Genomic DNA, 72,089 nt, shown 5'->3' with positions numbered 1-72,089 from the left:
TTATAAATAAAAATTAATTTCTATTTATACTCATGAAATCATACGTGTTGTTGAAGCAACTTAAAAAAAAGGAGGTTACCAAACGTTTTATTTGGCCTTGGCTTTATTACCTCACAACTTTCGTTTGGACGAATCAATTTTCTTGATTCCTATTTCGTTTGAGAGCTGGTGCCTTCCATGTGGTCCTATTTATATTTTGACTAGTGCTGGCTATGTAAAGAGAGTTGTTATCTATACTTATATTATGAAGCTGAAGAGTTTGTCTGTTTGTTTGTTTGAACGCACTAATCTCAGGAACTAGTGGTCCGATTTGAAAAATTCTTTCAGTGCATAGCCCATTATTTAGGAAGGCTATATATGTACCACGGGCGAAGCCGGGGCGGACCGCTAGTGACTAATATATATTATACGAAAGTAGATATACTCAATAATCTCACCAACAGTGCCGCTCACGTAGTTGTCGATCGCGTTGGCCTGGATCGCCCGGGTCACGCCGGCCCTGAAGCGCATAGCGAGCACGCGCGGGTGGTGCCGCATCCACCACAGCGCCGCCTTGCCGCCCGCCAGCCGCGTGCAGTGGATGCGCGACTGCTGGCCCGCGCCTATGCCCACCACCTGCCGCGACAAAGCAAATTGCGACCTGAGTGTATGCGCCTAGAGCTCAGAATGCACATTGGCTAGATGAGATCGGCCGCGTGCTGTGTATCAGTATTATAATAAGATTTGGATACAAAATTATTGTGTCCAAATTCGATATCAAGCCTGATCACTGGAAATGTACATAATTAGAATTCGACTAGAGTAGACTATGCTTAAATTTATTAAGGAAAATATAAAGATGAAGTTGTATTCTGTTACATACCTGGCCATCTTTCGCGAAACACACGGAATTGCTCTGCGTGTACTTCAATGCGATAGTTGCCACAATCAGATCCCTAATGGCGTTTTCTGGCAAACTCTTATTATTTGTCACAATGTTCTTGAATAATTCCGTTGTTATTTTCGCGTCGTTCCTGCGCTGTTCTAGGGTTAGGCCGAAGATGGTTTTCTGTTCCATCAATTCCGGCGTATAGCTGGGGTCCATCTGGTATAATAATAAAACATTATTCAAATTAATTTTTTTTTTTAGTTTTCAACATACTACTTTATTTTTATAGCAATTGATATATAATAACCGAGAAAAAATAACATAAGCTTTTTCTTGTTTCATCTATCTGTACGAGTATTACAAGCAATTTGTAGATACAAAATAATTTTGAATGATTCAAGTAATATGTGCAAAATTACATAATATTTTTATAGCATATAACATATATTTTAATAAATTTCAATGGATCTATTTCCCTTTATTACTACATAGTAAGCCGCTTCCATCTGTCCCTATGTATGTCCCTTATAACCCCTCCCCCCCTCTCTTTTGCTATCAGATCACTCCACTCCAGCCTAATGACTCACCTGCAGAACACAATAATTGCCACCCTTCTTCTTCTTCAATATATCCAACGCCTCTTTGCTATAGCCTGGAGCGATAATACCATCGGACACCTCCCTACTTATTATCTTGGCTGTGACCTCATCACAAACGTGGGAAATGGCTATGAAATCGCCGAACGAGCTCATTCTGTCCGCGCCGCGTGCTCTTGCGTACGCGCACGCTAGCGGCGTGAGTTTCGGTAGTAAATCGCTGACCATGCACACTGATGCCTAATGGAATAAATTGCATATGTATAAAAAAATACAACGAAACTTTTAAAATGTTTAGTATTAAAATTTACAAGGAAATAATTTACATACATAATAAGGGAAAACATTATATATAACATTGTTATCTTTAGTTTTACGAGAGTATTATACATTAACGGTCTCAGTTGTGAATAAAACGATAAAAAAAATATACTCATTTAACTCACTTCCTCCTCTGACAATGGCAGCCCCACAGCCGCTCCAGCGGGCGAGACATGCTTGAAGCTGGTCGCAGCTGGCAACCCCAATGCAGCACTGAGCTCGTACACTAATTGCCATGCGTTCAACGCATCACAGAGGTTAATGAACCCAGGCGACCCATTCAAAGTTGTTAGTGGAAGTTTGTCCTGTGTTGTGAATACCTGGGCCGGCTTTTGGTGGGGGTTCATGCCTATGAAATAGAAAGTATTTCCTATTATTTATTACATGAAAACAATATAAAACATAAAACAATCAATTACTGTTCGTTTATCACACTAAAATTGAGTATGTTAAAGAACAATTTGGCTATTCTTGAAGGAAGATAGGCGAAGATTTAAATGGTGAGATACATAAGCGTTAAATATTATTCATAAATGTTGCATTTGATATTTATTGAAGTGATATCAAGTTCCATTAATAGTAAATAAACAGTTTAGTCACATAAATATTAATGAATTTTAAAAAATGTGAAAAACTACTAGTTGACATAAAAAAAGTATTAGTTGCTATTAAATCTACCCATAACATAAATTTATCAATCAATTATATTTGTGTTGTAATGTTTTTCAACATTAAAAAACTGTTTATCAGAGTTATTGATTATACATTACAATAAATATTACTCTTTATTTTAACATACATTTTCTGTAGATAAAATTTTCTTATGACATTTGGTAGACATCTTACCATTTTGACAATCTGGCAGCTATTGAACAATAAAGAAATGTTATAAAATGTTCAAAAAGGAAAATTTTAAGTACATTAATTGTTAATAGCCCATAACAAAAGTATTTTCATCGATTCTTCTGGAAAAACCCATGGATGTATAAGAGTGTATAATTATATATACTACATATGTGCTATACTATGCTGGTAACATTTTAGTTGAATTTGTATATTAGTTGAGACCTTACTAGTGATGGCTTTGGTAGGCATTTTATATTAAGTACTTACATTTAAAAATAAATAAATTATATATTTTATTTTAATATATATTTTTTTAAATATATCAATACAATCTTACCATATCTGAGTGTTAACTGAGATTTACCGGCGGAATATTGTTTACGGAAGTAGTCCGAAATGGCGGTGTCGTATTGCGATGTGTGAGTGAACGCCTTCAGAGCTAGTCTTTGCCTAAACAAAAAAAAACATAAATCAAAATCTTTTTTTACTTTTATATATAGAAAACTAGACGCTCGTCCCGGCTCCGCCCGGATATCGGAATTCTTGTTTTATCCCAAGGGAGCATTTAATTTGGTTAAAAAGTATCCCATTACCCAAGTCAGCTCATACTTTGTCTGTATATCAAACACATCAACATCCGTTCAGAAATTTCAGCGCGATTGTCGGCTAAACATCCAAACAAGCAAACTTTCACATTTATTATATTAGTGTGAAGTATTATAACTGCGTGTTATATTTAAAATCTTATGTAAAATCATAAAATATAAAATAAATAATAATAAAACATTTAAAAAACAACTAAAACTTATGTTTGTCTCTGTCTTGTAAGTTTTACTTCCTACAGCCTCTATATAATATATATGTTTAAATTAGTTGCTTGTACCTCTTTACTTTACTAATACAGAACACATTTTGATAAAACTAGCATATCTTTATTAAGTTAAGCTAGTTCAAATACTTTAGTGTTTAGTAATAAATAAGATAATATATAAACTACTGCCTCTTCACCCCAGTCCTGCCCAGGCAGTTATAGTATAGTAAGCAGAGTAGCAATTGGTTCAGCCGTTTTTGACTTATAATATTGTAACTAACAAAACTTTCTTTCACATACACACCTAGTCTCCAGAGACGTTTGCCGATCAGCGTTCTTCTTCAACTCATCAATAACCACATCATAATCAGCTGGGTCACATATAACAGTCACTCTGTCGTGATTCTTAGCCGCAGCTCTTAATAGAGTTACCCCTCCGATATCTATATTTTCTACCGCATCAGCTATGGTCACGTTTGGTTTGGATACTGTCTCGACAAATGGGTACAGATTGCAGACTACAACGCTGATCATGTCGTAGTTCTGACGCTTCATATCAGCTTGGTCGGAGTCCGTGAGCCTGGAACATTTAAAACATTTATAAGATACTAGCAAACCCCGCGAACTCCGTTTCGCCACCAGATGGCTTCGTTTTTCCCGCTTTTCTGTTGAAATTTTTCCTGAATTTTCTTTGCTATAAACCTCACGACGCCCAAGACCTTTCCAACGAATGCAAAACCGTGGAAATCGGTTGGTGCGTTCTGGAGTTATAGCGTCAGGAAGGAAAACCCGCCTTATTTTTATATAGTAGACCAATACAATTTTTTATGATGAATATATATAGGATAAGAGTATTGATTTATATGATATCTTATATAAAACCTTATCCTTTTCCTTACTCTTACTCCATTCCTTTATCCAGTAGTAAATTTTTTCTTTATTCCTTATCACTTAAAAATGGGCAACGTAATTGATGAGGCTCTACCCCTGCAAATGTTTATATGCGGTTGTGGTCCTTTTACCATCAGTATAATCTCTATATCAAATACCCTTTTGAGAATCAATAACAAATGAATGTTGTATTAAACCGTCTTATCTTAGAAGTGTGAGTTGTTTAATCATTTTGTAATTTTACAAAACTCAAAACTCCATTATGTTCAAGTCTAAGCACCCAGTGTGTAGTTAGGTATGTATACATATAACCTTAGCTACACACAAACTGATAGGTATATCTTTTTATGAAAAAGGATACTTTATGTTACAATGAACTCGAATTTAATTAAATGAAAATAATTTTAACAATTCTTTTGCCAATAGAAGGTGTATGGATGGGATATATTTACAGTGTTTTTCTATTCCATATTAATTCAGGGCAAACTAGTACCTTGATAAAATCCCTGCATGTACTGCCGGGTGCAAGGATTTAACTCGGCCCCCCAGCATTTCCGGGGCTCCCGTAATGTCCGACACATCGAGCACTTTCAGACCAGCACTGCGCAGTGCTGAAGCAGTGCCACCGCTACCAACGAGGTTGAGACCGATCTCAGACAGGTATTTCGCGAGTGGCAGGAGGCCAGTCTTGTCAGAGACACTTAAAAGTGCTAGAATAATGATATAATAATAAATAACTGTACAAACATCTTTAAAATTAACTAACTTACTAGTCTAACATGGTTTTCCTAATTCTTATTTTTATTTTATTGCAATAAAAGCATTCGAAGAGAAAAAAAATTCTACGGATAAAACCAGGGCGTAGCACTAGTTGTATACTGACTAAACGAATAAAATAATTAGCAAGCTGTGAAACCAGAGTTAAGATTTCCCAACCTGATTATTAATTAAATTGTTTGAAAAAAAAATACTATACTATCTTGGTGAAATAATTTTCCTGTGAGATATTGTATAGCATAAAAAGACAGTTTTTCATTTCAAGTAATTTCTGTGAGTGATCACAATTTTAAATTGAAGTAAACATACAATTAGTAAATTGTATACTTAATAATCTTATTCAACAGTAATACATACAATAAATGCAGTTTTTAATACATTTTTTGTGGCATTTACCTGTTTAATTATTAGAATTTTTTTATAGGTCATTGAATTGATTAGTTATGAAATATGTTTTACTCATTACTACACATTGGAAACTTGCCAAACTCTTGCATAATATGCAAGAGTTTTGTTATAACTCAGTTTATTATAAAACTAGCAGCTTGCCCCAGCCTTGCTTGTAGTCTGTGTTACATTTGTAACTTAGTACAGAAACTTACATTATTCCAGTAGTCAAGAAGCTTGTTTATGAAAATAACTGATCCATTTTTATGGATTTCACGTTTTGCCATTTGCGTAATATTATCATACTATACCCATCTAATTTATCACAATTGAAATAAAATAATCATAAATTATAAATAAAATTATATTTTGTCAGATTTTAAATTACAAGAATTATTAACATATTTTATGCTTACCCAATTTTCCATTAGCAGCCATGTTTATAGTTCAATTGATAAATTTCAACTGATCTCTAAATATAACAGCAAGTTCAATATCACTTGACCTTTTGCAGGGGTTCTGATAACAAAATAACAAACAAATTAGGGTTGTCAAAATAACAATTGAAATAAAAGATTATAAATTTATAAATTAAGATTTTAATTAACCATATGTTTTATAATATAACCCTATTTCCATATCAAGAGATAAACAGTCATAATCCAATTAAGACTTGGATTCGGCGAGTACAATATAGGGCACAACAAACGAGGCACAATGGAATTCTATATTCTATATTGTGAGTGGCAGCCCTATCTTTACTTTAAATGATGAAAATACTGACGTAATTGTTGGTACCTCTATGTCACTGACACAACAACAAGCCGAAGAAAATAACAATATTTGACCTTTGATGTATAACTTATCAAGTGCTGTTAAAATTAAAATTAGATAAAAAAAAATTAAACACATATATTTTTACAATGTTTTATTAAAATAGAACATATTTGTTAGTCATTATAAATAATATAAATATATTAAAGAATAACATTCTTTGAATTTTTTAATATCATACAATGTTTCCATTAATAAACTGTTAACAGTTCATTATAATATTTGAATCATCATATAAAAATCACTCCTGTAAATCAATCTAAATAAAAAGCCAGACTTAATAAATCCTGGTAGATTTAATTGCAATGTGTGATTCTTAACTAGTTGTACTATCCAAATAATTGAATGACTATATATATTTTCTTCATATGTATTTAATTATATTGGTGACATTACTTAAACTTAAGACAACCAAAGATTGGGTTGTTAGAATCTTATTAGAAAGGCGAACTCCATATAGCAAATCTTCGAGACACAAACAGGTTAGAAAGCACTGTAACTAATGATGGAATATTTAAATACTCTGAGGCTTTTAAAAAATTATCTAGTTATCGCTACTAATCATATTATTTCTAGGAAACCAAAGTTTCCAATAAAATAACAACAAAATAAATATATTTATATGTAAATCGGCTAACCGGAATTTTAATATACGGAGTGTTTAAGATTATTTAAGTTTTGACTGCATATTGATAAAGCTAGAAGTATGTAACTTACCTCTTGAAACAAAGTAAGCAACTAAGAATAAATAAAATATGCGAAACTAGTAGTATAAACAATACAGTAAACAGTTATTTGACAATTATAAAACAATTGACACACAGCACATGGAGGCTGGAGCTGTCGTATATGATATAAATATATAATATACAATGTATTATGGCAGAAGCGCTCTTCCATGTAACAACTGACAAATGACAATTGACAGTGGACGTAACTGTAGAATATTGCCACGGAAGGAATCCGGACACGGGACGTTGTCGACTTCATGCCTATTATAATATTGCCAGTATTATTTAATTCATATGATTCCATAGTTTAGGTAGACATGAAAAGGATTATACAAAACAGTAATTGAAATTGGATGTCTATGACATTAATCGTTTAGGTATAAAGGATTTCTATTAGTTATTTAGCACATATACTCCAGTTTGTTAAGTAGGTAGTCTTTCTTTTAAGTCTAAATATATTTATTTAAATATTTCAAACCTATTCCCATCTTATCAGAGCCCACATTGTTTTTTATAGGCCTTTCTAAATGTCTTTCTTCTAGTATGTACTATTATATATAATTTCTATTGCGAATTAAAGAAATTCAGAATTTTTTTGTCAAAGTCGTTTGATATATTACTTCATCTGTGGCCGTTTGACTTTGACATATAAAATGCATGCTGATTTATGTTGATTTTTTGAGCTAACATGTGTTTTTCTTCTAAAGATTATTTTTAATCGATCTATCAACTTCAACAAAACAAATAATTAAGCTTCAATAATAATGGAACAACCTCTAGTGCCTACCAAGCCGCCAGGTAAAAGTTGGCGCGAAATAAATCAAGAAAGAAAAGCTCTTAAGCGTCAGCGAAATGAAGAGAAGATTGTGAAGAGGGAAAAAAGGGTTTTATTAGAGAAAGAATTAGAAGAAAAAGTTAAAGAAGAAACGGAGAAAGAGAAGAAGTATGCTGAGATTTCCACTATAAGTATAGCGGTGCCGGGTTCTATACTGGAGAATGCTCAATCAGCGGAGTTGCGAACGTACTTAGCTGGTCAAATAGCCCGCGCGGCTTGTGTGTTTTGCGTGGACGAGGTGATAGTGTTCGATGATATTGGAGACCAATTAAATACGAAAAAATCCAAATTAGAAGATGCTGATGGTGTCATAGTCGCCCGAAAAAGTTGCGTACAACTCGCCAGGATTTTGCAGTATTTAGAATGCCCACAATATTTACGAAAACACTTTTTTCCAATTCATAAAGATTTGGAATTTGCTGGACTTTTAAATCCTCTTGATGCACCTCATCATTTGAGAATGTCTAATGATTTTAAATTTAGGTGAGCTAAAAAAGTTTAATTACTGAAAACAATTATACATTATTTTAATTGGTATGTTTATATGTAATGTGATTTTGCACAAAGATTTAAAAAAATCAACATTTTTCAGGGAGGGAATAACAATGAACAAGAAGGTAAAGCCGGGAAAAGGATCACAAGTTAATGTGGGTTTGTTGAAAGATGTTTCAACAGATAAGTTACTCAATCCAGGCATAAGGGTCACTGTCCGCATGTTACCTACACCTGAGGGTAGTAAGAAGTTGAAAGGGAAGATTGTCAGTCTGGCAACACCAAGGGCTGAAACTGGAGTATATTGGGGGTATACAGTTAGAATTGCCAACAGTCTGAGTCAAGTTTTCACACAGTGCCCTTATAAAGATGGGTAAGTAAATTCCTTCTAGGTTGTGTTATTTAAGCTTTGTATTTTAGGCAAAAGTTATAATTATTATATATTACTATTTTGAAAATATGTCCTTAAGTCCACAGTAAATGATCAATTTAAGGGAAATTATCCTCTATTAACATTAAAGTGCATCAGAAATAATATGACTCACAATTAACTGTGTTTAAAGTTAATAAAATATTTTTTAGATATGACCTTACTATTGGCACATCAGATAAAGGGAAGCCAATAGATGATATGCCTGAAAAGCAGGTGGGCTACAACCATGCATTAATAGTTTTTGGAGGCCTACATGGTATAGAAGCTGCATTGGAAAGTGATGAACAGTTACAAGTCAATGATGCCAGTTTACTCTTCAACCACTATGTAAATGTGCTTCCCAATCAGGGTTCCAGAACAATACGTACTGAGGAAGCGATTCTAATAGCCCTCACAAGCCTACAAACAAAATTAAAAGCTAAAAATGCTCCAATGCTATTTAAAGACACAGGAATTGCTACCAGTTCCATATTCCCTCCACAAAAGGTTGACAATACAAATGCAGTTGCTAATAAAATAGATTTAAGTAAATTTGATTAAATAAAAATAAAAAATGTAAAAATCTAAATTTTTATTAAACCATAACTTATCAAAACGGAAGACTGCTTATAGGAATGTGTACTCTAAGTACTTAACAATAACATTCGATTTATTTTATAACTTTGGTACGAGCTATTACAGAATGGCCTTCTGTACTGTATCTCTCAATAGTTTGATAGTTGCGGCTTGATCTTTTGACCCAATAACAGCAGTCCCTGATACAATCATGTTTGCTCCAGCCTGTAAGTAGATTGTAAGATTTAAAACTTATTCTCTTATATACATCACTGTATATAAAATTCTTGTGTTACATGTTCTTGTTAGTTTTCATACTCCTCTAACGCCTAGACTGATTTTTATGGAATTTTATGTAATTATCTTATTAGCCAGATCAGCTAGTTATGGATAAACATATTTCTATATATATAACTGTGTGATCAATGTTATTGTTAACTTTTTTACTGCTTAACAAAGATTTTATTTAATTTCTAAACATGAGTAAACCCAGGTGAAGCCAACATAAGGGTCTAGTATAGAATGACTTACACTAGCACAGCATCCTATAGTAGCAGGACCAACCCCCCCATCCACTTCAATATCCAAAAGAGGGTATTGATCTCGCAAGTAACGAACTTTCTCCATCTGGTCCTCCATAAACTTCTGGCCCCCGAAACCAGGTTCCACTGTCATTATGAGAACCATGTCCGCTACAGAAATATATTTCTCTACTTCTGACACAGGTGTGCCAGGTTTGATAGCTACACCAACCTGAAATATATACAGAAATGTTAAGTCATTTAAGGAAGAAATTTTCTGTGAATATTTATAACTTCAATTCATTAGCATTTCAAACACTTTCATATTTAGTTTAAAAGCAATTTTATTAAGTAAAATCATAACTTAATGAGTGCCTATTGAAAATCTAATTCTGTTACATTAAAGGTAAAAGAAAATAATGAAACTTATTGAGTGATAGGTAACTTGAAGGTTAAAAGGTCTGTGTTTTATTTTATTATAAATTAAAAACATAAACAATACATGTTTTCTCTAACCTTCATGCCACTTTCTTTTATTTTCCTGCAAATGTCTTCCACATTATTTACGGGCTCTATGTGGAATGTATACTGGTTAACTCCAGCATCGGCCATTGGTGAAATCCACTGTACAAGTTGTAATTCATTTTGTGTTATTTCATAATATCAAACACCAGAGCACATTCTGACTTAGTGCCATTCTGCAGTGCTTATTCTTTATATGCTTATAATGTTTTTCACTGCATTGTTGAATTCATTAAAATATGCAATATTGTACATTATACATATATATTGTACATTTTAAAATGTTCTGGCAAAAATATACTTATTTATCTTGAATTTAAAAATATGGTTAGTTTTATGGTGAACTTACAAAACCAAAATGAAGAAAATATATGTATTTTAAATCTTATTTTTATGGTAATATCCCAGGGAAGCCCACATATTTGAACAATAGAATATAATATTTCAGTTCAATATTATGTTAACATAAAAAATTCATATAACAGAGTATTAATCAGAAATGATGATTGTATTTAAATAGTTCTTCGCACTTATAATGTTTTTGCTTTTACCTGTTCAGGGTTAGAAACCATCATATGAGTTTCAAAAAATGCATCTTTTATTCTGTTCCGGAGGCACTTTACAACTGGATGGCCGAAAGTAAGGTTAGGTACAAATTGTCCATCCATTACATCTAAATGTAAATAATCAGCACCATTGTCCAACAATTTCTGTGATTCCTCGTAAAGTTTGGATAAATCTGAATTAAGAATAGACGGCCCAATTAAAGCTTTTAAATGGCGACTCATTATTATTTTCGGTTGTCTTTATTGTGTTGGATATTGAATTTACGAAGTATAATGTACAAATAAAAGTTTTAATTCCGCTTTCAGATTTAAGTTTTAACACTAAGCACCATAGATTACATACTTATATACTGCTAAGCACTGTCAAAACCAGAAACGGTCATAAGAGGTCAAAACGCAAAAGTCAACTGTCAAAGTGATTTTTTTTTTCACGATTATGGCTATTAGCGTAGACTTTTTGCCAGAGGGAAGTCGAAGGTTACCTTACTCGGGTAAAAATAGAAAAAGATAAGGTATTAGAAAAATATTTATAAATAAAAGTAATTGTGTGTGATTTATACATAAAACAAAACAAGAACAAATAAATAATATAATTAATGTTACAATTTTAAATTATAACATAATATAAAATATTATATTATATATAACATAAAATTATTTGTTGGGATACATATTAAGTTTATACGATATTTGAGTAGGTAGCGGTACATGAGATGAAATTAAAAAAAAAGAAAGAGAGACCTAGAGAAAAATATATGATCACGATATGCTTCAATATATTAGTTGTGGGTACCTATTTTTAAACATCATACTGGAAATAATGTGCTATCGCACTTATTTTTTAGGACAAAAAAGGTTATTTATGTTTCTGTACAACCAGCATTAGAGACGACCTAACGAAATCCCGATGGTATATTAAGTTATTTAGAACCCCTAAGCCTTTTTTGCATACGAAAACACGTTCACTTCCTAGCAGAGTATAATATTTTTTTTTCTTTTTTTTTATGTCATAGCGGGCAGCTGAGCTGGTGGTTCGCCTGATGGTAAGCGATCACCACCGCCCATAAAAATTCGCAAAGGTAGTACCTCCGTGAATGCGCTGCCCGCTTTTATGGGGTAAGGGAAAGGAAAGGATTAACGACTGGAAAGAAGGAATGGACTAGGACGGGTGAGGAAAAGGAAACGGGCCTCCGGCTCCCCCACTCACCGTACGAAACACAGTGGCATGCCACTATTTCACGCCGGTTTTCTGTGGGGGTGTGGTACTTCCCCGGTGCGAGCTGGCCCAATTCGTGTCGAAGCGTGCTCGACTCCCACAATAATGTTTGTGGGCGGTGTGAGTGATTCAACACCAGGCGACACGTCTGTTCGCTTACTTTCTTCACTCCGGCATCATATAAATGTAGCCTCTATTTTTAACCATTTTAAACTTATTACTCCCGCATATGAAAGGAATAATAAAAAACTTCAATCGATTTAATTTTTATGTGTATAATAATAATTATTGAAATCAATGTAGTTTTCTATGCAAGCCATTGCAATAAATAAACAATAGACATTATTTGGAGTCTCTTTAAGGAACATGCCGAGCAATAACAGTCTTTAATAACTGCCTCATTGTAATAAACTTTCAAATCATCCACAATGTTTTCGACGAATTTATTTTTATCAAGAATATGTAAATTTTGATCTTCCAGTTGTTTATCTGATTCTGGCTCATAAGTTGGTTCAAACACAATTTTAAATTCGTAATTTGTTTTCGATTCCTCTTTGCGTCTTGTCGTTTTCTCAACATACTCTTCAATTGACTCTTCACTGTCGTCTTCGTAAAGCTGCTCGGTTGTTGGCTTTTTGTGCTTTCTATATTTATGATGTTTTGGTCGTTTTAAATCACTTATTACATCTGGATGGTAATATATATTACTGAAATCAGCCACTGTTCCGACAAAATATGGGGAGTAAGTTATGTAAAAAGGAAAAGCTGTCGTTGTACTTATTGGATAAGTTCTAGAACATTTTGAACGTGCATTGGGATCGGAATCATGCAGGTCGTCTCTGAAATGCAATTTTTTATCTCCTTGGTCTCTAGTGTTATCGGTAAGTCGGTGGCTTTTCGTTGTTTGCGAGTTGAAATTTGTACAAGTACAGTGTTTAGTAATATGATGCAAAAGAGATGACGTTTTGATTTTCTTGTGTAATTTATCTGAAAGACTTCTCAATTCAAGTACCTTTTCTTTATTGGAATTATTGTTATTAGTCTCATTATTGTTTTCAAATGAGATCCGTGTTTCTTCACTGTGTATTGGCGTATTATCAATGTTTTTCATGTGTTGTTCGAAATTGTATTTTTTTTCATTACTAGTTTCAAGTTTTTCTATCGGCCACATTTGTTTTAGCTCGAGAGTTGGTGTTGGTATGCTACCTCTTGTCCTTATAAAAACTGTTGGTGGATCGGTTGTATCCTTCTCATGAATTTGTTGTTTTATAGATAACATTTCATCAGACAACATTTTGTCGAAAATATTAGCTTTCAAATCTGGCTTTTTATTCTCAGTACTGATCAAGACATGAAATAGTGTCCGAGGAGCAACAGTATTAGTATTACCGAGTATATTTGAAACTGAAAATAAATTGAGGGTAAATAAAAATAAACTGCAATACCGGGATGGGACAAAAATGATTATTTTTAACAAAAAACTTAGAACAAGAACAAAATTTGTATGGGACTACACGGAAGGCATCGACATTTATATAAAGCAACATTAAAATCGGTTCATCTAGTCGAATGTTCTGTGGTAACAAACATAAAAATGCAGCCGAATTGAGCGCCTTCTTCTTTTGAAGTTGGTTAACAAGATAGGATGTGTTCTAGAAGATGTTACATATAGTAGGTAAAGGTTCAATTATATAAATACCGTTTGAAACGAGCAAATATCCTTCAGATGTATTTTCATCCTTAAGAATTGTATAACTATTGACAGATAACTGGAACTGCATTAGAAATATTATTAAATATACAATAAACATAACCAAATTCCAACGGATCACATATTATTCGCACTTGTACTTTAGGTATATAACAGAAATTTAATAAGGACCGTGGTAATAAAATCTATGCAGCCACGAAGCTAGTCATATTTATGTTATAATGTTTTATTGTTTATTTGTAATGTTGAAACACAAATTACTTGTTTTGTTGGCATATTTAAATTATGCGATGTGTAATAAATATTGTGATATTTGTCCAAACCACACCCTATGCAAATATCCTGTAAGGAATTTAATGTTTTTGATATAATTATTGTATTTTAAAATTGTTTTCAGTAAATAACCCGTGTTCATCTTATCTTCTATCTAAACTTCTTTATTTATTTACAAAATCATTACAAATAGTGTGGTAATGCTTAACATATTAAATTATTAAGCAGTATATGTATTATTATGGTTCCTATGTTTATTAGCATAATAGATAAAAAAGATAATTTGGCAAAAGGTTTCAGGTCCGAGCGAATACTGTATGGGATATCAAAACTTGTTGCTTACGCATAACGACATTGAGGAAATTTTGTATAGAATTAATGAAAGGAGAAATTTCATAGCCATGGGCCATTTTAGATATTTTCCTCAAGCGGCTAATATGAACAAAGTTGTGAGTTTATTTGTTAGCAGTTGTGCCCCGCGGTTTCACTTACATAGTACGTTATATAGCATAGCCGGTTCTCCCATAAATGGATGGCTCTAGCGAAATCTATATTCAACAGAATCCGTTGATTTTTCTATCTCTCATTGTATTTTATTCAAATTCTTGCCAATGATCAGTGTAACAAATCTTTACACTGCGTTAAGTCCTGCAAACGGATCAGATCCTTATTTTTATTATAAAGTATGGTATGTTATAGTATATAAAAGCTAGCGCTTTAAATATACCTAAGCCAATAAGTGTATCGGATCAAAATCCAATAAATATATAAACGCTCTAAATAAATACACTTCTCAGATTTCTTCGGTGTAAGCTTAAATCGATTCGCAATTTCACGGTTAGTAATCTTTTGCTACCTACATGCGGTAAAATCTACGCCGTTAAAGTGGGTAATTTTAGTACCTCCTCATTGTATAGCTACCTACATAAAATGTGAAGATTTTCAACAGGTTAATACATATAAACATATTCTCTCCCGTCCTTATTTAATAAACAAACTAGCTGTGACCCGCGGTTAAAACCGCGTAAGCGTGCTGCGTAACCGTATCCCGTAGGAATATCGGTATAAAAAGTGCCTATGTGTTATTTCAGTTGTCCAGCTATCTTCGAAGCAAAATAGTATTATTATTCACCAATAGATGTCAGGAAAAAAACACGACTAAAACACGAATATGACATTATTTCAGTTGTCCAGCTATCTACGAAGCAAAATAGTATTATTATTCACCAATAGATGTCAGGAAAAAAAACACGAATAAAACACGAATATGACATTTTCTAAAAAAAATTCCTAGCTAGATCGATTTATCGCCCTCGAAAACCCCTATATACTAAATTTCATGAAAATCGTTGGAGCCGATTCCGAGATCCCAATTATATATATATATATATATATATATACAAGAATTGCTCGTTTAAAGGTATAAGATTTATGATATATTTTATTATAGACGCTCGTCCCGGCTCCGTCCGGATATCAAGATTCCTGTTTTATCGTAAGGAAGTTAATCGGCATAAAAAGTATCCAATCACCCAAGTGAGCACATACACAACCTGTATACCAAATTTCATCAAAATCCGTTAAGTAGTTTCAGCGCGATTGACGGACAAACATCCAAACATACATAACATATAAACATAAATTTATTTCTTTCTTTCTTTCTTTCTTTCTTTCAAACAAACAAACTTCACATTTATAATATTAGTGAGATTCTATCTTGTTTTCATATTCGTCTTTAATTTGTTTTGGAAAATATGAGATGGCTGTAAGCTCACATACAATGAAAAATAACGTTTTTCAGACTTGGTCAATGGAATTGGCATACATTGCACAGCGCTGGGCTGACCAATGCGACTCAACAATTAGACCGGATAAAGAAGATGAGTGTCGGGATTTAGGTATACATTGTTGATATAATTATGTGATCTCTATTAATAGACACTGTATCACTACTTAGTATAAAATAAATTGCTTACTCTGTCTCTTTGTTAGGGATAAAATGCTTAAATATTAAAACTACGCAACGGATTTGATGCAGGTTTATTTAATAGATAGAGTGATTCAAGAGAAAGGTTTGTAAACATATTCATAGTATCTTGATTGATGATGATACATTGATTACTATCAATGTATCATATAAATACTTCTTTTAAACTTCTCTGAATTTGACGCCACGTCAGGGACACAGGGCTCCTATGAGGGTTCAGGCCATAATCCACCAAGCTAGCTGAAAGCGGGTTGGCAGATATCACATGCCACAAGTCCGAGGTCCTATCATTGAGTACCACCACTGCTAATTACTCATATACTCATATAATTTTAAATTAATGGAAATTTATCTAAAAATTTGAGTCTGTACGAGCAGAGCCTTGCTGGAAACGAATTTTAAAAATGGATTATTATATTTATTATGTTATCAAGCAGTGTATAAAGTGGTCAGATAATATCTGACGAAGTGATTGCTTTGTAAGACCAATCAGCTCAGCAGCTTTGTAGATTTAATTTTTAGTTTTATAGCATTGAAATGCTTTATTTCAAAATTTCTCAGCTTTGTAGATTGTTATCCTTTGATGCCTGTTTTATATCTGCTGACCCTCGTCAAAATATACGCATTCTGTTGGTACACAACCATGCCGTCTTAGTGACCCCGAATAAAAAATGATGGGTTTATGAAAATAGGGTTAGCTACCTATCAGATTACCCGGTTTACACGACGAATTGTGACGGGGCTTATGAATCAAAATGTTCTTTTGATAAAAGCTTTGCAAAGGCAGTCGTAATTTATGAGTCTTCAAAGAGAAACGATTTATATGAAAGAGGAATTTGTTTTATAGCTACGTAGGCATTATACAAATGGATATTGTATTTTAGAATGGCAGTTAGTACAGTTATTCGACCTTTCGGATAGCCCCAATCTATGCTTAGGTATCTATGGCTTTTGTATTTGAGAAACGATATCAAAGCATATAGTTATTTTTAACCAATTTTCTTCTTTTTTAAACTTTCTTAAAAATATGTTTTTATCTTTAAGACTGTTGATTCACCCAGCTCCAGTTATAAAGGTTAAAGTTGAGTAAAGGTTGTGAATGCATATTAAAGGTTTTGTATGCTAAAAGATTTTAGAATAAAATGAGCTATATATAAACCGTACTTATTAAGATAATAGCAACTATAATGATACAACTAGCTTTCCGTCCACAGCTTCGTTTGCGTAGGTAGTCAAATGAAAACAAACACAGTTTTTTAGTTAGTTTTTGTGCATAGTTCCCGTTACCGTAGGATTTCCGGGATAAAACTTTACTAAATCCAAATTTTAACTAAATCGGATCAGTGAAGGCGTGGAGAACAAAAAATAGACAGAGGGACAGGCAGAGTCTCTTTCGCATAGTAGGGATTTTACGTTTTCCAGTAAAGTTAAGAAGTTTTATTGTATTTAGGAACGGCTAAAGTTGGACAGAACATAGCAACAATTACGGGAACAAGCAAAGGTGTAAGTATGAAGAGTTTTATCGACATGTGGTTCATACAATCATTGGCTTACACTGGCAGCGTGACATATTATAACATGTAAGTCTAATTCACATAATAAAACGGGAAACAAAATCTATCTACATATTTTCACAAGGTCCTAGGACTATGTAATCTGGCTTATACTACTGGAACTCCTTCCGCGGCTTTACCCGTGTATTCAAATAAAAACTCTCATAGTAACCATTACCGTGCGGTTTTGATTGACATATACAATGTCCTTTCACGGGTTTTCAACTAACTGTATCAAATTTCATCTAAACCATTCATTATGTCTCATGAGGAATATATCATTTGTTTTTTGTTTTAAGTTTAAGTAGTTGCAATCGCGTCAAAAACGTCGAAAATCCGCACTCTGCCACTTGAAATATTTAAAAGTATACAATATTTATTATCTATACTTAATTACAAGTTTGTAACGAGAACTTTACGATATAAAAAATTCTTTTACCATTACAAAGTTACATAAATAGTTTTTTGATTAACCTTTTTCTAAATCAACCGGCTCTACTCAGCCAAGCTTAAATAAAACACAATATGGTCTTAAGCTTGAGAAATGCGCAATTAAATCTTTGAAGTGGCTTGCTATACCGTGTAAGTACAAATTGGAATTCAATACTTCCAAAACGAAGACTTTGTGAAGCTTAGGTACTTAATTCCTCAAATAATCTTTACTTTGATTAAGTACTTACGAGCAAATAACAACAGCCATTTGCATTTCTGAAAAGGAGTTGCTTCATTATGAATATTATTATGATGTATAAGGAAATTATGTTCTTATCACTTTGTTCCTTTATAGCAGCGTCTTTACCTCAAATTTCGTAAAGCCTCGTTGTGTTTTATTATATTTTATACGATAAAAATATCATTGGATATACAAAATTTTATGTTAATCTGTTTTTACGGTTATTTGTCTTTAATTTTCTTGAAAATGATATATTAAGGTAACTGGTTTTCTTATAAATATAATTTGTAACTATAAGTCACTTACACTATAGTACACTTTTTATATTATTATCATAACGGTAACATGCCTATTATAAAAGAGGGTTACCTTTTTTAAAATATTTACGCCTAAGTTCGTTAAAAAAGTAGAAGCTTCCGACATTATTTGAAGCCGTGTTAAGCACTTCATGACAGTGGAAGTTATTATCGATTCGCGTCACCGACACGCAGATGTTTTTGCGAAAAAATATCAAAGGTCATCTGTTCGGGCATTTGACTTTTGGCATAGAGATGGACATTTAGACATATTGTGCAGCTGACTATATTATCTGAAACAAGTCGTGATGGTCGTATTCGTGTAGACCATTTGAAAAGTCCTACTATAATCCTACTTATATTAATGCAAATGCAAAAGTTTGTAAAGTTGTGTGTGCGTTTGTTGCTCTTTCACGCAAAAACTACTGAACCGATTGCAATGAAATTTGGTACGTAGATAGCTGAACAACTGGAATAACATATAGGCATTAAATTATCCCGATATTCCTACGAGATACGGACTTACGCGGGTGAAGCCGCGGGGCGCAGTTAGTCTGTAATACAGTCTCACAATCTTCACACTTTCTCCACATCAATAATTGTAGGTATCTTGAATTCTATGAGATTTTATTGATTTTTTTTTATGTCAAAGCGTGTGTTAAATTCAATTATGAAATATCCCCAATTGTCCAGGGTTCGCTGTTGGATTAAAACAAATAAATCCGATGAGTGGTCTACGGCGCTAAATCCAAAACAAACAAATTATGAATTCATACACCATGAATCAATCATGGAGCTTACCCTCTATACTATTGAGATCGTAATTCAGTAATTAAATCGAGTTCAATTTGACTGAACTCTGAATTAACAACTAAACAGCGATTTTGGAGTGGTTAGAACATAAGTGCATTTCGATCGTAAATTTCGATTCATTTCTTAAATACCATTCGATCTAGATGCAAAACTAGAATTGGTTGTAAAGTAAGAATTCAAGATCGAGGTCGAATCAAATTCGGTTTGCTGTGGTAAGGCTCCATTGTGTTGGTTTCGGGATATTTCGGCTATTTGCTTTTGACGATGTTGATGTGAATTTGATCAATGTTTATTTTTGTTTATGATTGAAACAAACGGCTTCCGGATGAGTGATTCATTCATATGTTTTATTATTAACCGAATTCAACAAAAGGGGAAGGTTCTCAAGGCGACTGTTCTTTTTGTGGATTTGTTACCTCAGAACTTTCGATTCGTTGAAACGATTCCCTTATTACTTGAAAGCTCACGTATGGTCCCATTTTAATTCGGTCTTGTACTGAAAATTTGAAGGTGTTTAAAATATTTATTATCTCCTTTTTTGTATCTGTTTAGGCTTATTTACACATAAAATGATTATTTATTTATATATAGATACACACACTTAATTTGATATTGTTTAAGTAACACTAAGCAATATATTTAAAGCCGTCCGCCCCGGTTTCACCCGATGCGTACCTACGTTTTTTTCTCTTCTTGTGCCTTCTATACTTATCTTAACAAAAATCTTAACAAAAAAGAACAAAATTAGCCAAATTGATCGAGCCGTTGTCGAGTTTAACGCAAAAACATTTTATGATTAATACTACTGTTATTGTATAAATAATGCAATAACAGTAGAATCTGTTTCTCGTTCCGCCAATAATTTCTCATTGTGCTTGTTACGTTTTGCCATAGTTGCCAGAAAGAGATCACTTCTAAGTGGTAAGACCGCCATGCAAATTGTACACGTTCTTTTTAAACCTATAAGTTTTGTTCCTTGTACAATCTTCTTGAAGAGTAATAGCTAAATAAATCTCGTAGCAACACCTTGTAGTAATTAAATTATGAATTTTGACAATCCGAAAGTAGTTCTGCAGATTGTCTAGTTAAATGAATAAATGTTAGAGTTTCAGTTTGTAATTTTTACTATAATTTTAATAGAAGATATATAATGTACCTAACAGTAAAGTTACGCAAAACCATTGGCAAATGACATGTTTAGACATTGTTATGATTTTAGTTTATGCAAACTATTTCAGATCAATGATTTAGTTTTTCAATCCGCCATTCAAATTTAATTTTGAAACATTATTTCTATTTTATTCAAGTGTATCTTTAATTCTACGGATTGGAAAAAATTTATATCATACTAGCAGTATTTCTATAGATTTCAATAGATTTCAATAGATTTCAATAGATCGTAAAATCTCTCATCTATTTAATTATTTTAGAAATAAGGATGTCATCGTTCTTTTTTGGAGATTTAATGGCCTGGATACTAGTTGTTGTTTATTTAGTCTTCCTTCGCTATCAGTATAATAACATGTATGTTAATTAATTTACGAAAAAATATGTATACCATGTTGTAAATTAGAAACACACAAAAAGCACGAAATGCAAAAGTTAAGGATAATGTAATTATTATTTTATAATTCCAATGCTAAAGAATGCTACATAACTTTATTTTGTTTAAGCGTCATTAAATTTGATTATCTTATGCTTGAAATGTATACAGTTTGTAAGATTATTTTTATTTACAGGTCAAGAAACAGTAAGAGCAATTATTTTACGCAGTTAATATGGGCTAAGACGAACAAAGTTGGTTGTGGAAGAGCGCGTTTTTATGTTAGTATTTAACACAAATAGGAGTAACCTAATATATAATAGAGGTATTATTTTTAAATAGCTGTTGCCCGCAGCTCCGTACGCGGGGACGAAATAAAATATGATGGTACAAAATTTCATCCGCTATTTTATCCTCTTGGGTAGTATACATCAAAATCCTTTATTTGTGGTTGTATACGTCATAACATCTATGTGTATGCCGAATTTCAGCCCGACCCGTCCAGCGGTTTGGTCTGTGCGTTGATAGATCACTTTGTCAGTCAACCTTTGAGTGTTATTTATTTAGATACCTTTGCGCCTTAATAAAAATGATAAAAGAATTTTCTGAAATTAGCGGATTCTCGAATTTTGCGCTCAGCAGCACATTTGGAATATCAATTTTATTTACATAGATGTTTTAAGAGGGTATCCTCTTGTATGGGTGACTATGTATATAGTCATTGGAGAAAAACGTCGTAATGAAACTTGCGCACTAATATACGAATTAGCAAGGTTAATATTATGCTCTTGGTAAAGTTAATGTAAATATCTCGAAGGCAGTTCTGTATAATTTAACATGTTAGACTTAATAAGGCACGGGAGGATGAAGCAAATGGAATAATTAACTTACGATGCGTAGTCTACAAGTCTTCTCGTGGGACTCTAATGTGTTTTAAGGCATTTGGTAGAGTACAAATTATCTTATGATACATCAAATGTGTAAAATTGAAGGCCCGTGTCCACTAGTGGAGTATGAACCAGATCTGATTTACTGATCGTTTTTTAATGAAAAAGTCAGTGATCAGGTGTCTTTATCCTGCCAGTCCTAGACTTTTTATTTATATGTCACCACCAAGAATCGAACCCAGGAACCCTCTGTTGTACGCTCACGATTAACCACTGCAGCAGGATAGCGGTGAACTGATTGTAGGTATATTGGCCACATAATTGATTATTGCTAAGAACTAGAGACAAGTGTGAAGTCGCATATAAACCTCGATATCTACCTTATTTTAACTATAGTAACCACGTACTTATTTGCCTTTTACCTCCCGTTTCATTGCCTATTAAATTTCATACTAAGTTATAAAGTAAGAAGCAATTACTCTGTTTTAAAATTTTTTCACATTTCCACTTTACCTATTATAAAGACTCTTTGACAAAACAATTAAGAACACAAGATATGAAAGCATAAATGCACAAACTGCGCACATTTCAACTAACAATGAACATACTGGTTTTAATACATACATTAAGCAAACAAAACGATGCTCCTACAATTGCTCTGAAACTTTCCCAGAATATACAAACCGAAACGCTATCAAGATCTGCTACGGTAACACAAATCATACCTCAAGTTTACATATCGCATCAACAGAATATAGCAATGTCATTTTGTCACGACAGAGCAAGCAAAGGTGCACCACATAGTGTGCTAAGTAGTCACCACCCATAAACACTTGTAACACTAGAGGTGTTACAGGTTCTTTGCCGGTCTTTAAGTGACACTTAGTAGACTCTATGCAAAATACAAAGAAACGCGAAGTTTCTCTTTGTAAAGATATAATAACTTAACGTTAAAGCGCAAATAGGCCACCCGCAAGCTTTGTGGACTATTTATAATATAATTAGTGCGCCCCGCGGTTTTTGTGTGAAAGAGCAACAAACACACACACATCCTTACAAACTTTCGCATTTATAATATTAGTAGGATATTAGCTTTTTAGTCAAGGCATTAGTTTGTTTCCGCTTCCGGAGGATTTCCGATATTAAAACTTATTCGAATCTCAAACTATTTATACAAAATTTTATCGAAATTAGTTCATCAGTTCCTGAGATTATAGCGTACATACAAACAGCTAAACAAACCAGCTCTTCAGCTTATAAGCTTCGAGCACTTTACAGCAAGCGTGGTCACAGGGATACGTGACCGCGCTTCCGGGGTCCCCGTGAAGCGGCGGGTATAAAAAATATAATGAATAAATCGCGTTTAAAATCCGCTGAAAAGTCTTTTATATACAGTATTCATATATTCAATATATATATACCTAAGTGTGACCCTCGGTTTAACAAGCTGCCAAAATGTAAATATCTCCATTCCCTATTTAAAAAATAACCTATTAAATCCCTAGTCAATGGATTTATCACTATTTTCATGCCAAATTTCATATAATACGGTGCTGTTATTTTACCGTGGAAGTAGACAGGAAGACAGACAGACTCTTGAATACATAATATTAGTACCCATTCAAGCATTTCAGTAAGGGTTTCTTAAAATATAATAATTGTGGATAATTAACGCGTATTATGGTGGAAGCAAATTGTAATAGATGTTATTTTTCAGATTAATCTTCAACCAGTGGATAGGCTCGTTTGTAATTTTTCTCCTGGAGGTAATGTGCAAAGACGTCCACTCTATATAATAGGTTACCCGGGAACACAATGTGATGATGGAATGGCTGTTGATCTTCAGTTTCCTGGTTTATGCTGTATCACAGAAGTAAAAAAGGGTTAGTATTTAGAACGTACACATCTATTGAGATTAATTGAATTCATTTAATAATGAATAGGTCTACTTTTATCCTATCCTATCCTACTAATCCAACTAATATTATTAATCTTAAAGTTTGTAAGGATGTGTGTGTGTGTGTTTGTTACTCTTTCTCGCAATAACTGCTGAACCGATTGCATTGAAATTTGGTACATAGACAACTTTTTTTTTTTTTTTTTTTTTTTTTATGTCACAGTCGGCAATGGAGCTGGTGGGACGCCTGATGGTAAGCGCTACCACCGCCCATGAACATTTGTAGAGGCGTAAAGTCGATTACAGACCTTACGCCTCTACAAATGGATTGCCGACTTTAAATTGGGAAGGGATTAGGAAGGATTGGCGAGAGGAATAAAGGAAGGGACTGGGAAGGGGAAGGAAAAGGATACGGGCCTCCGGCTCCCCCACTCACCGAACGAAACACAGCAGAATGCTATTTCACGCCGGTCTTCTGTGGGGGTGTGGTACTTCCCCGGTGCGAGCTGGCCCAATTCGTGCCGAAGCGTGCTCGACTACCACATATGAAACGACTACCACAACTGGACAACTGGAATAACATATAGGCAACTTTTTATCGCGATATTCCTACGGGATACGAACTTACGCGGGTGAAACTGCGGGGCGCAGCGCGAGATAGTTATCTTGATAAAAACACTCTTTACTTTGATATTTCTTCAAACATATCGTTAATTCCTGAACTATTTCAATTGTGTTTAACAACCTTTTGTACAGGAACCTTAAATATTTTTCTGTATAGGGTTAATTCTTTTAAGTATGTTACGTTTTGCTATAAACATTGATCGACTAATTTTCCTCAGATATTACAAATGTGGCTTCGTCTACCAGTTTTCTAAGGATTATTTATTCAATAACAAGTGAGAGATATCCCATCAACAATAACTCAAATACATTCAAAGAAAATGATACTCAACAACATAAAGCTCCGAAGTTGCAACATGTTCATAACAGCTCACACGGTATTATATTTTCAATTAATAACAGTAGTTGTATGCAATATGAAAGTACAAAGTTCAGATGCTAGTTCCTTTTTAGCATTGAAGAGAGATAATCCTAATTATTGGGGACGCCCACCAAATGCTTCGAGATATCATGATGGATTTTTTCAACATAAAGAAAGAGGACATTCTAGGGTTTATCATGGCCACGATCATACACTTCAGCTGGACTATTTACATCCAGAACAAAATAATAAAAACTTTAGAAGATATGAGTATACCACAACACCAACTTACGAACTCACGGACGAATTTTATAGACGTCATAACAACGATATTAGTGGAAACAGAAAATGCACTAGAAAATCGGAAACGCATAATTTAAACGACTGCATTACACCCTCGTGTTTAGCCGTGGTTTCCCCAATTAAGCAGTGCACTCGAGGCCAGAGGAATATTTGCAATCCAGTAAAACAGGGATGTCAACTTACCACGCATTCCTGTGATAATACTTCACCACAATGTCACTGCAGTACGCTTAGCGTAACTTGTGCTACAAATCCAAATTGCTGTTCACAATACAATAACTGTAAATGTCCTGACATAGACAACACGGGCTCGTGTTTAGATATGAGACGCAATTTAAACTCGCAAAGAGCAGAAATTGCTACTGAAGACTTTTATGATGATTCCTATGAAGGTATGCGAAATAACGGAGCGTTAAAAGCGGAACGCCTAAAGCCATTTTCAAAAACAGATTATGACGATAATTCATGGAAATTAAATTTAAATCGACAAAAGAAATCTACACATGGAATTAAAACGCCTCATCAATATAGGTATGAAACAATAATTGAATATTTTTGTTGTTTTAGTGATAAATATAATAAAAAACAAAAATAAGGAATAAATATTTTTTGCAGAGATAGAATAAGAAGGGAAACTGATGATCCAGTGACTTTTAAACCATTTTGGCAAGTAGATCAGTACAGCAGACAACCTCAGTTAAAGTCAATGCGATACACAACATTACCACATAAAAAAACTCGCAAACGACGTCCGATGACGCCAAGTACACAAAAAATAAAACTTGCTACGGAGCCAATAACCATCGCAATTACAGGCAATATAAAACACCCTACTGAAAAATATTTATCATTTGATGAATTGCTGCGACTCAGAAAACTCAATGCTAGTGACTACAATGCCAGGCGATCTAATGAAGCTACAACAGCAGCACCTGCAACTGAAACTGAATCCAGCACCTCTGAATACACTGCAAATACACCGTTCCTTCGCTTAAAACATTGTACTAGGAAACTAACGTGTACGTGGACCGCTGCTTCATCAGGCGAAAATGAAGGAAACGCCGATATTGGTAACAGAGGATCACGAACGCCACCAGGATATGTCGAAGGTTGTACTAGAACATCTACTTGCACCCGCGACTATATGCACAGAAACAAAATGGATACTTTACCAACGCCAAGTACTGAACCTGAAGTGGACGAGGGCAATGACGAAGATTACTGTGAAAAACGCTCCTTAAATGTTCGAAGACGGGATTCTAATCAAGAACTTGTATCTCTGTCTACAGAATTTCCTCTAAAAAATACATTAATTAAAATACTTGATAGTGAAAATATGGAAAACGAAAACAGTAACCTACAAAAGGAAGATGAAACCAATTCAGAATATTGTAGCTGCGATGATGATTATTTAAGAAATAAAAGAGATAGTGATCTTGTATCCAGCTCAAAGAATGGTGGTAAATCTGAGAGAATGTTTAAAAGAGAAATTGAAAGCTATAATACATTATCTTATGGTGATTTATTTTATTTAGTTTTACGCAAAATTATAGAAAGGTGGAATACAAATAAAATGACAATGCAAGGCAAATGCCCGTGTAACAGTAGCTATCGTATGCATTACGATATAGGTCTATTATTCATTCTCGTTTTTCTTTGTTTTAGTACGCTATGACAAATTTGTTTGAAATAAAGTATATTCCTAGTTGCATTAATTTATTTGAACCTTTAATTTCTGTTAAGGTCTTATCCACGAAACTCCACTATCGCACATAAAATAATAAAAAAATCTACACACTGTAGTTATATGTTAATACGTACAGTAACTAGTTAATTTATGTACCCACGGCTTTACAAATAAATCCGGTATAAAATACAATACAATAATAAAATAAAATATATCTATATATAAAACAAACTTATTTGTAGAAAACAAATTATTTCTAACCAAATCTGTATATGTAGTAGAAAGACGTTTCAATTTGAAATGCCGATATATCTAAATAACTATTTTTTATTGAAACTATTACATATAAATAAATAATAAATATCATTATTATTAACATCAGATCTATCGAGGTACACAAATGTAAATTAACTTAAAACGGAGTATAATACAGGAATTAATTATCGTAAGCTAGTCGTATTTTACTCATTCATCTGCTACCTCGTTTGTATGGGTATGGGTTAGTAAATAGCATTTGGGGAGCAATTGCTGTGAAATAGACACAACTAAAACATTGAATTGAAATACAGTCTGAAATCATAGCTCTTATTCAAATGTGTTCTCTTATAGGATACGGGCTGATTCCTTAAACATGCCTAAATTCTATCGTCAACACTAACTTTCAAGAGACACTATTTTTGACAAAAGAGAAAAACCTAAATTTATTGTTACCTTTTTATAGTCGTTCTAATTACTTGTTAAAAAGTATTTTCTCAATTTCTAGTGCATAAAAAAGTGATTGTAACCTTTTCTGATGTTGGTAAAAAGGAGCCGCAGCAAAGTTTGTACATTCGTTTAAGAATGAGGGCACCATGGCATTATGAATGCAAAAATATATAAGGAGTCAATTTTTTCCTTCTGATCGCAAAATTTATCTCTATATTAATTTGGACTTCAACATGATTCATTCAAATCAATAGGTCCTTTTAAAAGAATTAATATATAAACAAATTGCAAACACGTTCCACATTCTTAGAGATTTTAATATATAATTCAAAAGATAACAATGAGTGTCTGTGACGTTTAATTGGAATTGATTAATGCAAATATGAGAAAAATGAATAAACGACTTGAAGTTAAAATCGAAGTTAAATTGCGGCCACAGTGAAATTTCTCGTTCAACTTTAAATCTTTTAAATCCCACGCTAAGATTTTAATGAGTTCGTTATATCTTATTAGCATATCATCATCATTGACTTTTATGTTTTTCTCATGATGTTTTATTTTACGATGATTCGCTAGCACTTCTCTTTTAGATTTTTTTATTAATCCTGAATCATAGACGATTGATTGTTTCAATAAGTTTATTGCATCTTCACTAGCATTATTATTTACTGAAGTGACTGATTCTGCAAAGTACAAAAATTTTTCTAAGCAAAATGTCTAATTACGTCGTAAATGATTTATATTACCTAGCAATTTTGGTGGTCCAGTGATTCTCAGCGACACTGTCCATAATAGAAAAAAGTTATAATATACCTCAAGTGAATGAGTAATAATGAGTTTTAGAAAATAATTCAGATTTAGAAATTAAAGTCTTTTAAACGCGATTTATTCATTATATTATTAAACCCACATTTCGAACACTTTACTGCAAGCGTGATCACGGGAGTCTCGAATAGTATAATGAATAAATCGCGTTTAAAATCCGTTTAAAAGTCTTTAATTTCTAAATGAATAACACTCGCGTAAAATCAAACACAAGAAAATACAATAATTTAGATTGTTATTGTTTTTAATGTCGCTGTGAAACATTTATCAAATAACTCTTTAGGTACCTTTATTATCATCAAATGTAATGAAATGATTTCGCTCCTGGCTTTCTGTGTAGAGATCAGTCTCTAAAATGTCGTCAAGAAAATCTTTCGTTCCTCTGTTTCTTTTTAATTCTTCAATTTCTAGTTCTATTTCCGATATCGGTACTATAGAGGAATCATAATAAGGTTCTGTTTGTTCTTTGATGTTCTCTTCCCGTTCTTCCTCTTCAGGAAAGAAATAGTGACCAGTAAATTCTTGATTTTGCCGTGTTTCAGCTAATTCAGCCTGCATTTGAACCGTTCTCGCTTCAATTGATGCATCTAATACTGAAGATGTGTCTTCACCTTTTGAAATTTTATCTGAAATAAAAAATTAACATTAAATAAACTATTACGACGGTGGCCCTTGAATTTTATCGATGTTATTGTTGTATTTATTTTGTTGAAGCATAGAAGCGTTTCAGTAACATATTTCGACTTCTTTATCATTTTTTTTTTTTTTTTTATGTCATAGCGGGCAGCTGAGCTGGTGGTTCGCCAGATGTAAAGCGATCACCACCGCCCATAAACATTCGCAAAGGTGTAAGTCCCTCTGTGAATGCGCTGCCTGCTTTTATGGGGTAAGGGAAAAGGAAAGGATTAACGACTGGAAAGAAAGAATGGACTAGGACGGGTGAGGAAAAGGAAATGGGCCTCCGGCTCCTATCGTATCATACCTCGACTTCTAAAGATAACAGCTTCCACTAAATCCACAAGCAATGTTGAATTTATACTTTCACTCATTGTTGTTTTTGTAGATGTAGGCGTCGTTTTCTGCCCATAAATTTTACTAACAATAGCATCTATTTTGGCATCAGAATATTGTTTATCACTTTGCGCTGTTTTTGTAGTCATTAACATGTCCTTCAATAAAGTATCTGTGCTTAGCTTCTTTCTTAGTATGTCCATAAATTCGTCCACAAATAATACATCTTTACATAATCGTGTAATTTCAGTATGTGGAGTTGTTGTATTTTCATTAATGTTAATTAAAAAGGAAAATAAATCAAGTGTTATGTCACTATCTACACCCGTTACTGATTCAGTTGCTTCAGCCAAAGAATTGTTTTTTGCGTTTGGTGCATTTTCTAATTTGTTTAGTTGCGTGTTATTTAAAACAATGCTATAATTCATTTCTTCTGCATTTGGTCTAGTTTTTACTACTTCTATTTTTTGCTCTGTGAACGTATTATAATCATTATTATTTAAGTGCTATTATTAACATATAAAACATACTAATTTAGTATAAATTAATATTTTACCGCATAAATATTTATGATTTGAATCACAATTAATGTTCAGTCCACAAGAAGAGCATGGAGGTCCTTGATTGTACACACGTTGTCCCTCAATATTACCACACGGCATAAAGTTACAAACCAAACGAAAAACTGTTCTACTTTTATTAAAAGTTTCTGGGAAACGTTCCTGAAATCATGAGAATACAACATACCAGGTAATGTATTGTTGACATTTTGCCTTTTAGTTTTTAGGATCAAACTTTATTGGTCAGGAAAGTAATTTCGTAGATGCATCGTACCACATTTCGGAACGTTTAAACATGATAGCATATTAGACAATTGATGACGTGGTAAAGGGTTATTTTTAAATTATATAAGGATGATTTTGGATATGTTTTGTAGGATTCAAAACAAAATTATTATTTGAAAAAAAAAATGGATTGAAATTAGTTTTTGGATATCTAAGTTAATAATAAGTGTCACCTAACTACAAAGTTAGATTATAAGAGATAAAATTATCCAAATATTTCCGTTCCAAACCTCAAATACCGTTTTTGTCAGAAAACAAATAAGTATTCACTTGAAATTTAACCGCGCCGCAACCTACATCTGTGGTTTCACTCCAAACCAGTTGGGTGAAGTAATCATGACGGTGGAAACGTCTTGTCGATGATCTAAAGAGAAATAGTTGGAATTACAGAATTGCAATGCATAGAGCTGCAATAATAAGATTCTGATCAACAGCCAATATTTATTTATCATTTTTAGTACATGAAAAAAGACACCACGTCTATATTGTTGAAAGTTACTGACAGATTTAATAAGCATTTAGTAAAATTACTATCAGTTTTTTTAAGTATTCATAATACCAAGAATATTCTAGACCAGCATTAGGCCCGTTTATGCCCGCTCCGCCCGCGTATTTAGGGGAAAATATAGATAGTCCCGCATAGTCCTATGTGATCTCCCGGATAAAACTATTAAAAGTTCTTTCTTGGGTCACGAACTGTCCATGTCCCAAAATTAATTCAAATCGATTCAGTGAAAGAAGAAAAGAGACAAACAGAAGACAGAGTGACAGAGTGCCTTCCAAAATTGTAATATTATTGCCTGTTCGCCTGGTTTTGTTAACTTAATGGTATTTTTTGAAATCGGTCAATTGATTTTGCGTGAAATCGTTACAAACAAAAAAATAATTCAAAATTTCCTCCTTATAATATTAGTGTAGATTAGGGATTGTTCTAGAAAAACTTACGGTTGGTACTTGGCTATAATAGCAGGGTTTATATGAAGAAGCTGCATGTACCACAGATCAACCATTGTAGACGGTTTGACATCTGTTACTTCGCCGTACAGTGTAGCAATGTTTTGTCCCACAGGAATGTTCTCTATCCAAAGTAAACCATATATTTTACTATCATTCTTATTCATAAATGGTATGCTATTAATGGATGAAAGTGTTTCTTTTAATTACCATGCACTTGCTTGCAATGCAAGTTTCAAATTGGCTCGCATAGTTAAAAAAAATAAGAAGTCAAATTGTTCTATGTATAAATTTTAAACTTCTATCAAGACTTGTATGTTTTTTGTAAAATAAAACTATGTCAATGTTGTCAGTTTGGTCTTAAGACGAGATTTTCTTGATTCATTAATGTTTTTCTTTGTAATAACAGCGATTGTACGGAGGTTTTCTAAGTCAATGGTATAGTATAATATTATTTGCTCTAGGTATCTGTCAAATTGCAATATAGAAACACTAGCTAAGCCTCGCGGTTTCATGCGCGTAAGTCTGTATCCCGAAATATCGGGACAAAAAGTTGCCTATATGTTATTCCAGTTGTCCAGCTATCTACGTACCAAATTTCATTGCAATCGATTCCGTAATTCCGGTTTTGGGTGAAAGAGCAACAAACACACACACACACATCCTTACAAACTTTCGCATTTGTAATATTAGTAGGATTAGTAGGATAGACGTGGTATACGTTTAGAAAGTACGTTAACGCTAACTTCATATACAATGCGATTCAACTAAGAATAGGATAGATCCAGCGCAATTTTGTGAAGTCCGTTAATATTTAAGAGAATTAATTATATTAGGTAAGAAATAACGTTTGTATTTAAATTTTATTAAAGATTTGATCATAGAAAAATTTACCATAATTAAAATGCAAATCGGATTTGTAAGATAATCGTATTTTTGTACAAATACATAAAGGTCATTGACTTTTCGAGTCTTAGTGGAATCGTATGGTACACACTGAAAATACTTATTTTTCTAATTCGTTGGATGTTAACCTAAATTTCTACAAGTGTCTTCTAAATCCAGACCGCCTTCACATTGGTCAGCCCAACGCTGTGCTGATTTCTCTAATTCTTCATTCCATTTCTGTAAACATAAAACGATTGAAAACATTTTAACAGATCTCTTTATTGATGATCTGATTTCCAAAAATGTATATATCATTTCCATAAATATAAATAGATATATTCCAAAAATATATGCCTGACTCCCACAACAAGCCTCATACCCATTACACGGGATCTCACATTTTAACACGTATTTTTATTTAAATTGTTTAATATGCTAAAAAAAACGGCCATTAGTAAGGCTTCATACTTATTTTTTTACTCATTTTTGGTCATAGCAAGAATGTTTTGAGGAAGTGTTTATCTAATGAATCTTTGTTATAATTATACTTAGGAAATTTAATATTTCAAGGTTGAGTGTTGAAATAAATGGAGCATTTCATGTAAAGTAGGACATACATCATGATGATGAATAAGAAGCCCCGAAACCCCGATCCTTTAATTATAATACCTTCATTTATACTGTATTATTTTATACCAACGTGTTAATGTTGATGGTCGTTAAACTTATAGGGTATGGAGCAAGCATTCCACGTCTATTTCATTGATCATTTTCCTGTATCGAAGTAATGCTTAGATATATTTGTTTCGCCGGACGGTACTTTAGTAAATCAACTGTTTATTTAACTATATATAGTCGGAATGATCCAATATTTTACACAAGTTATTTTAATCGGTAAGCTCAAACTAATATTACAAGGATAATAAACTAAAGCTGAATGAACTATGACCTATGAAAGGCAGTCGACCTTTTAATTATTTGTATTGTTCACTAATTGAAACAACGCGAGTGTGCGAGTCGAGGTTTGCCATGTATTGGGCCAGCTCGCACCGGGGAAAGTAACACACTCCCAAAGACGATCAGCGTGATAATAGCATATAAATGGTACTGAATTCATTTCTTACGGTGGGTGGGGAAACACAAAGCCCGTATTCTGTTCCTAGTCCTTTCCTTCATTTATCCTCCTTTTAAAATCCCTTTAGTTTTAAATTCGGAAATCCATTTGCAGAGTTGTGTATCTTTTAAAAATGTTTATGTTTATGTGGTACCTTTATTAGGAGGCGACCCAAATAAAAAAAATCATGTACTTTGGAGTTAATTATTTTTTTTTATAAAATTTGGACAGCCGTTCTCTTATTCTCGTACCTATTAGATAGATTACAGTTTCCTATAGATTATAAAAATGGCATAGACTAACCACTTTCATCATATTACTCGCTGGTGGCAGCGAACGTATATCACCAGATGCGACCTTATTTCTTCGACTGTTAATCTTGTTAACAATATCCTGTTTGTCTTTATCGCTTTTTATGATTCTTTCATACTTCAAACAATTTGGCGCGGGTCCGTCTCGCTGAAAAATTTATATGAAGTGAAGTTAATTTTATTTATAACAGTGTGTCAATTTAAATAAGGAAGGTAGATTATTTCGACCCACTATTACCTAAAATGAAGAATAATAAATAAAAAAAAAACAACTAATTTAGACAGTTATAAGCAAGACACTTTTTTATTGAATCAGTAACACGTGTTAAAAATATATTTCTCATGGTAAGAGAAGGACACTAACTATTAAGTTAAAATACAATCTTTGTTTGAATCTAGAGTTCTTTTAAAACTACTTAATTGAAACTTACAACAACTTCCGCTTCGGAAAGAAGTTTCTATTTGATCTGGGGGCTTAAATATTAGAATAAGATATTATAACATTTGTATACTGACAATGCAATTCGAAACTTCCTATTAATTCTATTTTTGTAAGTATGGATGGATGGATTGTTGTATGCTTGTTACTATTTCACGGGATAACAGAATATCGTATCTACTTGAAATTTGGTGTAGAGATAGATTATAGTCTGGATTAGCACATAAGCTACATTTTACCCAGGTACCAAGCGAGTGTCGCCGCGGGTTACAGCTAGTAAAAGAATAATTTTATAGCTATGATTCAACAGATCATCCAGACCTTATAAATGCATAAAGTATGACTGTGGTTTTCACAAAATTTTATATCACAATAGTCCTTGGCTTTCACCAAAAAAATTAACAACCGAACAATATACAAGATTATGTAAAATTTTGTTAGAACAAACATTTATAACGGTTTTACTTTTCAGCTAACGGCATTGTCAAAATATTATAATTAATCGCGTTGGCTGTGAATACCAACATCGGCATCGGCAGCGAACACCATCTTAAAGCAGTACAAATTTCAATGTGGGAAAGTGATAGCTATATAGCTCTGTCCTTATCTCACACTAGAATTGTACTGCTGATGTCATCATTAATGAGGCTAAAGTTTTGGAAATTGCTAAGGTAAGAGGTAAGGCCTCGCCCAGGTATCTTGAAAAGACTCAGGTTCCTATTATTTTACATTCATGCGTACAAAAGGTTATCTGTCATCTTTCATCGATCTAGCTGCGAAGGAATGGAACGTCCTGCCCGCATCCATCTTTCCAGAGGAATATAATTTAAATTTATTGAAGGCAACAGTGAATAGGCACTACCTAGACAGGCATGCGATTTCATAGATTTCGTCTCTACTTTCCATCAGGTGGGTTATAAAAAAAATGTATGAATTTTTTTTAATTTTTGTATATTTTTAGTGAAAATAATTGTTTTTGACAATAAACTAAACCGTCTTCAAACTGCCAGAACTAGATCAAATTTCAATAGCAGGCATTAGTTTTCAGATAGACAGAGAATCATAAAAATCGATTCACCCAGTAAAATGTTATCAGGTAACATAACCAAAAAATATACAGTCGTACTAGCTGCACGCCCCGGATCCGCCCGGGTTGTCATTTATCGTAATTAAAATTATTTAAACTATCCTATCTCTCAAGTTGGATCGAACTGCACATGGTGTGCGAATTTTATTATAATCGGTTAAGTGGTTTAGGAGTCCATTGAGGACAAACATTGTGACACGAGATTTATATATATTAAGATTGATAATCTGTTTCTGAAGTCGGATGTAAAATTCATTTAATGTTATTTAAACTTTAATAAGCTTATATAAATATACTAGGTTTTGCTCGCGGCTACGCACGCGTTAATTTGGAGTAATGTAATAGATGTTATTATACATATAAACATTACTCTTGAATCACTCTACGTATTAAGGAAAGCCCCATCAAATCCTTTGGATTAACACCACCACATAATGTTAAATTAAAATGAAAAAGTGAACTAATAACTAATCGCGCGGTGCTAAAAAGGGTAACTACTCAGCATGTGCTTCGCGTAATGCGCAGCGCTGATTTTCAGTAGCCCCTTGTTGGATATCAGAAGAAATAGGGACATAGAGACAGAGAAAGCGACTTCGTTGTATATTATGTAGTGATTAACTTGGGAATCAGAGGTCAAAATAACTTTCTCTCGATTTTTCATTAGCGTGATACAGTCACGCGTGGAGCAAGTAGGTACTAACGTGGAATTTAATACATTTTGTTGATATATTGCCCGCATTTTAAATGAAATTTTTCATAAATTTATTTTTCAATAACAAAAACTCCTACGCGTTTTATTTTTATATTTTATAGAGGCAATATTTTGTATAATTATAGTTCTTTCCTTAAGTTTCGCTCACCTTCGAATATATTCCATGTGAAGACACAAAAAATTAATTAATATCGGTCCAGCAGTTTAGGAGTACTACAGTGGCTTTCCGTACGCGAATTTGCCTACGTTGTCGATAAAAAATTAGACATCTAGGGTTTTCCCTTATATTTCTCGTTCTTGTGGGATTACCGGGATAGAAACTATACTTTGTCCTTTCTATCTATACTAAATTTGATCCACATCGCTTCAGTAGTTTAGGCGTGATGAAAAGACGAATTACTTTCTTTTAAAGTAATTATAATATAAAAATATCTTATGAAACGTGTGGGTATGTTTTCGTGTGACGTTTGACACGTGTGTCCTGTGGACACTGGAAGGTAATTTTAACAACAAAGAGGCATTTTTAACAAAAACAACACCGTAAGAGTTGAGCGAACTTGACAATGTATTTTTATTCACTGTCGGCAATGGAGCTGGTGGGACGCTTGATGGTAAGCGCTACCACCGCCCATGAACATTGAGAGAGGCATAAGGTTCATTGCAGACCTTACGCCTCTTCAAATGGACTTGCCGACTTTAAATTGGGAAGGGATTAAGAAAGGATTCGCGAGAGGAATAAAGGAAAGGACTGGGAAGGGGAAGGAAAAGATGTGAGCCGAAAAAATTTTAATGGCAGCTTTCAAATAAATATATAACGTAACAAACACAAAAATACAGTCGAATTGAAGACATCCCTTTTTTTGAAGTCGATTAAAAATGAACACAGATTATAATAAAACGCTCAAATAACATCAAACATGAAATTGAATTTCGTACTCAAGTGAATTTTAACAACGCTCTGTATAAATCAACTGAAGAGAGCTCATACCAATACAGCTTCAGGGCGATAATTGAGTGAATAATTGGAAATATGCATGGTACACTAGCTGCGCCCCGCGGTTTCACCCGCGTAAGTCCGTATCCCATAGGAATGTCGGGATAAAAAGTTGCCTATATGTTATTTCAGTTGTCCAGCTGTCTACGTCCAAATTTCATTGCAATCGGTTTAGTAGTTTTTGCGTGAAAGAGCAACAAACACACACACATCCTTACAAACTTTGAATTACTTATGAATTTGTGTATGGAGACTGTTACGAACCTAGAGAGTGACATAGGTTTTAAGTTCTTATTCCTATAGGAATTTTCTTTGACCGCGTAGGCGAAAGCGCGGGCGGAAAGCTAATTTCTATGTGATACTGGTTCTCAAATACATGCAACTCAATATGTATTTATGTTTAAACGATCACTAGCTAACTTATAAGGTTATAATTATCCTATTTTTTTGTTAAATCGTTCAATCAAAAAAGACTGTTAGACCGTTTTTCCTTTTGCTAATGTATTTTTTTCTTTACGAACAATTTTCCCATAAATATTGCCTAACTAAAAGACCGGAAATTCACTCTTTCTTCAAGAAAGGAAGATATTAAACAAGCCCATCTCTGATTATGATAAAATAAACACTGATAAAAGTTCAGTGAAGCGGCGATAACATAAATCCTTAGTAATTCGTAAGGAGCGAGGTTAGATCACTCGGTTTCATATAATTTGCTTTAATTCTGAATATTAATTGAACTGAATTTATCTAACGATAAGTTATTTTTAACAGCCAGGTGCTGCTCGCGGATTTGCTTGTGTGGTCAAAGAAAATTATGTTTTCGTAAATGTCACAATTTCAACATGCGATAGAATCAAATTGCCCTCGGCTTCACACTATAAATTCGGAGTAGTTTAATAGATGTAATTATACGCATAAAATATCCCCTTGAATCACTCAATCTATTAAATAAACCGCATGAAAATCCTTTGCGTAGTTTTAAAGATATAACCCCACGGATATACGACTTAGTTGTATACTATGTAGTGATAATATTAGATTATTATGAATAAAAATTCTATGCACAAAAATGCATTACCATGTAATCGTCCCGTTGCGGCATGAAAGAAGGATAAACAAACAAACTTTCACATTTACAACATTATCAGCAAGTAAGGATATAAGTTAAGATGTGAAATTACAAAAATAAATATTTCATAACGAACGTACGAATGAGAATTATTTCATAAAACATGTTTCACCGAATGTTAAGAGCCTTTAATGGCGCGAAGTTATTTACGCGTTTGAAGTTTCATAAGAGTATTTAAATTTCCAGAAGATAACATGGAATACGGGAAGTTGTGTATGCAGAATGTTTTATAATAACATAACGCTATATTTGACCCTCAACCTTTTCATTACGTAGGTATACGCAATAAGAAATAAGTTTTAAGATTGTTATTACACGTATTTAATCAGTTTATCACTAATTTTTTTGATATGTAATTATTTATCTTCGTGCATAACTCTAAACCCATATATTATTAATCCTAACAATATAGAAAATATTTTTAATTCAATTCAATAACAATTATAGTATTTCACAATTTCTATAGCATATTATATACCAATTACCTTTTGTACAATTCTCAAAATTAAAACTCAGTCTAGAGTTACAACATAAAGTCTAAGGTACTTCGTTTACATAAATATTCAGATAGAATGATAGCCTCAATGTAAACAACCTGTCATATTAATGACAACACCTTTTTTCTTACCCTTTCGCAATGGTTTTATATTTCGTATCTCACACAAAGAGTTTGTAAACTGTCCCAGCTATATTTTAAAATATTAAATGACCGGTTATTTATATTATCGTGTGTGTATATATTATCGTGTGTAGTTTCTTCGCCAGTCGTTCACGACGTAACAGAGTTATTTTATGGTATTATTTTTGTGGTTGGATTATAGAGAGGTCCGTTTCCATTTCCTTACCTTTTTAGTCCATTCCCTATTTTCAATCGTCAATCCCTTATAAGCGGGCGGCGCATTTACAGAGGCAGTACCTATGCGAATGTCCATGGGTGTTTGCGATTTCCTACCATCAAGCGAACCACCAGCGCAGTTGCCCTCTATGACATAAAAAAATATCATTACAATTAAGGTAAATATTTCCTTTTCCTTACCCGTCCCAGTCCATTCCTTCTTTCCAGTCTTTAATCCATTCCTTTTCCCTTACCCCAAAAAAGCGGGCAGCGCATTCGCAGAGGCCTTACCTTTGCGAATGTTCATGGGCGGTGGTGATCGCTTACCATCAGACGAACCACCAGCTCAGTTGCCCGCGATGACATAAAAAATAAAAAAAAAAAGAAATTAACGACCCGGGCGGAGCCGGGGCGTGCACATAGTATTGACTATATCATTTCAGCCAATATCATGGCAAAAATATCAAACACATTCAACAATCAATTTATACCTTTAGCCGTCGAGTTTAAAGTCTTTTCTCTTATACGAAACTGATATTTATATTAACTTCTGACACTTTATTTTACAAATAATGTTCTATGGTTTCACTTTGAGCGTGTACAGCAAATCCTTTGTGAACATTTTAAATAAGGATATAATTTATCTTCCCCTCTCTATTCTGATAGCCGGATATATTTTAAAACCTCAGCAGTATATAATTATGCTTTTTGAGAGATATTAAGTTTCATAGAGTGTTTGACAATTAAAATATAAATATGTGTTTTTCTATCACTAGTTTTTTTTAATTTATTCTAACAAACTATTGCAAATACACTTCCTATGAATAAATTCGCTCTTAACGTACGTCAGTTAGTTTAAATAGGTATTTTTGGACTACTCTTCGTTTCTTTTGATGAGAAAAAGATGCAGTAGGATATTGTTTTCAATAAAACCAACTTTTCGAAATCTTAATATCTTTATTGGAACATAAATCACGTGAAATCTAATTTATACCATTCATACGTCACGTACGTTAATTTAGAAACTCCTACCACAAATACGTCTAATATTCGAGAAAGGAGTTTATCGAAATATGTCCATTATACACCTTGAAGCGATGTACATTGATCACTCAATATCCCTTGTTTACTGAATGTCACACGTTTACAGCGCAAACAGAAAAATTGAGCAGACACGCCTACAAGGATAAATTCCCGCCATTCTCAGAACCGTCGCTGGCTATTGCTTTAATTAAATTCATGTCTACTACGTCAAAGTTCATTCATGCTTTCTCGAAGGCTTTATGGACTGTTGTCTATCTTATGCTTAATGTTACAAGAAATTACGCTGTTTTTTACCGAATATTACAAGTTTTGTTATAAACACTGATTATTTTATAGTATCATACAATATTGTGTAGATTCGACTAATACTATAAATGCGAAAGTTTGTAAGGATGTGTGTGTGTTTGTTGCTCTTTCACGCAAAAACTACTGAACCGATTGCAATGATATTTGGTACGTAGACAGCTGAGCAACTGGAATAAAATACAGGCAACTCTTTATCCCGATATTCCTACGGGATATGGACTTACGCGGGTGAAACCGCGGGGCGTAACTAGTACTTTATAAAAAGCGAACTAATACTTTTTGTCCGCGAGCTAGGTACATATTTCGCCATACATTAATTTGGGGCTAAAATTTGGTACAGTAGTTAAGTCATTAAGCATGGTGACTGTCTGTGATCCCTTTTTGGTAACAGAGCAAAAGGCAACAAGCATATTTAGAAACTATTGATGGTCCGAAATAAGAAATAAGTATCTAGAAAAATCAGTTCCATAGAAATATATGTAAACATTATATATGAGCGAGTATTACTAAGCAAAATAAGAAAAAGAGAGGTTGTGTTAACGTGGAAGATTTTTGAAATCCGAAACACTTTGCAGCTTGTTAAATACTTAGTAACATTTATAGTTATTGCTGCATAGGACTTGCTGCATAGGATTAGTACTTCGGTTCGGAACTCAAAGGTAAGTCTAGTCACGGCGCCAACGCAATAGCTGTCACCAGTTGTCACAGTGCAAAAAGGAAACATTGTTTTGAGGTTAAGACGTCAAGGATTAAGAAGTACTGAACAGAAATTATAGACATCGTAGATCATCGTGTCGATCGCATTTCCATTAATTTAGTCGAAGTGATAGATAGATAGATAAAGTGGATTCGTTATAAACATAATGCCTGTAATATTGGTTAGAATCACTTGAACTATTTTGGAGGCAAACCGTTTACGTTACATGTGGAATACATGTCAAAAACGCACATAAATTTATCTTTGCTACAATTGTACCTTTTAAATGATACATCTATTTTAATCATCTATTATTTTGTCATACATACTAGAATCTTTCTGTGAATTCTATTATTTAAAAATTATATTTTTGTGGTGAAATAAAACCAAATTACATTCCAAGTCTTTTATTTGATAAATAATTGTGTATACAATTTTTATAGCAAATTAGCCTATCTTTGGTAGTTTGATACAACTCTCTTATATAACAATAAAAGAAGAAAGAAAGAAAGAAAGAAAGAATGTTTATTTAAAAGTTTTTTTTTTATTTTTGTTCGGATTAACTTATCTTCATACAAAGTATATCTAAATTTAAATATAGTTTAAAAGGAGTTGAATCAATTTACGTTATATCTAAACTTATTTTAACATTTAAATACCTATAAAATATTTTCGAATTCGACAATATTTTATATTTACAGGATTCAATGCAAGCGACCAGGCAGAAAGCAAAATACACGTGAGTTATCGAAACGGATAAGGTCAATAATTGACTGTAGAGAGCAAGAGAGCTTCAAAAGTGGGTCAGTGAAAGAGTTTTCGAGACTTTACCTCGAACTGAAACTGCAATGAACTGAACTTGAAATATCCTTCCTCGTATGTATGACTTGATAAATAGAGTTTTACTTATAACAAACGTTTGCTGGTTGGGACAATATGATTAACTGTGTTGGTAACCAACTGAATCGAATTAGAGTTTATTTTTTATTACTAAAATAATCGATTTTATATAACAGTAAGCTAGCTGACCCGTCTAACGGTGTTCTGCCTTACTCTTATCATTTAATGCTATGAAAAATAGATGTTGATGTGAAAGAGACTAGGTGATAATTTTCAAGCAATTTTGAACTTTAAATATGAGTATAAAATGGCCATAGAAAGCTAGTGGAAATGCGATCGGACGGACAGTGCTCGCACGGGCGCGCCGTTCGTCCGACGTACTGACGTCAGCGATGACGTCGTCACACGCCGACTGACGCTCGTGCTTGACGTCCCGCGACGCGTCATGCCGTTCACCATGAGATCTGGAATTACGAACTTTTGTTTTAGTAGTTGTATGTGTTTTTAAGCTATTGCATAGCTTCTGTACGGGCCTTGGGCGTGGAGACCGAATCCAGAAATTCGATAACGAAAATAACCTAACTCCCCCCACTCCGACCGGATAAATGAAAGAAAAAATGCTAAGCAATAGCTTTAGCGCGGCAGTTTCCAAGTGCCACACGTCATGTGTTTTTTGGCGGTGGTAACGCTTACCATCAGGCGACTCACCAGCTTCATTGCCTTCGATAAGTTATCTTTCACTTATTTAATATTTATTTGTCATTTAGAATGTAGCTTCGTTTTTATTGTCCTATTGTATGTATGTGTAACAATATTTGATGAAGGGGATATGAAGTATTAAAATGAAGTTTTAGTTCGTGAGTACCGTCAGTTCAAAGATAAGTGTAGTAGCTTGTAGTGTCGTTGGACACAATTTAGGTACACAAAAAACCCACTGGACTGGTTGGTTTACCTGATGGTAAGCGATCACCACCGCCCATGAACATTCGCAGAGATAGTGCCCCTGCGAATCGTGACCATCTTCTATTACGTTTGTGTTCATTTTTGGTTACTCATAATGTCAATGTTTAAATTTATGATTCAATTTTATTGTATTTATTACCACGTATAAATGTATGACTGATTAGGTATAACAATCTGTTTTCATTGCAACGAAGTTTTTTTATATCCCTAATATAAATTGGTATTCCATATTTGAAGACGTTCTAACAATCGACTGTTGTAATTCACAAATGAGTGTTCTTTCCAATTTTGAAATATTTCAAATTACCGAAATTTAGAATTGTTCACACGAATTGTGGGTTTTAACCTAAAAATGGGAAGTTAAAGTACCTAGTGTTCAAACACAGACATGTTTAAAAACATCAAGACTTTAGGTAAAAGTTGAATTTCATTTTTTGGAGCTACGCAAAACCTAGATTTTAATAAATTTATAGTTTTATACATGTTCGGCGAACAAATTTAATCTGTAGAATTATACGTACATGTAACAATGAATGGTTGAAAAATGGATAGGTACCATTTTTGAGTATTCGCTTTTAAAATGATTAATTGATTACGCGATATAAGATTTATTTATAAATTTAATGAGGATAAATTTATTGAGTTCTCATTGAAAACAAAATTATATTTGAGATAGGAGTTACTGACAAAAATAACAAATCGATAATTCCGATCCATATGTCCAGTATATCCATTTTTTATTATTTATTTTCCGTCTATTTAATGATTTAAGGATCTTTAATCATTTTGTCAATACAATTATTGTCAGAATCAGATGTAAAAACATATTTGTGTTATCTTTAATTTGATTCATTAAAATACCCGGAATATAAAAGTTTGTACATATACATAAGTATATCAAACATAAATACTAAAATGCATGTTTCTTAATCGTAGCATAAAATTAATTGTTTGTACATTTTACAACTTAAGCATTCATTGACATAAATATGGAGCATAAAATCAATCAGGATCTTTAATCAACGCTTTCAGACGACCGCCTAAAGAGATTCTATCTACACAAACAGTACCTAACATTTTCGTGGTTTGCCTTTAAATAATACTTATATGTTTTTGAACGCATGGCGAAATAAATACACCAATAAGACTCACCTCGTTTTATGTATATTAACTTTTATCATTGTATAACGTGTGATTTTTATATTCGAAATAAACCACTACCGAAAAATCAAGTTAATTAAAGTATTCTCGTCGCAGCTGCAACTTTATGTGACTTTTATAATTCAAATATTGTGCTAAGTTTGTACACATGAATTTTCAATTTTGAATTAGCCTCATAGGGATCACGGATAGCCGAGAGGCTAGGCATTGCTACAGTTTGGCAAAAAACGCGGGTTCGAATCCCGCCTCGTGATCAAATTTTTTCTATTCTTACAAAATTTTTCATTTATAAAGCATTTCAATGCTATAAAACTAAAAATCAAAATTTTCAAACGATTTCAAAATAAGGAAGAACTTCTCTAGTTGAAATATCATATTTTACAAATATGTGCTTTATAATAAAAAATAATCAGCCAAATATATTATAAAACTGAATGCGCTCAGGAAGTATAGGACCCATTTCAAAGGGATAGATCATCATCATCATCATCAGCCTATATATGTTTCGAGAGCTGGGAGACAGGCCTCCTATGAGGGTTCAGGCCATAATCCACCACGCTGGCCAAATGCGGTTTGGCAGATGTCACATGTCACAGGGGATAGATAGAACATAGGAATTTAATTATAAACGAAGGTGAATAGAAACAATCGATTTCTAGAGCCCATTAATTAAATTTTCACCAAATATAATCTATATTATCAATATTATCTATAGATTTCAACTACTTCGATAAGGTTAAAGCACCCTTTAACCTTATCAAAGTAGTTCGAAGGTAGACTCATCAGCCTTATTAATGGAAATTAATCAAAACAAGTGTTGAAATCCCAAACTAACACAGGAGCTAAGTAAGATATGATAATAAGGAATGAGAATATTATCGATTCCAAGGCAGGAATCGAACCCGCGTCATTCCACGTACCGTACCGTAAGACGCGGGTTCGAATCCCGTCTATCGATTTTTTTCTTATCATTAAAATATTCTTTCAATCCATTTGAATTAACCGTTCTTCTCATTTATAAAAAATAAACTAACATCGAAATCATTATCCAGTTTGATTGAATTTTTTTTAAATATACATTCAGAAGAACCTCAGTAAAACTGTTAACTTGTTTATTTGATTATATCCGTTCGAGGTTGTTTCGTACGAGCCATTAAGGCTGCTCTGTTTAGTTTAAAAATAGCGTGCAGTTGAAGTCATTTTTTCATAGACATTACATTTGAATAATAGTAATCTAAATGAAGTACATCTTTGTGTCGTAATTTTTCTATCTTTATCACATAATAAGAAAACAAACGTTAAACCATATCCAAATTGGGCGTTGGGATAAAAGCATTTTACTTCTTCAGTTTTTACTCTTTTTGTTAGAACTTTCTTAATACTTTCTAATATAAGGAATAAAAACAAAGTAAATCAGGTTAAACATTGATTTAAAATCTTTGTAAGCTTTCGCTTACTTACCCTTAATAATTAATCGGTTCAAATCGTTTAAAGAGTAGTGAAAGCTGTAAGTCAATCAATTACGAAATTATTCTGAGAGAAGAGAAAAGGCCTTTTCAGGGAGCATTGTGTTATTCTTATTTTCTTTATGTTAGTTTCTCTTATATAGTATCTTATTTTTTACTATAATCTTATAATAACCTAACTTTTACAATTCTTCATTATTTTTCAGAATAAAAAGATAAATCGAATCGCGATCAGGCGAAAGCGAAACATTAGGCTTATACGCACTTATTCACATCATATTCCAATCGGTGAAGGAAAATATCTCGACGAAGCCGGTAACTCCAACATATAAAAAGTTCCACGATATCTGATGCCCGCCAGCGTGGTTTATGCCTTGCACCAAACAGCCTGTGACATTGTAGTGGAAACGAATGCGGGCTGATCGAGTGATGATGATGATAGTTTTCTACACCTTTACATCATCAAAACTTTTAATAACAGTACATTCAGAGCAATTGAAACAACGCGTTACAGTTGTGGCGAAATCAATATTATAGGTACAAGTATTACATTTCTCTTAATTGAATGTCCATCATCAGTAATTACCGTCCGTTGTCAATAGCAACAAATCTGTTAGGTGTGTTCATTTCTATTTATTCGCCATTATTGTACTAGATGAAGGTAAATCTAATGGAACAATAAATTACTATAAGCTTTTGAATGTATGTATTACTCAAGAGCAAAAATAAATTAATATATTTTCTATAAACGCTATATACTCATCAATATATAAATAAATATAATTAGGATCGCAAGAATTTCCTTATAATAGTCAATTTCTTTACATAAATATAGGTTCTCTGCTATATATGCAAGCATATATTCTTAAGCAAAGTAGCTGATTCTATCATTAAAAAGTGTATTTTCTTGTAGTTGATCTTACGCGAGTATTATACATTAAGAAATTAAAAACTTATTAACGGATTTTAAACGCGATTTATTTATTATATTATTAAATGAAGAAAGAAACGTCGGGTTAATACATATTATTATATATATAGATCGCGTTTAAAATCCGTTAAAAAGTTTTTAATTTCTAAATCAGAGTGCTTTTTAACTTAATTTATTTTTGGAATCGGAGCCCTAAAACTACGGTGAGCTGTAAAATGCCTTCTGTATATTAACTGCGAAGTTGTTAACATAGCTGTCTAATACAGAGCGAAACATATGAACGAAATGCATAACTAAAATTTGAGTTATTTAAAACTGCGCTGTGGTTTTATATTAAATCGTAACTGGATTTAGGACTGTGTTAAGCCTGGGTATAATTTACATTTTGAAGGCATTTGGTTTCAATTTCCTTTAGAAGAGACACTTATATCCTTGTCATTTTAATAGTATTATGTCATATGTCATATTTACAATGAAACCTGATTTATTGGGATCGCAATTACATCGAAAATTTCATTACGACGAGGCTACTGGGATACGCCATTTCTCAAAGTGGTAAAGTAACATGATCTCTTGATTAGAAATTTATAGAGAATTAATGTGAAATAACACAGAACAGTTATACGGGTAATTGAACAAAGGCCCAATAAGGGATGAACCTTGAAAATCCATGGAATTAATTCTGATTTTTCAAGATTTGAAAATTCCATACAATAAAATATAAAATATATATATTTATAGTAACACATTCCAGCATTTCAAAGGATTAGATTATTCAAACAACTTCTAATGTGTATAGATTATTGATTAAAAATGTTCCTTATACAATCAATTCAGATATACGAACTAGTTTTCTTAATTCAGTAGTATCTAACAAGGTCTATCACGCGATCTTAACAGAAAATTAATGCTCAATCACGAAGTTACGAGGCATATTAGTATAGTCATTAATAACTATTCCAATAGTCGATAATCCATATAATGTCATTATTTATAGTAATCTATCGTTTCCAACTTTTTATTGAAAAAACGAGATTTTTAATGTGGGAGACTGTGTACATGGAACGTGACGTAGGCATGTAAAAAACTTAATGTGACATCGATTACATCAACCATTTTTTCAAATAACATTATACAAAAATAAAAAACAATATAAGTAGCTGTTAATGCTAATGTTGAGATTATTTGTCTATTAGTATATTTTATAACATCTGTTAAAATGTTTTGCAGCTCACCAAAAAATCAGGTAAATAGACTAATTTATATAGTGGTGAAATTGAACAAGAATTGTAAAGACGATTTTTAATTGTCCTTTTGACGTGACAACGTATTAAATTAGGTTGCGGCTCGGAGTCACTCATGAAAAAGTGTAACGCCCGGTAACGTTACGATGAGTCACCGAACTGTGATCGGTCCGCCGCGCGCGCAGCACTAGAGAATTAGGCGCATTGAATCGGCGCGTGCTTGTGTCTCTGTCTCTGTCTTTTTAGTAAACAAAATATATTTTCTATAGTTAAAATTTGTGCAATTCTTATTTTCATTCAATTCCTTGTTCCTATTGTGCAATTTAATAATATTCATATCAATAAATATTCTACCGACAAAAAGACGTTGTCACGTAAAATCTTAGCCCGTAAAACCGAATTTACAGGCAACCATTTTTTTTTTAAACTATCATAACAATATAACAATAGTTTAATCTATACTTTGTTGTGATAATTGCGATAACTATGCAATGATAATCCTAGTATCCTAGTATCCTAGTCCTACTAATATTAGAAATACGAAACTTTGTAAGGATGTGTGTGTTTGTTGCTCTTTCACGCAAAAACTACTGAACCGATTGCAATGAAATTTGGCAACTTTTTATCCCGATATTACTACGGGATACGGACTTACGCAGATGAAACCGCGGGGCGCAGCTAGTATGTTATATTTCTATTATTATCTGTCAAAATTTACTTGTCAACAACAAATCTTCGCGAGAACTTTATATTCAAATTCAATTGCTCAAACCGTCGCGCAAACAACCTGATAAAAATTTTTCGAGTCATCATTATACTGGGAAATATACGTATAACATCACGGAAGACTGCTGGTTGAAAGGGATCTCGCAATCAGCAAAACCCAACTCCATACAGCTAGTTAATTCTTAATATAACAAAAATACGTAATGATACACACCAAGGTTGCGTCTGAGATACAAACAGTACGTGACTAAATCTATCGTATTGGTATTTAGCATTGTCGCTTAGCGAAACGGATATCTCTGTTTACATATATATATCTTATTCTTATCCTCCGCCTTAGTAATCAAAAACATCTGAAAGTTTGTTTACGTGAAGGATTCTCATGCCGCACAAACTATTGTAGGGATGCAGATGAAATCTAAGAATTGTATTTCATGTAATTAATGTTTGTTTGTATACATAGCTGGACAAGGTTGTTGTTTAATCTGTCAAGTATCCTTAAATCTATACTAGTATATAATAAAGTTTGTTATTTGTTTGAACGCACTAACCTCAGGAACGACTGCTCCGATTTCAAAATTCTTTCGGTTTTCGATAGCGCATTCATTGAGGAAGGCTATAGGCTATATATGTAGCACGGGCAAAGCCGGGGCGGACCGCTAGTAAGAAATATGTATCTTATTCATCTTTCTTATTTAAAGATGTCGATTCAATCGAGAACAGGTTCATAATTGATATAATAGTGTCAACCACGTTGTGTTCATAAAGTAAATAAAAAAAAACTATGAGCACAATTTTTTTCGATAGAGACATTGTTTATTTTGTGTAAGGTAGAATTTAATGTAACAAATGCCTAGGAAACTCAAATATTTATTTATAACTAGACTTCTTTTAGAAGCTCTTCTGTATTTCAACATATATCAAGAGATATCGAATATCACGATGTCACGAAGAACAATGCTTTCATTGTGAGATATGAAAGCTTTACATAGCTATATCCAAATAATTGTACTCGTATTGAAATCTGCTCATAGCGGGATTTCATTACATTCAGTCGCTTGTTGATTCTTATGCCTCTTATTTGAGTTCCAGAAAACTCGATATATAAGTTTCGAATAAGAATACCCATGAAAGTCATTACACGGCGATTTGTACAATGGAAAATGTCTTTTTGCTTAATTTGAGATATAGAGTTAAATACAATGAAAACATTATCTAAATTGTATAAAAAATATTGTTTTAATAAGATCTTCGTTAGAATATTTGTTTTTATAGTATCTATTAGCTGCGCCCCGCGGTTTCTCCCGCGTAGGTCTGTATCCCAAAGGAATATCGGAATAAAAAGCTACCTATATGTTATTCCAGTTGTCCACTAGTCTACGTACCAAATTTCATTGTAATCGGTTCAGTAGTTCTTGCGTGAAACAGCAACAAACTTACACATATCCTTACAAACTTTCGCATTTATAATATTATAGTAGGATAGGATTTCATTGCTATAAAACTAAAAATTAAAACTTACATATTGCTTAAAAATAAATAATTTACCAGACAAAGGAACATCATCGCTGGGGCAGGGCGCCTGCTCGGTGCGCGACCGGAGCACGCAGCTCAGAGCCTAGTAATAATAATTCCCTTATTAATATAATTATCATAACTCCTTTAAAATTCTGGGTTGGATCATTGGTAGTGTATAGAACGTGTGGGCGAGATTTGCGTTAAGTTATTCTTAAAGAAAATCCTAAGAATATAACCAATGGCCCGTGACCTATGTGTGCAAGGAGACTTCATTTTTAGCAAGCTTTTTTTCCTTATAGCCTAGACGGGGTAATATATTAATTAATAAGAAGGGATACATAAAAACAAAATGCTGATAAAATGATTTTATGGCACATATATGATATTGTTAAACGTATCTTTAGGTAAAATGGTACGTTGGTACTAAAAGGTTGGCCATGTCTGCCCTACGATATTATAGTTGTAGCGTATACGTCACCAAGTTGCGACGGGCCACTTCGCGACAATTTCAGGATTCTACACTCAACATGGATACCTGCTGGAAGCCCCGCCGGTATCGCGAGTTCATGTAGCAGTAGATGATGGGGTTGTAGCAGCAGTGCGACATCGCCAGCCAGTGGCTCGCGAACCACACGTACGGCATCCCGGGCCACATCGCCCAGTCTACGTCCTCTTCATGTATTGTCCAAAGGATCTGGACAAATATAAATGTAATTAATGCTGGACATTGAATATTTTCTATTAAAATAATTGAAATCTTGAAACGCTTCATTATTTTTGGGAACGTTATCGTAAACACCTTGTTATAGTTGCTTTGCCGGCCTTATAATTACAAATGCAGTCTTGAAGGCTGAAACATTCCGCCTAATTCTGGTTCGGTATAGCATCTTCGTTTCCTAATCCTTCCGCGTCAACATGACTTTTTTCATGTATGTTTACATTATATCACGTAATATTTAGTGATTTTTAAGGATTAGCTTTAACGGTGTCATTATATTCGTAAATGAAAGTGACTGTGTGCATATAAAATTATAAAATATTGAAATGGTAAATTCTAATAGTATTCCTATTCTTAGCTTATTTGTATTTTTGAACAATATTTTTTTTGTTAACACATGTTTTGGAACAAGCAACACAATAATATATTTTACTTATAGAATTTAACCAGAATAATATGTACAAGTAAGTTACTGCTGAGGATAATTGAATAAACGCTCGGAAAAAATAAGCCTCTACGCGATCCGTTTGTCACGCTCTGTTATCGGATAATACTAATTAAATATTGAATTTTTTTGTTATTCGACACACACAATAAACATGGTATTGATCTCAAAATAATTCTTTTTTAATTGGCCCCTTTTAGTATTTAGAACGTTGAAAGTAATTTTAATTAATAACATGTTATTGTTCTACTAATACATTCAAACTAATTGAAAATGAAAAAATATTTATTGACATAAAATAAAGTAGTTACATATTTTATATGACCCACTGACTACCGAACTAGTTGGGAACTGTGTTTCGGTTGTCGGTGGCTTCTTCCTTAAAACAATGTTACATTACATTTTATGTCATCTTAATGGAAAAGAAAAAAAAACTAAATAAATTTGTTAGTTGTTGTTAGAATTACTTTAATACAATAATTTATTTAAGACAACAATCCAGCAGAAAGGATTGAATTTTTATTTGATGATTGTTTAAATGTTGCACACTACTGCTACTTCAAATTAAATGTAGCGAACGTTATAAAATTGTCTATGAATTATGAATAGACTAGGTTTTCGCCCGCGGCTTCGCCCGCGTAGAATTCGCTTATATCGTGCGACATGGTAAGGAGTAATTTTTTTCGCATTAAAAAGTATGGTTTGTTCTTTCGTTTAGCTCCATCTTCATACCAAGTTTCATCAAAATCGGTTTTACAATAACGAATTCTCATACAAATATTCATCCCCTCGTTCAACCCTTTCTACCCTTTTTTCGCGATAAAAAGTATCCTATGTCCTTTCCCAAGATCAGTTCTATCTTCATACCAAATTTTATCAAAATCGGTTCACTGGTTTAGGCGTGAAAGCGTAACAGACAGACAGACAGACAGAGTTACTTTCGCATTTATAATATTAGTAGGGATAACTGATGTTTTCATTATCATTTCATATTCGACTTACAATTTTCTATTTATAAATTTGAAACAGATATGATATGAGGGCATGATTATAAACACGAGTAAATATCTACTTTCAGTCGTAAAAATATTAACATTGAATCAGAAATAACAGACCTTCAGTACCTAAGAAACAAACACTAGATGTATTGAAATAACCGAGGTATTTGCTGTGTTCACTAATAACAGAATTGTCAAAGAATATATAATTTTATCGATCTATTTCCTGTGAAATTTCTGTTATAAAAACAAATTTAAGCCCTTTCTTACAAAACAGTTCAGAGGTTTAGGCGCGAAGAAGAGACAAACATCTTTTATCATCATATCATGGTATCTTTCACATTTTGAATATTAGTAGGAATATATATATTTCTTGTGAAATTAAGAAAAAGGAAACAAATGGAATACTAGATTATTAAATTTATCTATATTACCTTACTAGTTTTATTTATCTTTGTAGTGATATGGGTCAATAATTACATAGTTGTTTAAGAATTCTGATACACAAGATAAGGTTATCTATTCCTTTACTTTTGCCGCTCCGCAATTTCCAGTAATACCATGATTCTACACTGACAATAGCTTAACGCTCATTACATCTTGAGGAAAACGTTAAGACTCCTATTTATTTTGAATATATTTTCGCTAAAAGTTTATTACATTTGCTTCGCTCGTAGGCGTTTGTGGGTAACCAAGTGGCAATATCTTTTATGTCACAGCGGGTAGCTGAGCTGATGGTTTGCCTGGTGATAAGCTATCACCATCGCCCGTGAACAATAGCAGAGGTCTGCGAATGTGTTGCGTGCTGTTAGGGGATTAGGAAAGGACTTGAAAGAACGATTGGACTGGGAAGGGTGAGGGGAAAAAAATTAATATATATGACTCATTCTACACACAATAACAAGCTTTGTACAATGAAAGATTAGTATTCTAAAAATATATTTTAGCTTTATGAGATTAAGCTGTTGAAAAGCTAACTATAATAGCAATAAAATAAGGTTAGAAGTATAACATTATCTTAAGAGTTAGCATTAAATAATTTAATATATTACAACGGATTGCTAATGATAAAAAACTTAACTCTAAGGTGGTGATGAAAAGGCTTATAATACTTGCAATAAATATGTTGAGAGGAAGCCAACATATTGTGAAAACGGCTACCACAGTCACCATCATCTTGATCATCTGGAAGTAACAGAAATCGATAAATAGACTTTTCGAGTTAAGAGCAAGAGCTGGAACGATGCTCACACCCATTTTTACCATCAACAGTTTCGATCAGCTATCCCGGTATAAGATGTCCCGGTTTTCGCTTGTTAAATGAAATATTTTGTTTTTGCAATTTTTATTATCGTACAAAAACAAAGCATAATGTTTCAACACGCTATCAAATTCATTAAACATATCCTGACGCACGTCAAACTTTTTTCTGTTCTAGTCGATAATATTTTAAGACATCATAAAATATGCTTTTAGCTCATGTAGTAATTACAGCCTTAATAAATTATAATAACAAACATGGGTTAGATTAGATTAATATTGATTTTGTCACCGCTTCTCATAGTCGAAAATGTTTTCTATTTTGTTTGTATAAAATTCATGACGCAGTTTGCTTGATACATTTTCAGACCTAGTTTTTTTAGAAGGTAAGTCTAATAATAAAATATTTTCAACGAACGATTGACGCAGTCATGACCTATAATTATTATAGATCGTATGGATCGTGATTTTATAACAAATATTCCTAGATTGATTTTTTTCCTAGATTGGTTTCTAATTTCTAAGAAGAATAGTAGCCATAGAGATTAAATGACTAGTACGTGTTAAACAGTACTGCATATTAAAAGAACAAATGTGGCGCCATAAAATCTGTAAAACGTGGATTTAACATATCCATAATTACAACATGTAATAACATACTGTTTTGTCTTTGATTTCTTATATAGTAAAATAACCTTTCTCTTAGCCGATTGTAGTCTAGAGTCTCTAGCAGACTGCGCCTCACCAGGTGGGGGTCCCCACACTACGTGAGCTATGCGGGCATAGGTCACCACCAAGGCGGAGAGGGGCAAAGCGAATTGTAGCACCAGCAGAATGTAGGAGTACCGCTGGCTATATTCCGTGTGCTCCCAGCGTTCAAGACAGACATCTCTGGAATGTGGTTTAGTCTTGAAATTTACAAAAACACCTAGAAATAATCATTGATTGGAAAAAAATAGAAACATAAAATGTTGTACATACAATTTAACGTTTTATGTTTACCTGATATTACGTTTTGCAAGGTCATATAATATATCATATTCTATGGTCCAAGCCAATGGAAATTGATATTGATAATATGCAATTAATTTTATGATGAAGATGACAACGTTGAAATTTATGTGTTCATATTAATTTACTGGAAGAAACAATTACGTTGCGAGCTCGATGCGTTCACCATTTATAGGCGATATGAATGATAATGAATAATGTTTAATAGCACTAATTTTATTGCAGCAGAGAGGGCGTGTTCCATGACGATACACCATACCGATACCTACAATTTGACCACAATTGGCAGTAAATAGTAATGGTCAGACAGTCATGTACTTTAGAACAAACCTAGAGCCATGTGTCGAGTTAATGATGTTAAATTTATATTAATTAATTAAATTTTTTAGAAATTATACTCACGCTTCGCAAAACTCATGCCACGGTGTGGGACGTTGAATTTGAGAAACAATGAATATCGGAGCGGCAGTAGCGCAAGCGCCCGCCCATACTGCACTTACTATAAACTTCGCAGCCACCCGGCCAAGTCGTGGCTTCAGCGGCCTCATTATAGCCATATATCGGTCTATAGATATAGCTACTAAGGTATACGCACTAACAAACACCGACACAGCTTGAGAGTAATTCACAATTTTACACATAGCCATTCCAAATGGCCAATATTTCAACACTAGAACAGGAACAAATGAAAACGGAACGCACAATGAAGTCATCAAAATGTCACCTATAGCTAAGTTCATAATAAAGTAGTTGGTCACTGTTTTCATTCGAGGTGAGCTTTGCACTATAAAACAAACCAATCCGTTCCCGAAAAGGGAGATGATGAAAACGGTACAGTACATCAAGTAGACAAGGAAATGAAAGAAGGGCGTTGACAGGAACCTGGTGAAGCCCGGGTCGCAGATCGCATGGTCCGCCCATGTTATGTTTTCCGCTTGGTCTGATATATCTTCTGTGATATTAGTAATATTGGCGTATTCTGTACTGACATAAGGTTCGTTGGAATCTATCATCGTGGGTTACATTTTGTAATACTCCATTACTTCAAACTAAGTATAATCAAGTTAACTTGGGATGCTTCTTCTACATTTATCTGTAACAAAAGAGATATTGGCATAAACCTTTTTATGTATATGTTAAAATCTTACACATTATATAATGAGACCATACATCATAAAGACTTCCAGTTATACAAATTCGTTGCGATATTTTGTCCTTCATCCTCTCGTATTCCGCAGGGGACGAGGGCTGCCAGCATTTCGATTACATTGATAGATTTCGCCTGACAACTTGAGGATTAATTTAGTGACAGATGGCGGTGAATCGAAACCGTTTAATATGTATGAGGTCTCTTATCAAATTCGGTGTGATTATCCGTAAAATCGATTCAAATTTAAATTGAATAATGTAAGTTAAAACGTCATTATTCTGGAAAATCTATGTTGTAAGGTATTTCAAGCATTAAAAAAGTCACCTTTATCTGTCCCTATGTATGCTAAGATCTTTCAATCAACACAACGGATTTTGATATGGTTTTGTTAAGGGTCTAATAGACAGAGTGTTCGAAAAAGAAGATTTGCATTCTGTAATGTATAAAAAAAATAGATATAAACTAATAATTTTACAGAGTGAGCAATGTGATATCAATTTGACTGCTTTTATTTGTGTTTATTACCTCATAACTTTTTACTAGGTAAACAGACACTATTTTTTTTTAAAGCCGGTGCCTCCCATGTTTTTCTATTTAAGCACATGGGTCATCTCGCACTCATAGCACCCCACAAGATAGATAAATATAACATAGTAAAGTATTGTTCACTTTCAAATTAAAAAATATGTCTATGTATTATGTCTACCTTTTAACTAATTAAACAAATTAAAAAGTAATTTAATTACTATTTGGTTAAATAAATAACTTAGTAAATCAATTCAAAACACATTATGGAATCAACTTAAATTGATATGCTCTTATAACAGACAAAAGTTGATTACATACAAATATACATACTAACAGGCGAAGTTAACAAAAGTGTGTTAAGTAAGTATTAATAAAATAAAGTCATGAAAATAAAGAAAACATTTCAGCACAGTGAAAATATTTTTGATTAAGTTTCTTACGATACAATTTTGTTTATTATTTTATTACATTGCTAAAATGTAATATTTGATATTGAAATTGATACAAATTCCTGTTCATATATCAACTTTTACAATTGCGACGTAGATTGTCTATAAGAGATTTTAAATATTACTAATGTTTTATTAAAATATTTGTAGTCACAGTTGCCTCTAACACAGTGTTCTGATATGTAATGCCTTTTTGAATTGTCAAGATATAAGGAGTTATATCAAGTATGGTTCATCCTACACAAAACTATTTTTTTTTATAGGTCAGTTATTCGACAGAGTTGGGGAGAGATCTGGTACGACAGTTTTAAAGGTGAGAAGATAAAGTAATCAGGGAAAGTTTGTAAATTTTTACTCTCTTGTGACTTCGAGATGAAGACAATAAGAATAAGTACTGAGATTTAAAATATCAATATTTCTAGCTTCAGTCTGGATACAATTAATATTATAGATAAAGTATTCTCTACATGTATGTTAAGCTCTATCGAAAAAGCGAATGAATAGACCTAGGATTTAATACCAATAAGCAATTCATAATATCGCGTAGTAACAGAAATTCGAATATGAAAATCCCGTAAGTAAATCTCGCCGTAATCAAGTTTTTGCTTCAGAAATTATTAGGAAATATTTTTAATGATACACGAGTGATACATTATTCGTCAAAAATATTTTCGACCTTGTAACAAATCTTTTTATAATCTGTGCCTTTGAAAATCGGGTCGTCAAAAATCAAGGAGACTAATTGAATTTACATAGGTAAAGTTTGTTAAATTGGGAGTTTGGGAGTATTTAGATATGTGTTCTTTCTCTATGACTCTTCCTTTATCAATAGAAGGCCACGTTATCTATGCGTGTCATGGGCATAATTTTCTTTTTTGCTTTTATTCTTGGTCAACTCTGGCGGTGGCAGGACCAACGGCAAGTGATTTATAAAATTATTGTTATTTTATGAAAATTTATCTGGAAAGTTACGAAGACGTTACAGGCGGTAAAATGTTCACGTATACGCTGTCATTTCGTACTCAGTGGGCGGCCGATGATAATACCACAAAAAATATTTATAGCACTATAAATATCGCTTCATGGAAATTTTGGTATTGATGGATACGTGTTTGTTTAGACTGAATTTTTCTAGAACATTCTTTCGGTTTGCTTTGGAGTAATGGTATGTATTATTCGAAATTAAAATTTTATAGAGCTAATAGAAAAAACGGCAAATCAATGAGAAAAGTTAGTTTAAGCAATCGAGCGGTTATCAATGTTATAGATTTTGTCTACGATTTCGCTTCGGGTTGATTAATCTATGACACATAGTTTTTGTCCTAGTCGTGCTACAGTTGACATCATATTTTCTGTCCTCTTCGAACCAACATGTTAATAACTATTGGAACATTTTATTTAAATGAAAAATTAAATCTGTGACTTGTGACTATAATCGGTTTGATGGTTTAGGCGTGAAGATGAGCCAGACGGACAGGGTTACCTTCGTAATTAAAACAGTAGGAAAAAGTTGTTACAAAATATTACTAACTTGTTCTATCTGTATATATTGAGTTTCATATATGAACTTACCCCTTAACTTATTTAAGCCAAATTCGTTTAGACATCTTAAATTTTTAAATTGAATTAGCGCCAAAAAAATAATCCCTATGCATATAATATTCTCGTGTCACAATGTTAGTTACCATACTCCGAAACGGCTAGACCGATTCTCATGAAATTTTGTGTGCGTATCGGGTAGGTCTGAGATAAGCAAACATCTAATTTTCGTACCCCTAAATGATAAAAGTAAGGCAGGGAGAACAGCATATGCCGGGTCTGCTATTATCCTATCTTACTAATATTATAAATGCGAAAGTTTGTAAGGATGTGTGTGTGTTTGTTGCTCTTTCACGCAAAAACTACTGAACCGATTACAATGAAATTTTGTACGTCCAGGTATTGCTACGGAATAGACTTACGCGGGTGAAACCGCGGGTCGCCGCTAGTATACTATAAATTTTAATATATTTATAGTAATCGTGTTTTCAAATATTTGCTGTTTACAAATAACAATAAATGCGGATGGGTGAAGTACATTTAATTAGATGTAGGTAAAACTCGTGATTGTAATCAACGCAACGGATACAAATTGGGGCGAAACGTTTGTATAATTTCGCTGTTAAATGATTTAGAAGCACTCGGCTTTATTAGTTTGGAATCGCGTGCATTTCCCAATTATTAACAAATGGCTTTCATTTGGTTTCGCAATACACGGCTAAATCTACGAGCTCATAGCTTCTGAGTTAATTAACTTATGGTACGTACATGATTTTTAGGGTTCCGTACCCTATTACTAAGACTTCGCTGACTGTTTGTATGTAGCCGCTGACTATTGTCCGTATGTTACCGGGGTGTATTATATGAAACGAAAATAAAGGCAAAAAATGTCTTTTTTGTCCTTTTTTCCGAGTTAGACAGTCATTACAGCAAATAATAAAAAATCAAGGTGAAGCTACAGATAGGACGGGAGAATTTTTTTTTACTTAAATGTACGGAACTCTGGGTGTCGCGAGTCAAACTCGCATCTATTATCGCAACTCGCACCATAACTACTGAGTGACATAGGCAATTTTTTCTTATTTCACCTCGTACCAAGTCGCAGGTGGAGCTGGGGCGGCTAGCACAAAATTAGACAAAGAACCACGGTGAATTTATTTATTTATAATAAAAACCCATTAAGAAAGTTCTTGTAAAGCCAAAGATTGGACACATTGTCTGATCAGAATCGCTTTGTTTTGTTGTTATAATTTTAATGGGTTGTGTAACAGGATTTCGGATCATCACGGGCCGTAACGGTATATTGTAGAGTAATTACTATCCTATCAATATGACGTCAATACAATGACGCAAACCACACTCATTGTATGATAAAAGTTTATCTTATTAAAATTTTATTTAGTGACTTTACCTATATCCTATTACTGTTATTAATGCGAAAGTTTGCAAGTATGGATGGATCGAAGTTTCTTACTATTCCTTCTAAAAACTGCTCAATGGATTTTAATTAAACTTCAGAATAATATAGCTTATACTACATTAGAATGACATACGATACATGAACTATATAAATACTTGCTGATTGCCGGTGGGGACGCATATAAAAATATCGCAGACTGGTAGGAGACAGAAGGCTGACCTACTTGTCTTTAAAGAAAATTCGGTCAGTGAAATAAATATCGTAAATATAAATTAAATTTATAAGTACACAATCTACAATAAAGTAAGTTTATCATTGACCCCATACTCCACTAAAGGACCCGGGACTTCACATATAAGAATGTACCAAAAATATTATGCACTTTTATATACTTGTGGAAAATCTTTTTAACAACACATTTATCCGACTTCTATACAGACAAGGCATTGGGGACAAAATAATTTGAATTCAATTAAATTCGCCGTACATGGCGTAAAACTTAACTAGGACGAAGAAAAGCTAGGTAATAGATAGTATAAAAGACATTTGTACAGTAAAATACAAGAAACACTCAAATAGAATATTGGTTAGAGTTAAAACAAATGATTCGCAGTAAATGGGGAAATTGCACATTTCTTATCAAAAGCTTTTACACAGAGTGTTAGGGCTGCCTAAGCAGTCGTATTTCTGCTTGTTTATTGCGACAAGTAACAGCTTTAGACATCATTCAACATCTCTAGATAGTATATACCACAGATAATATAATATTATACTAGCAATATGCAATTCAAAATTCCCATGTTCAGTTGTATTGAAAGAAAAATGATGTCTTATCTATTACTATTAATAAGCTAATAATAAAGCTGAAGAAGGTCTTTGTTTGAACATGACAATCTAAGGTACTATAGACAGAGATTTAAAAAATTCTTTCTGTGTCAGATAGTCCAATTAGGGAGGAAGTTTTATAATATCATGACGTAGATGAACCCGCGGGGTACAGCTAGTTAAAAATATTCTTGTTATTTTATTTAATAATTGTATATTGTATACAGAGTGACGTGATGCTATATGAAAATATAAGAAAATATGCCGCTGTAATTGCCCGCGACTTCGCACGGGATAATTTTGGAGTAATTTAATATATTTTATTATATAAACCTTCCTCTTCAATCACTCTATGTATTAAAAAAAAACGTCAAGAAAAAAACAGAAAGATTTATGCATACAAAGGGACATAGGGAAAGCAACGATGTTTTATCCTATGTATTGATATTTATTTTAGATATGATATTTAAATAACTCCACACCTAGCGACTTATTATTGGTTGAATTATGACTGATTACATCAAAGATTGTTTACAATTATATGAAATTAGGTTGGAAAAAATTTAGCTCATAATTTATATGAAATATTCCTAATGTGCGATATATGTGGCCATGAAATTAAGATGTTTACATTACTCGCTAGACATTACATTAGATCTTCCAAACAACGCCTTTCTTTGAATATTTGCCCGACTGCGATAAGGAGGGCAGCGTTCCTCTCCCGTTTCACGGAATGAAAATTGGCACATTTCGAAGAATAATTTGTTTGTCTATTAACGAGTTAAGGCAGGGCATCAATGTTAATAAATATTAATGAGTTCTTTGAGGGGTCTTGTAAACGATTTTATGATCTTTTACAATCAAATGACATTTTAATGGCGTGAAACTGTTAAGAAATTCAGTTGAGAATACATGTCGTTCATTTACTGGATTCTTGTTGTTTATTTAAAACAACAAATTGTTATATTACAGAGACATTTTCAAACTGGTACATTTGAGGTATATTTATGTGTCTGTCCATATATATTCATATATATTTTTATATATATTTGTATGTCCATTTTGAATAATAAACAAAATTTTTAATACATTTTCTTTTCAATATGACGTCATTTGGTCTGTCCACCATATTATGGAGTAAGTTATAAATATTTACTTACATATAATATATTTTGGAAGTTATATAGAATTGCAATACATATTTATAACGACAAATGAATATTTGATACAATATAAAAGAAAACCAATTTCTAATTTAAATTGTAATCCATAAAAGACAAAAAGATATTTTCGAAATTAATATAGATTCATCGTCCAAATACTTCACAATGGATGTGACCTTAATTCTTCGAAGCCTAATAAATATTAATAAAAAATAAAAATTGCACATTAAAACCGCATCCATCCAAGCCTACTTCGCTAGATAACTCCGAGAAATTACTAAGTCATTGAGCCACCTTGCTTAAAAGTTATAAACTTAGTAAAAGGTTTCAGCTATCAAATTTGCAGTCACGTCCCGTTGCTATAAATTTTCCTCACAACTTTGTGCAACACGTTTTATCTGTGTATAGGTATATAGGTACCAATCTAGTACTTATAAAGTTTATAATTTGCCTCGTTGTGTAACGTCTAGTGTCGTTAAACTTTCACAATGTATCGATTGAATAAAAGGCAGGTTTAAATTTGCAATACAATCCATTGACCAAAAATACAAATTGATGAAGGTTGAAGCGTAGTTTAGTTCCTTTTTTGGAGAATGCTCATGCATACCCACAGCCTGGGGAAACGCCATGGGTTATGTTAGATTCCCACTTCCTAGGGAGGCGATGGACCTATCTACAAACTCCTGTATCCCGTCCTCCCGCGCTATTCGTCAAGGTGGTGGGAACTCAAAAAAAAATATCCACATAGTTTAGCGACTCCTGCGCATACGAGGCCTTTGCGACATAAATACTGATATAATAAAGATATTTTTGTTAGATTATTATTATTTAACTCAGAACTAGTTTATTCCAGATTAAAAAGTTACCCGTAGGTTGCAGGTACATGTGGAATTTTTTATACCAGGGTCACGCGTATGAAGGAAGGGCGAGCTGCTAGCTTCATATACTTCAGTCGGTCAGTGACCCATTATCTCCCTGGACGAATAGGTAATTCGCAAAATATTTACACAACACACGTAAAATGTTATATAAAAATGTAATATTGTAATTTTAAAACATTGTATCATTTTTAACTAATGTGAAGTTATTAAATTTATGCAATTGTATAAAAACACAAAAGCACTTCTTTCACTTCGACTGTAATACAAGTATTTACGAATTTCACATATCTTATCATAATATATAGCTTATAAAACCAATAGCCGTATTAAATAAATATTTAAAACATCTGATTCACCATTGATGCAATATGAAATTCTTATGGCACCATTTCAGCCACTCACGGCATAATATGGCTCTCTTATTAATGGTTAATGGGTATCCCAAAGACATAACATCGCCCGATAACGTAATTTTCTTCCCCATAAACAACGTATCACAAAAATAATGTACGTATAAGAAAGATAAAAAAGCGTTATTTAAAACATGCAATTATTTGTATGAAACCTCTAATGATAGTAGATAAAAAAGATATGTATTATATTCATATTAAATCATGTTTTTTTCAAAATCAATATGATAAGATTGCAGATAAGGTTCGATTTTGTAATGATTTTAAATGAATGAAAGATTTGAATTGGATAAAAAGTAATGTCATTGTAGCCACTATCTATGAAGGAAGTCAGCAATGCGATTCTAAGCGCTTGGTATCTAAACATTATATTAAGAGTTGTTTGATTTTTTAAGTGGTATGTTCAAGTGTGGATGAAGTATCTATATAACATTACTAGCTTGTGCCTGCGGCTTCGCACGCGTCAATTCGGAGTAGTTTAATAGATGTTATTATACATATATACCTTCCTATTGAAACACTCAATCTATTAAAAAAACCACAAAATCCGTTGCGTACTTTTGAAAGAGAAAGCTTTGTTTTATTCAATGTAGTGATAATACCTACGACGCTTTTAGATTGATTTGAGTCAAAACATGTTTACAAAAATATCCTGATACGAAAGTTGGACGTCGGGTAGACGTAAACTTCGCCTTTAACCTGGCTAGTTTTTATTCAAATAATTTGCCAAATATACTGAAGATTCTTATTAAAGAGTTCATGAATGCAACAGCACTAATTGTGTTAATTTTGAACCTATAGCACTCTCAGATTACGGATCATATTCATGGCCAACGCGTTCCTACAAATTTTCTTTTTTTTTATTTACGTTGTACGTTTAACGTTGTACGTTGCGTCTTTAACAAACACTTTTCTACAATATTTAATTCATGTTGCCTTTACAGTTGTATTGTATTTCACCTAACAGCATTTCTGAGTTTCCAAAGGCCGTGAAGGATGAAAATGGAAACTGGTTTATTGTATAGAATTCCAAGTACAAGAATGAACAATGCTTCAATGCTTGTGTATATTTTTTTTTATTATGGATTTAATTCCATCAATTTTAGACTTTTCCTAATTGCCATCCTTAAATTTACAAACACAACAATTCCTTATGTGAGTTATATATTCACGCGTTTAATAAAAAACTCCAAAATTATTTTTTATATTTTTTAGACGTGGATCTAAAAAGGACTGCTCAAGTTTTACCTATTTTAAGACGAGTTATGAGGGTCGCGGTAAATATAACCCTAGATTAATGACAGCCCTTACCGATGACCTCAAGCAAGTAACGCTATCCGTGTGATGGTTCAAAGTGCTGATCTTGTATGGCGTTTAAAAAGAATTGAATTTAAAATTTTTTGCCTCCTTTTTTTGGGATGCTGAAAAAAAAAAAGAAATAATAGCAACAAATGGTTCGTTCCCGCGCTATATCATATTGGCCGCCATTTTGATTTTAATTGTTTTTTTGTTATTACGCATTACTATACTATTTCTATTATTTTTATTAAAAATGTAATAAGTATATATTTTACTGACTTAAATTATTGTAATCATAAACACTTAAATAGCTACGGTGCGTTTTACTCAAATTAAGATGTATATTTTAATTAATAATGAAATACAAAAACCCAATATTTTTCATTGTGTCTTATGCGTAGACTATAAAATATATTTTATAATAATAATACTCTAATTCTAATAGAAGTAGCAACACTGTACTATCAGGGTATAGTAGAGCTGATTTAATAATAAAGCAGTCTATAAAATCAAAATTAAATTACTAAGTTAATTATATCAAACAGTGGTGTAATTGCTCGAAATATGTGATTAATGGTGCGGTCGCATATGAGTCTGTATGAAAGATTACGAAAATCTAATGTAATTTCTACTTCATGGGTAATAAACTGCCTAACATTCGTAGTATACTTTGATGTAGGTCGATCTGCAAATAAAGGTGGATGTAATTAATTACGCATCAATGAAAATACTTCAATATTTGAATACATATATAACTTGCACGAGCAGTCAATAGAAGAAAAAGAAATACGTTTGATTTATTTATTTTTGCGTTAGGTTATAAAATCAAGCATTAACCTAATGTTTTTTAAATTGTATACGTAATAATCGCTACTTGGTATCACATATAGTGGCGCTTTAGGAGGGTTCGTTAACTTCAATGTAATCCATTGGCGGTGTGGGATGTGTTCTGCTCACTCCGCCCACAGGGAGTTAGAACTGGCATTCCACCTTGCCGGTCGCGGCTCGACGGAATACAGTGGGGATTTAGTTGAAAGGCATCCAGCATAACCCACGGCCATTTCTCTGGGGGTATCTATGCAAGATTTCCCCATAAGATAGTGCTATCTCAAAGTCCCAATGCAAAATCTGAACCGAAAAGAGTCATAAGTTTACCGTAAGAGGCATAGATTGTGGGATTTTATTTTCGATTTTTAATATTTGCACACCCAATCTATGGGTAGAATGTATAAGCCGCTTATTCCTGTAATAATAGCAACTTAAATTTGTAACTTCATTCTTGAAAATAAATATAATTTGAATTTGAATTCGATAGTTGCATCACACGTATGATATTGATTTCGTTAATGAATTTATTGTTTTGTTTATCAGGGAAACAAAAGAAAGAAATGAGAAAATTTCGCAAAAATAAAAAATAAATTAAATTTAACGACTTTTACCTTAACACGTTAAACACTTCGCCCGAAAACATGACAACATTCGTCGGATCAGCTAAAAAAGATATAAACGTAACACGAGATTCGGACATCAATTTCCTCCTTCAAATAAGCTAAGGTAACATTAAACTAATATAATTATTGTAATAGAATAACGTATGATACTACAGTCTCTTCCCTTTTGGATTCAGCTAATTTATTTTCTCATTTCTAATATAATAACACGGAAAGCTTATTTCCAGGCTGACCAAGATATAAACACAACCAATCTATTAGTTCCATTATATAAATAACTAGACGCTTGTCCCGGCTCCTCCCGGATATCAAGGTTTCCTCTTTTATCCCAAGGGAGCATTTAATCGGGATAAAAAGTATCCTATCACCTAAGTCAGCTCCCTGTCTGTCTACCAAATTTCATCAAAAGTTGTTCAGCGTTATTGATTTACGATAATGAAGCATCCAAACAAACAAACTTTGACATTTATAATATTAGTATTAGTATGATGTGATAGACGATGGATATATGATAAGTGACTCAAGTCACATCGATATAGGAATTAGATAAAAGTCTCTGTAGATTTTTTAAAGGCAGGGCACGTATGTACGTATCTCATGTTAACCATCGCCTTAAGAAGATTATGTCTTAAAATGTATACGTCTTGTTTTGAAGTTTAATAAATCCAACAAGGCTTATATAATCTGGATATTATGTTATTTAAAGAAACTTCTGAAGTTTCGCACGCTTCTATTTCAACTTAACTCTTCGAAATTTCATAGATTCTTCTGTTCTGTTCAAGCATGGAAAATGAGTTAAAATGGAACATATTATGGTCGAGTTTGTATGATAATCTCTAATCATACATTTATAATATTAAAGCTTTGGAAGATTTGCGATGTTAAAATGGAGAAGTACTTTATCATCAACAAAAAACTTTTCTGAATTTCGTGAAAAAATGGAGCTCTTAAAAGGGTTGAAGGTAAATTTATACCTTTTTTCTTCAGCTACATAATTCCCTTAGCTGTTTTAAGAAATTAAAGTGCAGGATAACGATATTTACTTGAGTGTTATTCCGAATATCTCAAAAGTAATCACAAAGTTTCCTATTACAGTTTAGTTAACGTGCAAACCTTCTACATTTAATCTGCAAATGTTTTAGGGGTGATCGCTTACCATCAGGCGAGCCACCAGCTCGGCTACCCGCTTCACTACATAGTATAAAACAAAGTCGCTTTCTTTGTCCCTATGTCCTGTATGCTTAAATCTTTAAATCTACTATATATACTATTATACTACTTATTGAAGGGGAATGTTTATATGCATAATAACATCTATTAAACTACTACTACGAATTTAACGCGTGCGAAGACGCGGGCAAAAGCTAGTTAACAGATAAAAAGAAAAAATAATGCGATAATTTTTATACAACCTTTATGTGTCAATAACGTGACAAACGCAATTTAGAAAAAATATGATTCTAATTGAAATCCTTAATCCTTGCTTTATAAAAACAATTTGTCATATTTATTTCCGATTTCTTATACATATTTATTTTGCATTTACACCTAAATGGCGCTTATTAGATCTTATTCTTAGTTGGATCACACAGTACGTTTCTAAAGTAGGTATGGTTTCATTCTACTAAACCTACTAATCCTATCCTATACTATTAATATTATCCTTTCTACTAGTAATATTATAAATGCGAAAGTTTGTAAGGATGTGTGTCTGTTTGATGCTCTTTCACGCAAAAACTGCTGAACCGGTTGCAATGAAAGTTGGTACGTAGATAGCTGGACAACTGGAATAACATAAAGGCAACTTTTTATCCCGATATTCCTACGAGATACGGGCTTACGCGGGTGAAACCGAGGGGTGCAGCTAGTCCTACTATAATATTATAAACGCGAAAGTTTATGAGGATGTTTGTGTGTTTGTTGCTCTTTCACGCAAAAGCTGCTGAACCGATTGCCATGAAATTTAGTACGTAGGTAGCTGGACAACTGGATATTCCAACGGGATACCGACTTACGCGGGTGAAACCGCGGGCGCAGCTAGTATTGTAATAAACTCTAAATCTTCTAAACAGAACATGAGAGAGTTTTCACTACCGTCGTTAAAATTTCCATGGACTGTTAAAAAAGGACAAATCTTGAAATCTTGAATCATGACTATGACTCCAAAAATCGTCCATATAAAATTTTATAAATTTTCACATATCCTGTGTGTATTACAAGTATAAAGAACCTAAAAGAATAAACACATTGAGTTAATACCTCTAGAAGTTTACTCCATCCAACCGTTTGCGCTATAGAATTGTTAAAATAAAATGTAAAAAGTTACAAAGAAAAAAAGCTGCTAAGCGATCGTTATTTAAAATAAAGTAAAACTCGAATGCTCAGAATATGTTCACGTTAACGTAGTCAAAAGCTAAAGGCTGAAGGGATAATTGATTGAGCCAAAGCATTATTTTCGCCTTTGTAAATTCTGCTGATGGACGCTTGAGTCTCACTAACATTTAACATCAAACAGTTTTAGATGTTTTGTGTTTCTACGATTGATGTTTAGATAAAAAATGTATTTTCTGAAGGGGAAGAGGTTTGTATTTTATTTTCGCTAAATAACCATAAAATTTCGGATAAAAATATAAGAATAGATGTAATTTGTTGTTCTTTAATCGATCAAAAATAGCAATTTTCAGTTGCTACAGTATAGAATCAATCATTTTCATATTGTATGCTAAGTAATTATTCTGGCCGTAATATTATGTTAAATTATACTAATTTAATATTTAAAATTGAGTATATTTTACACAATGTCAATGTCATGAAACTTATGATATCAATTCCTGTAATTATCATAATAAGTACACGAAAACCATAAAACTGCCTGTTATTTATTAATTCTGAATTCAATTTGGTTGTAATGATAGTCAATTTTATTTGAACAGAAGAAATTTTAGTTTTATTAATACAATACAACCAAATAATTATTTAATTTTTAGTTTGATAGCATTTAAATGCTTATTAAATAATTATAATTACTTATTTATTGAAAAAAAAAAACTGTAATTGAACTTCGTTTATTGCAAAATATCGCCCCACCTGGATTTTTTTATTTGGTCCACAAAACAAATGTTCGCCATATTGTTTTATTTAGTTTTTGGTAGCCTTCTTTTTATAAAAATAAAAATAATGAATAGATGGCGAAGCCAGGCGCTGTAACTATTATTTATTTATCTGTGGCCAGACCCTCGCCCCACCGTGATATTATCACTACAACAATCGAATATTTTCTTCTATTTCATTTTTAGTTGAATCAGCTATACAACTAAAAATGAAAATAGAAACAATGTCTCAATTTAAATATTTAAATGGTTGGTCGACATAATTTTCTTCGTTGAAGATGGATTTTAAAAATGAGGACAGCCAACAGGGATGATCACGAATACAGCTGGTAAAAGAATTGTTGATATAAAGAGTATGCGTATGCAAAACAACAACAAATAATACAATATATTATATAGGTATATGAATGAATATTCTGGAAGAAGTTAATCAGTAAGAAGACAGTAAAGTCATTATTTTAAAAATAATTAGTACCCCGAAACCTATATTTAATCTCACGACTTTGAGATTTTAATTTTACAAATAAATAAAATCGTTAAATTGAATATTTTGAAAGTAAAAGTTTGAAACTAATAAAATTTTTTCATTAAAAATCCGAATCAACTCTCCAAGTATTGGACAACTTTATAAAATGTTGATCAAAGTACCTCCGCTTATTGTGGGTTCGTTAAAAATAATTGACACACTTCCCTTATCCTCAGAGCATTCCGGGTATTTTTTCTTATAGCCGAAATTCATCTGAAAGGTTCTTATTTCGTTCGCGCTAAAGTTCAAAATTCAGATACGCTTGACTTCCTTGATGGATTCTTGATTTACTTAATTTAGGTCAAAGTTTGTACGATTCACTCTAATCTTTTTTTGAAATCAAGAAACATGCGTAAGTCTATTTCACTAATTGAATATGGTACTAAAAAGTATATAAATCGTTGGCTACGAATTAATATGGCCTTTATTCATTTCAATATTAGTGAACAAAAAATATTGGTACCAATAAACTCCTCCTTTTTGATGTCGTTTGATAAAATTCATGCAACTAATTTATAACTGTACTAAAGTTCCCAGTCATTGATTCATTGATTATAGGTTATACCTACTAATCCGAAAGATATTCAGTCCGCCTGCCTGTGTGTCTGCCTCTTTGTATGTCCCATCTTCAACCTAAACCACTTAATCGATTTGGATAAAATGTGTGTTTAAGTGGGTGGAGATTTCTTGCATGGTGACACGAGACCCGGGGAAGGAGCCGTGAGCTATGTCTGATTCCTACCGACAAAACCCTGGTTTCGGTTGAGCCGGTTTAGTGAAGGGGTAGGTACTGGCTAGTATTCGTCCTCGATATCCTCGGCGGAGATGGCAAGTTATCTCCGACCTTAGAAATGACATAGGAGAGGTTTTATGCCAGAAATAGCTGTGTAGGGTTTATTTTGACTACGCGGGCGAAGTCGCAGTCGGAAAGCTAGTAATATTATATTTACACGACAAAATTTACATTTTAGGATAAACCTAACTTACTTTGGGACTAGATAATCTTGTGAGATTCTCAGATGATTTAATTAGGTAAGTATTTCAAGCTTTACCCAATATCTAGATCTTTAGTTTAAAATTTAGCAGTTCAACAGTTTGAACTATTTTGGGTTATATCCTTAAGTCCCTTTCAATATTTAATGTATAGATAAGAAAATTACTGTTGAAATTGTAGCTATATTTAAACATAACCGACTAAGATTTCTTAAGAATTTAAACATACATATATACGCTTAACATAAAAATTTTGACAGAGGAAATCTTGCGGGAAGAGGAACTATACATTTTTCTTTGACTATGCGGACAAAACTGTGGGAGCAACGATAGTTAAAATAAAGACAAAAGTACATAATAGGTACTTCTTGCTCGCTCTAACTTCGTCCTGGTTAGATATCTTTCTCTTAAAATTTTTAACAATTAGGCATCTGAATACAAGCAAAGGTAAATCCAACGAACCAATATAAAGGATGTCACAGATTCAGTGTACTAAGATTATAGGAACCTTTTGTTTTTCATACATTAATTACGTAAAAAGTGCTCAAAAAATACACGATGCCTTTTTTTTCTACTAGATACATTCTTAAGACTTTATTTATACACCGCTGACATACGCGGTATTTTGGTTTCACAGATAAAATACTGTATGCGGAGCGGTATGCTGGGGAGCTAGGGATGTTCGCTTTATATCATAACGGGCAACAGAGCTGGTGGTTCGACTTATGGTAAGCGATCATCGCCGCCCATGAACATTCGCACCAATTCGTTCCGAAGCGTGCCCGACTCCCACATACAAACATCCATGTAACACATGGAAACAAAGTTTACGTTTTAAATTATACTTTTTACGTAGGTTTGTTGTTAGTAAGTTACATTCAGCATTACTATACTTAATGGAACTTGCAGCTACAGAACAGGCGGGACACCTTGTTTCGTAAGCTATAGTATAAAGGATATAATAAGGAGTTTAACTAATTCTTATATATCGCTATTGTATTTTGGTTGATTTTTTTAAAGATGTGGCTTCTTTGCACCTAGCCAAATTTTACCTCGCACTATAGTCTTGAGCGAATCTTATTATAATTGGATAAAAATAGGAGTCATATATTCCACAAATCAGAATTAACAATAACAAACTATTCTCTACTCTTAATGAAATGGCATGCTTTAAACACGCGGGCGCCATTGATCAAAATCTGTTTTAAGATTGTTAAGATTTATTAGTACAGAAATCGCAGTGGTTTCATTAATACTTTAAGAGTATTTTGTGTCTCAGTATATGATCAAGAAATAAAAACAGAAAAATGTGTGTAAAAATTAGTTATTTTGTCTTTTTTTTTTCATGTCACAAGGGAGTGATTCTATGATTTGTTTCAGTGTCTGGATAATTAAGAGGCTAGAGAGAGACATAAGCTACTTATTTCTTTGGTGAAACATGTCATTCTCATGAAGGAATGATGTGGAATAGGAAATTCCTTTTATTACGCGGGCGAAACTGGTTTACAATATTACTCAAAACTCCAATTAAAGTTTTGTTCAAAGGATTTTTGTGCTATTTTCAAACGTTTAATTTTGATGTTTGATTTTTGTTACATTTTCTATTGGCGGACATCTATTACACAGGAAAATTTTATATGGAAGCGATGCGCTAATACTGTATTATTATGTTTTACTAATTTAAAATTTTTCCATTTCAATGATGTAATATGTTTTCTTAGAGTTTTGTTCTTACACATTTACTTTTTGATTTAATAGCTGGAACATGGAAACGTTTTTAAAGACAATTTTATTTACCTAGAAAGTGACTTACTTGAAGATTGAATTTTTAATCTTTTAAAAGCATTTCTATTGCTCCAAAGTGCAAATATATTTTAAAATTAAAATTTCCTTCTTTGAATTCACGCATAAGTAGAGAAACATAAAGAAGCAATTAAATTCCGCGCCATAGACTCCAAAAAAAAAAAAAATCGCCATAGACTAGCAGTGGCAAATTTCAACGTGCCCTATATTCAATCTTAATTATTTTTAAGCGACTTCCAAATCAAACGAAGATTTTATGTTCGGCTACATGTACCATTTTTTTGTATGTGTGACTATATTTTCGGCAATTGTGAACAGAATTTAAATTTTTATTCAAGTTCACACGAAGTAGGTAGTAAATACCTACTAAATAGGTATGAAGTTAATACTATTATTTATAAATAGGATTTATCTAAAACTTACTTGACCTTTCTGGCACCGACTGCTTATAGTGCGGTAGCGCTTATAATAAGTACATTAATTTATTTGCGCCTAACAGCGCCTACTTGTGAGTATGAAGACCGTTTTATCCCCGAAAATTTATTTAGTTACATG

General features: G+C 32.9%; 6 protein-coding genes across 6 annotated transcripts in view; 2 read left to right on the top strand and 4 right to left on the bottom strand.

Annotated features, from left to right (window-relative positions):
- The window catches only part of LOC119840363 (bifunctional purine biosynthesis protein ATIC), a 10,923-nt gene extending 3,690 nt beyond the window's left edge, over positions 1-7,233 (bottom strand). The window contains exons 1-9 of the mRNA XM_038366948.1: positions 7,049-7,233; positions 5,914-6,016; positions 4,827-5,043; positions 3,747-4,022; positions 2,969-3,081; positions 1,911-2,134; positions 1,456-1,704; positions 863-1,084; positions 438-615 (exon numbers count right to left, since the gene is read on the bottom strand). Of these exons, the coding sequence (XP_038222876.1) occupies positions 438-615; positions 863-1,084; positions 1,456-1,704; positions 1,911-2,134; positions 2,969-3,081; positions 3,747-4,022; positions 4,827-5,043; positions 5,914-5,935 (1,501 nt within the window). The 5' untranslated portion in view covers positions 5,936-6,016; positions 7,049-7,233. The remainder of the gene's footprint in view (positions 1-437; positions 616-862; positions 1,085-1,455; positions 1,705-1,910; positions 2,135-2,968; positions 3,082-3,746; positions 4,023-4,826; positions 5,044-5,913; positions 6,017-7,048) is intronic.
- A 458-nt stretch (positions 7,234-7,691) lies between these two features.
- Positions 7,692-9,377, top strand: LOC119840399 (putative methyltransferase C9orf114). The gene is made up of 3 exons (XM_038366996.1): positions 7,692-8,380; positions 8,490-8,762; positions 8,972-9,377. The coding sequence occupies exons 1-3, from the start codon at positions 7,827-7,829 to the stop codon at positions 9,360-9,362; spliced, it is 1,218 nt and encodes a 405-aa protein (XP_038222924.1). The 5' UTR covers positions 7,692-7,826; the 3' UTR covers positions 9,363-9,377.
- LOC119840401 (ribulose-phosphate 3-epimerase) lies at positions 9,376-11,369 on the bottom strand. The gene is made up of 4 exons (XM_038366997.1): positions 10,972-11,369; positions 10,415-10,522; positions 9,909-10,130; positions 9,376-9,602 (listed from the first exon to the last, which is right to left on the bottom strand). The coding sequence occupies exons 1-4, from the start codon at positions 11,206-11,208 to the stop codon at positions 9,498-9,500; spliced, it is 672 nt and encodes a 223-aa protein (XP_038222925.1). The 5' UTR covers positions 11,209-11,369; the 3' UTR covers positions 9,376-9,497.
- A 2,786-nt stretch (positions 11,370-14,155) lies between these two features.
- On the top strand, positions 14,156-27,439 carry LOC119840576. Its single transcript, XM_038367264.1, has 8 exons — positions 14,156-14,207; positions 14,487-14,635; positions 15,988-16,084; positions 17,624-17,753; positions 21,248-21,332; positions 23,656-23,821; positions 25,741-26,640; positions 27,420-27,439. The coding sequence occupies exons 1-8, from the start codon at positions 14,156-14,158 to the stop codon at positions 27,437-27,439; spliced, it is 1,599 nt and encodes a 532-aa protein (XP_038223192.1).
- A 1,180-nt stretch (positions 27,440-28,619) lies between these two features.
- Positions 28,620-42,588, bottom strand: LOC119840575 (cell wall protein PRY3-like). Its single transcript, XM_038367262.1, has 9 exons — positions 42,482-42,588; positions 41,893-42,010; positions 33,456-33,611; positions 32,185-32,275; positions 31,142-31,274; positions 30,467-30,560; positions 29,908-30,073; positions 29,323-29,823; positions 28,620-28,966 (listed from the first exon to the last, which is right to left on the bottom strand). The coding sequence occupies exons 1-9, from the start codon at positions 42,586-42,588 to the stop codon at positions 28,620-28,622; spliced, it is 1,713 nt and encodes a 570-aa protein (XP_038223190.1).
- A 5,481-nt stretch (positions 42,589-48,069) lies between these two features.
- Positions 48,070-55,000, bottom strand: LOC119840574 (RYamide receptor-like). The gene is made up of 6 exons (XM_038367261.1): positions 54,390-55,000; positions 53,672-53,867; positions 52,833-52,901; positions 50,091-50,249; positions 49,586-49,655; positions 48,070-48,098 (listed from the first exon to the last, which is right to left on the bottom strand). The coding sequence occupies exons 1-6, from the start codon at positions 54,998-55,000 to the stop codon at positions 48,070-48,072; spliced, it is 1,134 nt and encodes a 377-aa protein (XP_038223189.1).
- Between the last annotated feature and the right edge of the window lie 17,089 nt (positions 55,001-72,089).

The sequence above is a fragment of the Zerene cesonia genome, chromosome 6, assembly GCF_012273895.1.
Source record: "Zerene cesonia ecotype Mississippi chromosome 6, Zerene_cesonia_1.1, whole genome shotgun sequence".
Lineage (NCBI taxonomy): Eukaryota > Metazoa > Arthropoda > Insecta > Lepidoptera > Pieridae > Zerene > Zerene cesonia.
Note: the sequence above shows the minus strand (reverse complement) of the source record. Positions and strands in the feature narration are given on the sequence as shown.

Coding starts and splice junctions, on each gene's coding strand:
- LOC119840401 (XM_038366997.1), bottom strand. CDS start 11,208: ATGAGTCGCCATTTAAAAGCTTTAATTGGGCCGTCTATTCTTAATTCA. Junction 10,523..10,971: donor TGGTTTCTAACCCTGAACAG/GTAAAAGCAAAA, acceptor CAACTTGTACAG/TGGATTTCACCAATGGCCGA. Junction 10,131..10,414: donor TAAAAGAAAGTGGCATGAAG/GTTAGAGAAAAC, acceptor TATATATTTCAG/GTTGGTGTAGCTATCAAACC.
- LOC119840576 (XM_038367264.1), top strand. CDS start 14,156: ATGTTGAAACACAAATTACTTGTTTTGTTGGCATATTTAAATTATGCG. Junction 17,754..21,247: donor AGCGTGACATATTATAACAT/GTAAGTCTAATT, acceptor TTTTATTTACAG/GTCAAGAAACAGTAAGAGCA. Junction 23,822..25,740: donor TATCACAGAAGTAAAAAAGG/GTTAGTATTTAG, acceptor TTTTTTGCAGAG/ATAGAATAAGAAGGGAAACT.
- LOC119840574 (XM_038367261.1), bottom strand. CDS start 55,000: ATGATAGATTCCAACGAACCTTATGTCAGTACAGAATACGCCAATATT. Junction 49,656..50,090: donor ACCGGCGGGGCTTCCAGCAG/GTATCCATGTTG, acceptor TATTATTACTAG/GCTCTGAGCTGCGTGCTCCG. Junction 48,099..49,585: donor CGATGATGTTCCTTTGTCTG/GTAAATTATTTA, acceptor AATTTTTATCAG/GTTGTTTGCGCGACGGTTTG.
- LOC119840399 (XM_038366996.1), top strand. CDS start 7,827: ATGGAACAACCTCTAGTGCCTACCAAGCCGCCAGGTAAAAGTTGGCGC. Junction 8,381..8,489: donor TCTAATGATTTTAAATTTAG/GTGAGCTAAAAA, acceptor AACATTTTTCAG/GGAGGGAATAACAATGAACA. Junction 8,763..8,971: donor CAGTGCCCTTATAAAGATGG/GTAAGTAAATTC, acceptor AATATTTTTTAG/ATATGACCTTACTATTGGCA.
- LOC119840575 (XM_038367262.1), bottom strand. CDS start 42,588: ATGAACACAAACGTAATAGAAGATGGTCACGATTCGCAGGGGCACTAT. Junction 33,612..41,892: donor GGCGCGCCCGTGCGAGCACT/GTCCGTCCGATC, acceptor TAAATTTTTCAG/CGAGACGGACCCGCGCCAAA. Junction 32,276..33,455: donor CGAGTAATATGATGAAAGTG/GTTAGTCTATGC, acceptor TTATGTTTACAG/AAATGGAATGAAGAATTAGA.